General features: G+C 44.1%; 3 protein-coding genes across 4 annotated transcripts; 2 read left to right on the top strand and 1 right to left on the bottom strand.

Moving 5' to 3' along the window:
• Positions 1-21,822: 21,822 nt before the first annotated feature.
• Positions 21,823-41,359, top strand: LOC123482934 (erythropoietin-like). Of its 2 annotated transcripts, none has more exons than XM_045212166.1 (5): positions 21,823-21,904; positions 35,648-35,778; positions 36,277-36,363; positions 36,580-36,744; positions 39,802-41,359. In XM_045212166.1, exons 1-5 carry the CDS (start codon positions 21,889-21,891, stop codon positions 39,955-39,957), a joined length of 555 nt encoding a protein of 184 aa, XP_045068101.1. In that variant the 5' UTR covers positions 21,823-21,888; the 3' UTR covers positions 39,958-41,359. The 2 variants fall into 2 exon arrangements, with proteins under 2 accessions (XP_045068101.1, XP_045068100.1); XM_045212165.1 differs by lacking the exon at positions 21,823-21,904 and adding an exon at positions 22,099-22,376.
• A 501-nt stretch (positions 41,360-41,860) lies between these two features.
• LOC123482933 (ribonuclease P protein subunit p20-like) lies at positions 41,861-43,599 on the bottom strand. Its single transcript, XM_045212164.1, has 2 exons — positions 43,292-43,599; positions 41,861-42,985 (listed from the first exon to the last, which is right to left on the bottom strand). The coding sequence occupies exon 2, from the start codon at positions 42,940-42,942 to the stop codon at positions 42,475-42,477; it is 468 nt and encodes a 155-aa protein (XP_045068099.1). The 5' UTR covers positions 42,943-42,985; positions 43,292-43,599; the 3' UTR covers positions 41,861-42,474.
• A 284-nt stretch (positions 43,600-43,883) lies between these two features.
• Positions 43,884-68,254, top strand: gigyf1a (GRB10 interacting GYF protein 1a). Its single transcript, XM_045212178.1, has 25 exons — positions 43,884-44,060; positions 45,794-46,366; positions 46,556-46,619; positions 47,320-47,449; positions 49,517-49,612; positions 49,783-49,900; positions 53,589-53,700; positions 54,214-54,428; positions 54,572-54,786; positions 54,969-55,071; positions 55,233-55,442; positions 60,278-60,435; positions 60,639-60,798; positions 61,076-61,242; positions 61,721-61,830; positions 62,052-62,152; positions 62,242-62,315; positions 62,533-62,670; positions 62,843-63,028; positions 63,379-63,587; positions 64,560-64,726; positions 67,234-67,397; positions 67,503-67,550; positions 67,644-67,788; positions 68,083-68,254. Exons 3-25 carry the CDS (start codon positions 46,585-46,587, stop codon positions 68,148-68,150), a joined length of 3,129 nt encoding a protein of 1,042 aa, XP_045068113.1. The 5' UTR covers positions 43,884-44,060; positions 45,794-46,366; positions 46,556-46,584; the 3' UTR covers positions 68,151-68,254.
• Positions 68,255-71,790: the final 3,536 nt, after the last annotated feature.

Below are 71,790 nucleotides of genomic sequence, written 5' to 3'. Positions count from 1 at the left end.
ACTGCTGCACAGGACAATACAAGTAGGCTTTATTTAACATATCTTTATTTGTGGATCATAACAGATATTTGCTAAGATATTTACAACAGACATTTAATGAAGCGATTGTCCAATTAAGTCCTTACAAGGATTATCTCTCAGTCAAAGAGTTCACGACACAATGAGTCTTCATTTCCGGGCTGATCTTTCCTTCTCCCTTTCATTTCCTAGCAGTCTGAGGCAGACACAAGTTATAGAATGAGCTATCATCCAGTGACCCCACTTTTTCCACGACATCCACATGTGGGGATTTATTATTCTCATAAATGGATGGGATGACTAACTTAGAAAGAATGCATTAATGATTAAAGCATAAAAGGTTTATACTGTACTGATATGAATTGTTTCACATAACAGGCTGTGATTCATGTGAGGAATGTTAGGGGCTAGGATGAGATAAAACTTGTATTTCTTATAGATAAGACTTGTATTTCTCACAGAGACTACACTGCTTCTTTGTGATCTGTGAACCGTCCAAGGACATGGGTACTGTAAAAAAGTGCTAACTCCACAGGTTGTTATGATAAAAACTTATGCCTGGCAACTTATGCCTGCCTGTGGTCCTCTGTAGCTCAGCTGGTAGAGCACGGCGCTTGTAACGCCAAGGTAGTGGGTTCGATCCCCGGGACCACCCATACACAAAAATGTATGCACGCACGACTGTAAGTCGCTTTGGATAAAAGCGTCTGCTAAATGGCATATTATTATTATTATTATAACAGGGATGCGCCAAGGGACTTTGTTGCTATGGTAACTAAAGACAATCGCAAAATTGGGACTCAGTTCGTCGACGAAATAGTTCCCCCTATCAGCAAAAGCTGATGTTCCTATCTGGGCTTGCTTTAGCGAGAGCAACATGCGTGTGCGCAATTTCATACAGCGGGCGCTTGGCTTGTCATTGGAAAATGGGACACATTTAATGGATTACAGATTCTCAATATTATTACATTTTATATTATGTTTCCCTCTTCTCTAACACCCTCCCCCTTATTTTGCATCAAGCTCACACCTGAAGCCTAAATTATTGATTGACACCTGGCTGTCAGTGATGATCAGTCTGGACGGTCAGATTCCGTTGCATGTATGCATTCAAATAATAACCTATCAGTCTTACCGTTTTCATAGTCAAGTAGACCTGTTTATCTTACTAAATTGGACCTTGTTCTCGGATGATGGTGACTCCCTCAGTGCTTGACTTGTACTGAAATAGATGCTGGTACTCATTTTGGGTGCCGGTACTGTTTATATTTAGGTGCATGAACTCCACAATACTTTTGAGTTCATATTCTATAAGAGGAACAGGAGCTCAAGTAGTAGAACGGTGAGCTCCTGCCCGAGTCAAGCACTGCCCATAGCCGGGGAAGTAGTTTCGGGGGACTAGAAAACAGCTATGTCAGGACTATTAATACAGGACTATTAAAAGGCTCTGTGCACTACTTTTATTTCATTTTATTAACATTTTACAGGGGGTGATGCAGTACCCTCAACACCCCTACTTCCCGCAGCCATGGCACTGCCAACAATCCTATGTTTTAGTGTTTCCTCACTTTAATTGGAAACATGGTAGCTAGGCCAACACAGAGACACAGGCTCTTTTTGTTTTTGACCATGAAAGACTGCCAGCCAAAATAATATTGAGAAAGACCATTCTTTCATTGCTTTACTAAGTTACTTACTCTGGCCTCACTCCCACAGTACTGTAGACCTTAGAGACACCATCATCTGAAAAAGGTGTGCAGGAATTCTGTGGCCGTTGGATCCTCGCCAAGACGAAAATGTGATGGTGAGAAAGGGATGCCTCTGCTTTCGAATAATTACCTCCACTGCAATTCGCACATTTATTTCTTCACATTTTACCTGAAGTCAGTCTTTATCCCAATGTTGTTCTGATTTTAGGGCACTTGGAGACACAATTGAGACAGGTTTTTGGCTTGAATGAGAAGCGGAGGACCAAACTGGCGGAGTTGGAGGTATCTCGAGATGATGATTCAAAAATCTGTAGTCATCATCGACACACACAAGGTAAGGAGAGTTATAGGATAATTGGTTTAGGCCGCTTAATGGTTCTTCTCCTCACCCTTGCAGCTGAATGGATAATGGCTGATCTACTCCAACAAGCTGGTGTTCTCTCCTGGCATGTTCCCCACCCTCAGTGGCAGCCTCATAGTCAGAGGGGTTTAAATGGTCTTACCTGTTGCGTGCCAACAGAGAGGAAGAGGCGAAACAAGAGGGATAACTGGGCTAAGAAATGTGTCTTCTCCAGCAGGTGGCGTTGTTTTGTTTCTTTCGCTCACCAAGCAAGGAGTTTTTGTATGGCGGTCAATGAGTCTAATTTGGTCATCAAAAAATGGAATGGCTTATTTGCTATGCTTAGGTTGTTACGAGTGTACTGATATAAGTAGAACACGTGACATCTCTGCAACTTTGAGAAAAAACACTTTATATCTGAGTTGTCTCGAGATGGCTATGCATATTCATGACATGAGGATATTAGCATAGCATCTCTGTCCATTGAATACAAGCGGTTGACGTCAACACCCCTCATCCAATATTCAGAAATATATTAAAATAACGAGATGTATCCACCAATCCAAAGAGAGGAATAGGTGGGAGCTTGATGTTCTGCTCGGTGGACAATGAATCCCGTTGGAGACATAGGTACCTTGTCATTATATAATCTCTGGTGCCACTATAAGAGTTCAGTCATGAGTGCCATGATGGGGGTATGTACATAATATTTGGTCTATTTAAAGAAAATGGTACATATCACAAAAAACACATGCATTCCCATCCTGATGTAGGCTATCTTTAACCCACAATTTTACATCTTGATCGCAGTTAGAGAGATACTATATCTCTGAACTTGTTTGATTCGTAGGAGACAAAGAGTGAGGAGCTGTTGACCCCAACATGGCTGCCTATGACCTCCACCTCCAAATGAAATCAAGCTTTATTTATACAGCATATTTCAGATATGGAATGCAATGCAATGTGCTTCACAGGAGAAAAAAAACTAATTTAAAACAATTAAAATAAAAACATGTAATTTACTACACAACAAACATAAGAGGATACTGAATGAGTAAAAAGCACCGTAAGGAAAAGCATAGCTAAAAAGGTGTGTTTTAAGATCCCTTTTAAATATGTCCACAGTTTCGGCCCCCCTCAGGTTCTCTGGCAGGTTATTCCAGAGGCTGGGGGCACAGTAACTAAAGTCTGCCTCTCCATGCCTCTTGGTCCTAGGCTTTGGGATAGTAAAAAGGCCAGTGCCAGCGGACTGAGGGACCTACTGGGTATATAACTTAAAAGCATGTCTGACATGTATTGGGGTGCACAATCATGGATTGATTTAAAAACCAATAGAATAATCTTAAAATTAACTCTAAAACTTACAGGCAGCCAGTGCAGCGACCTTAAAACCGGTGCAATGTGTGCTCTCCGTCTGATATTGGTCAGTGCCAGTGCTGCAGCATTCTGTATGTTTTGCAGTTGACCAATGTCTTTCTTGGGTAGACCAGACAGTCAATCAAATGTATTTATAAAGCCCTTTTTACATTAGCAGATGTCACAAAAAGCATATACAGAAACCCAGCCTAAAACCCCAAACAGCAACCAATGCAGAAGCACGGTAGCTAGGAAAACCTCCCTAGAAAGGCAGGAACCTAGGAAGAAACCTATAGAGGTGGCCAGTCCTCTTTTGTCTGTGCCGGGTGGCGATTATAAGAGTACATGGCCATTTAGGCCAGATTGTCCTTCAAGATGTTCAAATGTTCATAGATGACCAGCAGGGTCAAATAATAATCACAGTGGTTGTAGAGGGTGCAACAGGTCAGCACCTCAGGAGTAAATGTCAGTTGGCTTTTCATAGCCGAGCATTCAGAGGTCGAGACAGCAGGTGCGGTAGAGACAGACAGCAGGTGCGGAAGAGAGAGAGAGAGAATCGAAAACAGCAGGTCCAGGACAAGGTAGCACGTCCGGTGAACAGGTCAGGGTTCCACAGCCGCAGGCAGAGCAGTTGAAACTGAAGCAGCAGCACAACAAGGTGGACTGGGGACAGCCAGTAGTCATCAGGCCAGGTAGTCCTGAGGCATAGTCCTAGGGCTCAGGTCCTCCAGGATGGAGAGCGAGAGAGAGAATTAGATTCACACAGGATACCAGATACGACAGGAGAATTACACCAGATATAACAGACTGACCCACGGCCCCCGACATAGAGAAAGATTATTGCAGCATAGATACTGGAGGCTGAGATGGGGGGTCCCTGGTTAGAAAGAAAGGATGAAAAGCTGAAGTGTTTTGGCCCTCCAGGACCGGAATTGAACAGCCCTAGATTGACACATTTTGGTTTACTCTTTTATGTAGTCTCCCAACGTATTTCTCAAAGGACACTTCTCTGTACTTCTCTGTTGTTCAGCTGGCATGCTACAGTGGGGGACAGAGCTCTGTGCCAGTGTGACACTGAAGAATGCTCCACAATCATCAATCAAGAAGACTGATAGTGATTATAGGCCTAGCACATGTGAAATGCATGTGATAAGAGGTATATTTTCAGATTGACCTAAATATTGACTGGCTTTCATCAAGCTGCCCACTCAAGAAAAAGCTTCAAACTGTAATCAGTACCTGCAACCTGGTTCAGGTTATCAGTCAACCTACCAGGGTGTTTACAAACAGCACTGGTGAAATCATCCACATGTATTGATCACCTCTTTACTAATGCTGCAGAAATCTGCTTTAAAGCAGTCTCCAAATTCATCGGATGTAGTGATCATAATATAATAGCCATATCTAGGAAAACCAAAGTTCCAAAGGCTGGGCCTAATATAGTGTATAAGAGGTCATACAATACGCTTTGTAATGATTCCTATGTTGAGAATATTTGACAAATAAGTCTGGCTGCACAGCCGATTGGCAAACGTACTGTAAATTGAGAAATCGTTTGACTAAACTGAACAAAAAGAAGAAACTGTCCTATGAAACAAATACAAATTATATAAAGAATGATAGTAATAAGCTTTGGAGCACCTTAAATTACATTTAGGGAAAAAAGGCAAACTCGCCTCCATCATTCATTGAATCAGATGGCTCATTCATCACAAAACCCACTGATATTTTCAACAAATTTTTTTTTTATGTCATTGGCATGATTAGTAAACTTAGGCATGACATGCCAAAAACAAATTCTGAACCTACACATCCATGCATAACAGACAAAATTATGAAAGACAAACATTGTAATTTTGAGTGTGAATAGGTTAAAACATTATGGTTGTCTATCAACACTGACAAGCCACCTGGGACTGACAACTTGGATGGAAGATTACTGAGGATGAGAGCAGACGATATTGCCACTCCTATTGGCCATCTCTTCAATCTAAGCCTACAGGAAAGTGCGTGCCCTCAGGCCTGGAGGGAAGCAAAAGTCATTCCGCTATCCAAGAACAGTAAAGCACCCTTTACTGGCTCAAACAGTCAACAAATCAGCCTGTTACCAACCCTTAGTAAACTTTTTGAAAATATTGTGTTTGACCAGATACAATGCTATTTCACAGTAAACAAATTAACAACAGATTTTCAGCGCTTTATAGGGAAGGGCATTCAACATGTACGGCACTTGCACAAATGACTTGTGGGAGCTGTTTTGTTAGACTTCAGTGCAGCTTTTGACATTATCGATCATAATCTGCTGCTGGAAAAATGTATGTGTTATGGCTTTACATCCCCTGCTATATTGTGGATTGAGAGTTACCTGTCTAACAAAACACAGACAGTGTTCTTTAATGGAAGCCTATCCAACATAATCCAGGTAGAGTCAAGCATTACTTCTTAAAATCTTTAGTAATGACCTGCCACTGGCTCTGAGTAAAGTTTGTGAGTCTATGTATGCTGATGACTCAACACTAAACACGTCAGCTACCACAGCAAGTGAAATCTCTGCAACACTTAAAGAGCTGCAGTCAGTTTCAGAATGGGTGGCAAGAAATAAGTTAGTCCTAAATATTTCAAAAATTAAAATCATTGCACATATATTTGGGACAAATCATTCACTAAACCATAAACCTCAACTAAATATTGTAATAAATTATGTGGAAATTGAGCAAGTTGAGGAGACTAAACTGCTTGGAGTAACCCTGGATTGTAAACTGTCATGGTCAAAACATATTGATGCAACAGTAGCTAAGATGGGGAGAGGTCTGTCCATAATAAAGAGCTGCTCTGCCTTCTTAACAACGCTATCAACAAGGCAGGTCCTACAGGCCCTAGTTTTGTCACACCTGTCCAGTCGTGTGGTCAGGTGCCACAAAGAGGGATTTTGGAGAATTACAATTGGCCCAGAACAGCGCAGCAGGGCTGGTCCTTAAATGTAAACAGAGCGCTAACATGAATCATATGCATGTCAGTCTCTCCTGGCTCAAAGTAGAGGAGAGATTGACTTCATCACTACTTGTTTTTGTGAGAACTATTGACATGTTGAGCTGTCTGTTTAAACTACTAGCACACAGCTCAGACACCCATGCATACCCCACAAGACATGCCACCAGAGGTCTCTTCACAGTCCCCAAGTCCAGAACAGACTATGGGAGGTGCACAGGACTACATAGAACCATGACTACATGGAACTCTATTCCACATCAAGTAACTCATGCAAGCAATAAAATCAGATAAAAAACAACAACATAAAAATCACCTTATGGAACAGCAGGGAATGTGAAGAGACACACACAGGCACAGACAGTCACATCTTCCTCCGAAGCTGCCTCCTCTCCTTGTTTGGGCAGGCTTCGGCGTTCGTCATCACTGGCTTTCTAGCCACTGCCGCTCCTCATCTCATCATTCCATTTGTTTTGTCTTGTTTATTACACACACCTGGTTCATATCCCCTCATCAGTACCTGTATAAGTGTTCCCTCTGCCCCCTTTTCATTGTGTGTTATTGCTTATTGTGAGGAGAATGAAGCTCGGTTGAGCTCCTTGTATTTTTGTATTGCCAGGTTATTTTCCCTGTGTACCTTGTTGATTCCAGTGCGCCTGTTTTGCGCACTGGACTGCTTTTGACGCATTACCGCATAACTCTGTATTCCGGAATATATCCTGTTATTCTGTGATTTACCCTCCTGCGCCTGACTCCTTCAAATCACCCATCACACAGACACACGCATACACACACACGATAACATACGCACTATACACACACGTACACATGGATTTTGTGTTGTAGATATGTGGTAGTAGAGTAGTGGCCTGAGGGTACACACTTTATGTGTTGTGAAATCTGTTGTGAAATGTATTGTAATGTTTTACAAAAACTGGAATGTAACTGTCTTAATTTTGCTGGACCCCAGGAAGAGTACAGTGGGGGAAAAAAGTATTTAGTCAGCCACCAATTGTGCAAGTTCTACCACTTAAAAAGATGAGAGAGGCCTGTAATTTTCATCATAGGTACACGTCAACTATGACAGACAAAATGAGAAAAAAATAATCCAGAAAATCACATTGTATGATTTTTTAATGAATTTATTTGCAAATTATGGTGGAAAATAAGTATTTGGTCAATAACAAAAGTTTCTCAATACTTTGTTATATACCCTTTGTTGGCAATGACACAGGTCAAATGTTTTCTGTAAGTCTTCACAAGGTTTTCACACACTGTTGCTGGTATTTTGGCCCATTCCTCCATGCAGATCTCCTCTAGAGCAATGATGTTTTGGGGCTGTCGCTGGGCAACACGGACTTTCAACTCCCTCCAAAGATTTTCTATGGGGTTGAGATCTGGAGACTGGCTAGGCCACTCCAGGACCTTGAAATGCTTCTTACGAAGCCACTCCTTCGTTGCCCGGGCGTTGTGTTTGGGATCATTGTCATGCTGAAAGACCCAGCCACGTTTCATCTTCAATGCCCTTGCTGATGGAAGGAGGTTTTCACTCAAAATCTCACGATACATGGCCCCACTCATTCTTTCCTTTACACGGATCAGTCGTCCTGGTCCCTTTGCAGAAAAACAGCCCCAAAGCATGATGTTTCCACCCCCATGCTTCACAGTAGGTATGGTGTTCTTTGGATGCAACTCAGCATTCTTTGTCCTCCAAACACGACGAGTCGAGTTTTTACCAAAAAGTTCTATTTTGGTTTCATCTGACCATATGACATTCTCCCAATCCTCTTCTGGATCATCCAAATGCACTCTAGCAAACTTCAGACGGGCCTGGACATGTACTGGCTTAAGCAGGGGGACACATCTAGCACTGCAGGATTTGAGTCCCTGGTGGCGTAGTGTGTTACTGATGGTAGGCTTTGTTACTTTGGTCCCAGCTCTCTGCAGGTCATTCACTAGGTCCCCCCGTGTGGTTCTGGGATTTTTGCTCACCGTTCTTGTGATCATTTTGACCCCACGGGGTGAGATCTTGCGTGGAGCCCCAGATCCAGGGAGATTATCAGTGGTCTTGTATGTCTTCCATTTCCTAATAATTGCTCCCACAGTTGATTTCTTCAAACCAAGCTGCTTACCTATTGCAGATTCAGTCTTCCCAGCCTGGTGCAGGTCTACAATTTTGTTTCTGGTGTCCTTTGACAGCTCTTTGGTCTTGGCCATAGTGGAGTTTGGAGTGTGACTGTTTGAGGTTGTGGACAGGTGTCTTTTATACTGATAACAAGTTCAAACAGGTGCCATTAATACAGGTAACGAGTGGAGGACAGAGGAGCCTCTTAAAGAAGAAGTTACAGGTCTGTGAGAGCCAGAAATCTTGCTTGTTTGTAGGTGACCAAATACTTATTTTCCACCATAATTTGCAAATACATTCATTACAAATCCTACAATCCTTTTTTTTCTCAATTTGTCTGTCGTAGTTGACGTGTACCTATGATGAAAATTACAGGCCTCTCTCATCTTTTTAAGTGGGAGAACTTGCACAATTGGTGGCTGACTAAATACTTTTTTTCCCCACTGTAGCTGCTGTTGTGCCTTAATAAATACATATACAATCCTGCTGGAAACAGGTTACTTTCCTTTTTAAGCTCACAGCTTCACTTTTTTTTTACACTTTAGTCATTTAGCAGACGCTCTTATCTAGAGCGACTTACAATTACTGTTTTCTACTTAAGATAGCTAGGTAAGACAACAACACATCACAATCGTATCATGTACATTATCCCTCAACAAAGTATTTATCAGCAAAATCAGTGCTAGTGGGAAAAGAGAAGGGCCTTTTTTGGGGGCATTCAGGGGGTGCCGTCAGAGTTATTTAAGATACTCTTCAAAGAGGTCAGGTTTCAGACATTTTCGAAAAATGGTCAGGGACTTTCCTGACTTTAGGGAGAAGCTTGTCCCACCACTGGGGTGCCAGGACAGAGAAGAGCTTTTACTGGGCTGAACAGGAGCTGCCCTCCCGCAGGGGAGGGAGGGCCAAGAGACCAGAGGTGGTTAAACGGAGTGCTCTGGTTGGGATGTAAGGTTTGAGCATAGCCTGGACGTAAGGAGGTACAGTTCCCCTTGCTGCTCTGTAGGCAAGCACCAGGGTGTTGAAGATTATGCGAACTTTGACTGGAAGCCAGTGGAGTGTGCAGAGAAGCGGGGTGACATGAGAGAACTTGGGAAGGTTGAACACCAGGCGGACTGTGGCATTCTGGATAAGTTGCAGGGGTTTGATGGCACAAGAGGGGAGCCCAGCCAACAGAGAGTTGCATTAGTCTAGGCGGGAGATTACAAGTCCCTGGATTAGGACCTGCACTCTGGAAGGGGGACACCGTGGAGTTGTCAACCGTGATGGAGAGGTCTTGGAGCGGGCAGGCCTTTCCTGGGAGGAAGAGCAGTTCCGTTTTGTCGAGGTTGAGCTGGAGGTGGTGGGCCAACATCCAAGCTGAGATGTCTGCCAGGCACGCAGAGCTGCGTGTCACCACCTGGGTGTCAGAAGGGGGTAAGGAGAAGAGTAGTCGAGTGTCATCTGCATTGCAATGATAGGAGAGACCATGTGAGGATATGACAGAGCCGAATGACTTTGTGTAAAGAGAAAAGAGGAGAGGGCCTACAACCGAGCCCTGGGGGACACCAGTAGAGAGAGCACATGGTGCAGACACAGATCCTTTCCACGCCACCTGATAGGAGTGACCTGTTAGGTAGGATGCAATCCAGGAGTGTGCAGAGCCTGAGACGCCCAACCCTGAGATGGTGGAGAGGAGGATCTGATGGTTCACGGTGTGAGGGGACGCAGCTAGTAGTCAGGGATGAGTTGATGAGGGAAGTGAGAAGGTCTCCAGAGATGGTCTGGAGAAAGGAGGAGGGGATAGGGTCAAGTGGGCCGGACATCACTATTCACAGGATTTCATCTGGAGAGAGAGGGGGGAAAAAGTTCAAGGCATAGGGTAGTTCTGTGTGAGTGGGACCAGTGGACTCAGTAGGCTGAGTGAAAGAGGTGCGGATGTCATCAACCTTTTTTTCAAAGTGGTTGACAAAGTCATCCGCAGTCATCCGCAGAGATGGAGGGGGAGGAGGTGGAGGATTAAGGAAGGAGGAGAAAGTGAAGAAGAGTTTCCCAGGGATGGAAGCAGAATTTAGAGATAGAAAGCGTCTTTAGCAGCGGATACAGAGGAAGAGAAGGTAGAGAGGAGGGAGCGGAAGGATGATAGGTCCTCTGGAAGTTTCATTTTTCTCAATTTCTGCTCAGCTGCCCAAAGCCCTGTTCTGTTAGCACAGTGAGTCACTCAGCCACAGAGTGGGAGGGGAAAGTCAAGCCGACTGGGAGGAAAGGGGATGCGGAAAGGGATGAGAGTAGGGTCGAAGAGGCAGAGTCAGGAGACATAAGGGAGAAGGATTTAGCAGAAGGGAGAGAGGATTGGATAGAAGAGGTGAGAGTAGTGGGAGAGAGAGCGAAGATTGTGGCGGCGCATGACCATCTGGGTAGGGGCTGAGTGGGTAGGGTTGGGGGAGAGATGGAGATAAAAGGAGACAAAGTAGTGATCAAAGACATGGAGGGGGGTTGCAGTGAGATTAGTAGGCGAACAGCCTCTAGTGAAAATGAGGTCAAGCATATTGCCTGCCTTGTGAGTGGGAGGTGACTGGGAAAGGGTGGAAAGGAGTGGAAAGAAAGAGGTGGAAATAAATGAATTTAAGTCAGATGTCGGGAGGTTAAAGTCTCCCAGTACGATGAGTGGTGCTCCATCATTGGGAAGTTAGCTTATCAAGGTGTCAAGCTCATTGAGGAACTCTCCAAGGGCACCTGGTGGGCCATAGATGACAACAATGTTAAGCTTGAGTGGACAAGTGACAGTGACCGCATGTAATTCAAATGATGAGATAGGTGAGAGAGGGGGAAAATAGAAAATCTCCACTTAGGAGAAATGAGTAGACCTGTGCCACCACCGCAATGACCAGATGCTCTCGGACTATGAGAGAACACATAGTCAGATGACGAGAGAGCAGCTGGAGTAGCAGTGTTTTCTGGGGAAATCCATGTCTCTGTCAGGGCCAAAAAGTGTAGAGACTAAAGGGCAGTTCAAAACGCTGCCGGAGACTAGGCATTCCACATGGGTTGTGCACGCAGGGTACATTCAATTAGACGGGTTGCAGCCACGGGCTGGGGAGCACCTGTAAAACCTACAGAGAGGGGAGCGAACTGGAATGGGAAACGCACATACTTGCCAAAAGCTACAAAAGAGCAAAATGAGATCATCAGAAAATAACTAGGTAAGATACTCAAGTGAGAGAGTGGTGTGGAGCCTTCCTCTCTTTCCTTCCTTAAACAACTCTGCAGTACAACTCAACAGTACATCTTTGTTTTGGCGACAGTCTTCGTTTCGGTGACAACACCGCCGCTTGACAATACCGCCACTTACAGCTGCCACTGAGAAAACAGGGGAGACTGAAGTACTAGCATTAAATGTCTAGCAGAGGTGAAAGAAACACCTCCCAGCACTGATTTCTGATTGCCTGGCAATCACGCCCACAAATTAGCAAGACTATTACACAAATAGGCCTGAAACTAATCTAAGTCCACAACGACAGTCACAGGTACTGAGCAATCAGACAGTTCAAACAGCAATGACTAACTAGGCTACTACGTAAAAGACAGCACTTAAATTAAATTGCCCTAGCAAGACAATACCAACAGCTACTTATTTAATCAAAAAGTATCCTTGCTGCTCTTATAAGAGTTGATCCCCTTCCAAACTATAGATGACATCTAGTCTACAAGACTAGACAAGAAGCTTGTTCAAGTTGACATAATATCGACAAATTATGTTTACTAATTAGATAGGCTACTGATGGTTCATCAGTGCTTCTCGATGCAGTGATTAGTGAATGACATGACTATAACTTTCCTCCTGTCTCCTCTCTCCTTACAGCAGAGGAGGCAGACACCACAGTGGGCCCACTCCAGACTCTACCCAACTCCCATTGGAGGGGCCAACTTTCTATTGCTGGACAGTTCCAAACATATGAGCCTGTGTTTACTTCAGCTAAGAGAATACAGTCAAAATACACCGATAAAATAAACAATGTGAAAATAATATGTTGATTTTGTTTGCATGAATAATTGTGCCTGAAAGCATGTGGCGTTGAGATGAAAATGGGTAGAACTCACAGGTAGTGAACTATACTGGGGTCCAGATGGATCAGGTAGTTTGAGTATCACCACCGATGTGGTGTGGCGGGAAACTCCCTCATAGATAGGGCCCTGTGCTTTGGTTGATCATGTCACATGACCTGGATTTTAACCTTTATTTAAAGCTTTTTCATCCCACTGTCTTTTTATGTCAGATAGTCCAGCACCATCCATAAACAGTTGCTTACATTTTTGGTTAATTCTCATTTCTGGAAAAGGCTTAAAATAAAAGTTAAAATCCAGGTAATGTGACATGATCAACCAAAACACAGGTCATACTCATAGGTCATACTTCTATTTTCTTCTGCACAGAGGATGTTCTTTTTCTGAAACAAGGACTTTATGTCTAAATACTGCCTGTAAAAGCTGTGCAAAAACTCCAGAGTTACACTTGAACGTAATATATGTTATGTATCTACCTATGATTAACTGAACATATCCATAAAATCCCAGTCTGTGCTTTCCAGAAAAAGCCTGCCATTTCAACGACACCAACATATCCCCATTGTGAAAATAAAGGAAAACAATCATGTTAACATAAACAACTGAGAGGCTTAACATTTCTTCCCCTCTATAGCTTCGTATGTGCTTTGCATCCCTATCTGCTGGAGAAACTCAGTTTTCCCATCACAGGAAACAAGGCAGTTCGTATGGCGACTGTAGTCTTACTTACAAGGTCAATGCCGCGGTCTTATGAGAATCTCTTATGGTCAAGACCTGACTGTTTAGTCCGGCTCCAGATCTAGGACCTGACTATTGCATCTGAATCAATAACATTCAAAGGAGAAAAAATGTACAAAGAATAAGTGATTATACCATATTACATAATCACATGGCTTTATCTGTTGCTTTTTATTACAGCATGAACCCTTCCCATGATAGAGACAACTTTAGGCATTAGCAAGCTCAGGGCTCAGTCAATGAACAGGGGCCTCAATTATTTAATAGATAACAGATTATTCAGATAGGGAACTCTGTGGCCCAATAGCTAAGGAGAGCATCAAGCGTGTCTAACCACGGAACTGCAGCTCCTGAAGAAAAGATCCATGCATTTTTATTAAGTTTGTTACGCTTGTTGGATTTGCGCCTCGAATGCCACACGTTGAATTGGCACTAAAACAGCTGTTGTATTGGGTCATTTAGAGTGCGTTTTCTATTATGCAATGTTACACAATGGGATCGGGGCTTCTGAGAATGTCATTGGCTTCTGCTCCATAAGTTTGAACAGCTGTGTGGGCCCTCAGCCCTGCACTGATCACAGTCATAGGGATCTCTCTTTTGGCACAGTTCAGGAGCATAGTAGATGTTACAATGTTTTGTTTTTGTTTGATGAGGTTGTAGTATTTAAATAGGGCCACAGTGTTTTGACTGCTCACCTGCCACAAGTTAAAATGTCAATGGACCTACCAGAGTAAAGCCCGCTAATGTACTGGTAGACAACTTTCTAAACAACCTGACAGGATAAACAATAAACGGAAGCCTCCGGTCTTTAACAACCAATAGAACTACCTGAAATTAGTTCAATTATCGTTTGTCAGTGGTTTTACATAGGCTAAAACCTGGATCATTTCCCACCCTAGGAGGAATCTAATATAATCTAAAAGTAGGCTGACCTTTCCCTGTACAGATACATACGGTAATATAACTGTTTATTATTCATTCCATAGACATAAAAGGTCTATGGAGGAGTGACAAGGTTAAATACCAAACATATTTATGCTGCATTTCCTGCCAGAGTAAAAAGGTTATTCTAGCGACGTGGAACCTGTCCCAGACCAAGTTGTTGTTTATCAGTTGATGAGGCTCTTCTCAGTCTATTAAAATGTTCATGCTGAAGAGCCGCCTGGTCTTCCTAAAACAATCAGCAGGGGTGACTCGGGGTCGGCTAGGCCACAAGGACAGGCGGTGTGTGGAGCCTGCCAAACGACAGGTCAAATTTCCTCTTTTGGCTGGCGGTCCCTTATCTGTACTCTAAGCACGAGTCTCACCTCCTCAACCATCACCATGACGCCCCAGGCTGCATTAACATAGCAATACCTACAGGCCAGGGTGAGGCCATGGCAGTCAGACCAGAGAATACCACAAACTAGAGGGGTGAGAATGTTATATTTATGGTGGGAACTGTGAGATTGTCATATACAATGCAGTTCAAGTGTGTTTGGTATCCATATAATGACCTGTAGAGTGGGAGGTAGTTGTGATGGTTATCATAAGCATTGTTTATATCCATAAGGCCAGGAAGTTCATAAAATGTATTAGCCTAAGTGGCTACTTGCTACTGTTATTATGTGCAGGACACAATACAAAAGACTTGGGGGAGGGGCTCCCTAGCCTTGTGGTGATGAGCTTCGGGGCTTCCTGTCCCAGAAAAGCCCTATTGGACGTGAACAGTATCACAAGTGACCAGAGCGCTGTAGAGGTCGAGACATTAGTGGAACCTGTCCCAGGCCAGACCCGACTGGAAGATTACTCTGCCTCCGCGGACAGACGCCTGTGTTGGTCCAAAACAATAACTTCCGACAGGCTACTGTCCTGGCTCCTGCCTCTCTGGTCCCCCCATTCTTTCATGTGAATTTCCTGTCTTGTGTCGCGCCAGTGGACTGACTCGCAGAAAGCAGATCTATCTGGCTGTCTTCCCAGTGGTAGGGAGAAAGACTGCCGCCATGAACTTTCACTGGTGCTGTTTACTATGTTGTGGATTCCCCCCCACCCCCTTGGGTTCGTCCCCCTTTCCCTTTTAAATCATCCCTAATTCAACGACTATGTCGGCTCTACCCACGGAGTCACTATGACGGGACGCCCCCGCACCCAGCCCCGATACATGGCTTGCAGCACGTACCTTGTCTCTCTGTCCCCTCTCTCATTTTGGCTCAGACATAAACAAACAGCCCACAGTTTGATTTGAGCAAACAGTGCAGCAAGCCATGGTCCCAGCCAGACTGAGAACCATGACGATGTTAAGAGACAGTGGGACTGCACAGCCAGTCACATGTGGGTTGTCTTTGATGCCTCACTGCGTGTCATTGTGAAGGTGTCCTTTGTAGTCCACCTGTCTTTGTAGTCCACCTGTCCAAGTTGCCCACAAGTTGTTTGCTATGCAATATTTTACTGCAATAATTGGTTAGAAATCCACACCTTCTGCCTTCCACCTTCTGCCTTCCAACTGTTTATAGAAAGTCTGAAATTATGCCATTATACTTTGTTTGAATTTGTGATGGTCTGTAGTCTTCCACTTCACTATTGAACTCTGTTTCTTAGCAAGTTTAAGATTTTTCTTAAAATTGTTTCAGTTTATATAATGTGTTCCTAACTTATTTAAAGCTGCACTATGCAGAAATCGCTCCACCATTTCCTGGTTGCAAAAATTCGAAATATGTTGCCTAATTTCAGTTTATGTGACAAAACAAGCAAGTACAGTGTAGAGAATCATTATACCATCTGAACCGTTGTGAAATATATTTTCCTTAACCCCAAATATTGTATTTTCAGCTGTTTGAAGCTGGTGTACAAAACCGAAAGTAAAAGATGCAAAAACGAAACTTAAAGCTGCAATATGTACCTTCTTGGGCGACCTGACCAAATTCACATAGAAATGTGAGTTATAGATATGTCATTCTCATTGAAAGCAAGTCTAAGAAGCTGTAGATCTGTTCTATGTGTGTTATTTCTATGCTTAAGTTTAGTTTTTGCTTCTTCTACTTTTGGTTTTGTACACCAGCTTCAAATAGCTGAAAATACAATATTTTGGTTATGGAAAAGATACTGTATTTCAAAGCGGTTTAGATGGTACAATGATGCGCTACACTATACTTGCTTGTTTTGTCACATAAACTGAAATTAGGTGAACTATTAGAATTTTAGCAACCAGGAAATAGTGGAGGGATTTCTGCACAGTGCATCTTTAAGCATGGGAAGCATAGAATATGTGCACATAGAACAGATCTACCGCTTCTTAGACTTGCGCTCAATGAGAATGACAGATCTATAACTCAAATTTCTATGTGAATTTGGTCAGTTCGCCCTCAAAAGTTACAGATTGCAGCTTTAAGGGTAAATCTATTTGATTCAATCTATTTGATTGGACCTGAATACCAAGACATTCAGGAGATAAAGGTGCTCAAAGTTGACCCATTTTTCATACCGCACCATACCATGAGACATCCATGTCTTTATCACTGGAAAAGATAAACGGTTGAGTTTGTTATCATTTACAAACAGGGTTGTCAAACTATTTTATAATTTATTGGGGAAAGGTTTTTAATTAACATTTAACGTCAAATATCTAAAAACTTGTAAACTCAGAAATCTTTCATATCCACATACAGTGGGGAAAAAAGGTATTTAGTCAGCCATCAATTGTGCAAGTTCTCCCACTTAAAAAGATGAGAGAGGCCTGTAATTCTCATCATAGGTACACGTCAACTATGACAGACAAAATGAGAAAAAATAATCCAGAAAACACATTGTAGGATTTTTTATGAATTTATTTGCAAATTATGGTGGAAAATAAGTATTTGGTCAATAACAAAAGTTTCTCAATACTTTGTTATATACTCTTTGTTGGCAATGACACAGGTCAAACGTTTTCTGTAAGTCTTCACAAGGTTTTCACACACTGTTGCTGGTATTTTGGCCCATTCCTCCATGCAGATCTCCTCTAGAACAGTGATGTTTTGGGGCTGTCGCTGGGCAACACGGACTTTCAACTCCCTCCAAAGATTTTCTATGGGGTTGAGATCTGGAGACTGGCTAGGCCACTCCAGGACCTTGAAATGCTTCTTACGAAGCCACTCCTTCGTTGCCCGGGCGGTGTGTTTGGGATCATTGTCATGCTGAAAGACCCAGCCACGTTTCATCTTCAATGCCCTTGCTGATGGAAGGTTTTCACTCAAAATCTCACGATACATGGCCCCATTCATTCTTTCCTTTACACGGATCAGTCGTCCTGGTCCCTTTGCAGAAAAACAGCCCCAAAGCATGATGTTTCCAACCCCATGCTTCACAGTAGCAAACTTCAGACGGGCCTGGACATGTACTGGCTTAAGCAGGGGGACACGTCTGGCACTGCAGGATTTGAGTCCCTGGCGGCGTAGTGTGTTACTGATGGTAGGCTTTGTTACTTTGGTCCCAGCTCTCTGCAGGTCATGCACTAGGTCCCCCCGTGTGGTTCTGGGATTTTTGCTCACCGTTCTTGTGATCATTTTGACCCCACGGGGTGAGATCTTGCGTGGAGCCCCAGATCGAGGGAGATTATCAGTGGTCTTGTATGTCTTCCATTTCCTAATAATTGCTCCCACAGTTGATTTCTTCAAACCAAGCTGCTTACCTATTGCAGATTCAGTCTTCCCAGCCTGGTGCAGGTCTACAATTTTGTTTCTGGTGTCCTTTGACAGCTCTTTGGTCTTGGCCATAGTGGAGTTTGGAGTGTGACTGTTTGAGGTTGTGGACAGGTGTCTTTTATACTGATAACAAGTTCAAACAGGTGCCATTAATACAGGTAACGAGTGGAGGACAGAGGAGCCTCTTAAAGAAGAAGTTACAGGTCTGTGAGAGCCAGAAATCTTGCTTGTTTGTAGGTGACCAAATACTTATTTTCCACCATAATTTGCAAATAAATTCAAGAAAAATCCTACAATGTGATCTTCTGGAAAAAAATTCTCAATTTGTCTGTCATAGTTGACGTGTACCTATGATGAAAATTACAGGCCTCTCTCATCTTTTTAAGTGGGAGAACTTGCACAATTGGTGGCTGACTAAATACTTTTTTTCTCCACTGTAATTGACATTTAAAGGTAAAAAATGACCATTTTAATTAAAAAACTAACTTCTTCCAACGAATTATAAAATAGTTTGAAAACCCTGTTTGTAAGCTTTTAAATGATATCAATGTCAACCGTTTATATTTTCTAGTGATGAAGACATGGATGTCACATGGTATGATGGGGTATGCAAAATAGCTCAAATTTGAGCACCTTTATCTCTTGACTGTTTTGGCATTCAGGTCCAAAAAGTCACTTTTTGAGAACTTCTACAATGGGCAAATATCAATGGAAGGTTTAGTTCAAATCAAAAGGGGTGCTGTCAAAAAGGGATTGAATTCAAAGGGATTTACCCTTAAATTACTTACTAGTTTGAGTAATTCGCCCAGAGGATGTTTCACAGAACACTGGGCATATTCTTGTAGATCAGCTGGCCTGTGGTGCCCAAGCATAGTCGCTGTACACATGACTATGCGGGGGGTGGGGGGGAGGTATTTACAGTATGTTTGTACAGTATAGAATGTATGTGAACATTTGTGTGTCTACAGTATCGGGTTTCCCTGTATTTGTTTAAGTAAGGCAGTATGATCCGCTAAGCGTCAGTGACACCTGATAAGGCACAGTCAAACATTCCACTACTTCCTCTGTGACGTAAAAGGATCTCATAGTCCCCTAAAGGGGGAACTCTTTAATGGGCCTTCTATTATTCTAGGAATGAAGAGGAGTAATTAAGTAATCCTACAAAAACTACCTTCAGTTTGCACAGAACTACTAGGGCAGAGTGCTTGTTTTATTGCAACTAACATGAGGGACCAATTTCAGCAGGAAACTTTTCTAAGAATGCCATCTGCAAACATCCGGAGTGGACTCTTGGCCTCCCATTGAACTTGTTCCAAAGTGTCTCTGTATCTTTTTGAGACATGCATTCTATTTCAGTGATGGCGTGGACATTAACTACATGTAAGCATGGGTTACTGATGTGTGTCAAGAGGCCACCAGCCTACATACAGTATGTACATGTATTATCATCGTATCAAGTTGAAGATTTATAGCCAAAATAAGCTTTTTCCCCAAATGATTCATACAGATGTTGAATACCTGAACTCTTTTCAGCGGTCAGACTAGTTCATTTGGATGTGAGCCAAGTACTATACGTCAAATGATAGGCGGCGTTCTGAGCAACAACCATGTCATTATGGTTTCTTAATGAAACCATATACAGCCGTATAAAATGTAGGGCTTATATACAAGGATTTATTCAATAACCCAAGTCCAAACCAGGAGGAAACTATTTGGAACTCCTTCTGTGATTGTCTGTCTATATCAGGGTCTATATCCAACTGAAAACTATTTTAGCCCATTGAGCTAAAGCCTAGACATTCAATTAGGGGAGCCAACACAGGGCCTCAGGTCTTATAGGCAGGGTTATTCATCACGTGAGAGAATATTAAATAGTGTTTTACAGTGCACACTACCAAATTAGGTCTCCCTGTTTGGCCATGAATATGTTTTTCGTCCCCCCCAATATCTACCATGTTGATGATGTTGACTGAGAGGGTCATCAACTCCTACATCTGAGAGCAAATAAATTGACATTGATCCCCCTATTGTGCTGATGTGTCACCTGCTTCTATGAACATGCAGGACAGTGACCAACATACACTACATGGCCAAAGGTATGTGGACACGTGCTCGTCGAACATCTCATTCCAAAATCATGGGGATTAATATGAAGTTGGTCCCCCCTTTGCTGCTATAACAGCCTCCACTCTTCTGGGAAGGCTTTCCACTAGATGTTCGAACATTGCTGTGGGGACTTGCTTCCATTCAGCCACAAGAGCATTATTGAGGTCAGGCACTGATGTTGGGTGGTTAGGCCTGGCTTGCAGTCGGCGTTCCAATTCATCCCAAAGGTGTTTGGTGGGGTTGAGGTCAGGGCTCTGTGCAGGCCAGTCAAGTTCTTCCACACCGATCTCGACAAACCATTTCTGTATGGACCTCGCTTTGTGCACAGGGGCATTGTCATGCTGAAACAGGAAAGGGTCTTCCCCAAACTGTTGCCACAAAGTTGAAAGCACAGAATCGTCTTGAATGTCATTGTATGCTGTAGCGTTGAGATTTCCCTTCACTGGAACTAAGGGGCCTAGCCTGAACCATGAAAAACAGCCCCAGACCATTATTCCTCCTCCACCAAACTTTACAGTTGGCACTGTGCATTTGGGCAGGTAGCGTGCTCCAGAGTCCAATGGTGGGGAGCTTTACACCACTCCAGCAGACGCTTGGCATTGTGCATGGTGATCTTAGGCTTGTGTGCGGCTGCTCGACCATGGAAACCCATTTCATGAAGCTCCTGACGAACAGTTATTGTGCTGACTTTGCTTCCAGAGGTAGTTTGGAACTCGGTAGTGAGGACAGAAGATTTTTACGCTCTGTGAGCTTGTGTGGCCTACCACTTGGCTGCTGAGCCATTGTTGCTTTTAGACGTTTCCACTTCACAATAACAGCACTTACAGTTAACTGGAGCAGCTCTAGCAGGGCAGAAATTTGACCAACTGACTTGTTGGGAAGGTGGCATCTATGAAGGTGCCACATTGAAAGTCACTGAGCGCTTCAGTAAGGCAATTTTACTGCCTATGTAGGTCTATGAAGATTGCATGACTGTGTGCTCGATTTTATACACCTATTTTAAGGGGTGTCCACATACTTTTGTATATATAGTGTATTTGGACAGGAACCTCGGATGGTTCCAGTAAAGCCTCCCCACTCCCGCCACGCGTGGCTGTGTCTCCTAGACAGCAGGCTACTGTCTGGGGAGACAACCGCTAGCGACTTGCGTCAACAAAACTGGGTGGGGGGTGTCGACGTCTCAACAAAGCTCTAAGATGTTGACACTAAAGGCCTCTGAGGAATGCCATCAACAGGCAAATAACGACATTATTAAAGTAACAATCTAGGACAAGGCTATTTACTTTGGTAATGTTCTGGGCTGTCAGCGCACCATGGCGCACCGGCACTTCTGGCACACTTGCATTACAGGATTACAAACAATGTCACAGTGTCCAGTGAATCAAAAGTGAGGAATATTTGATCTATTGTTTACAATGTTATTTCTGTAGAAATTGTAGTCAGCCAAGTGAAAAATGTGTACAGGGGATCAGAACATTTGTGAATGGGAAGTCCCTGCTTGCTTTTTTAGAACATTATTTACATTTGGGGACTATTGTTTGAAAACATGGATATTATTTGGATGACAATAAAGTAAAAACATTTTCCCATGACAAAGGAAGTTGTTCAGATAGTCATCACAGGAAAATGCAACTTTATTTTCATTGTCATCAATAAAAAAAATCAAACGGATCAGTTGTAGAAACACCTACCGGATAAGTGCAAACCCAGGGACAATCCATAAAAGAGCTTCGGTTGCAATTAGTGGGCAATAGACGGGCCAATGTGCGAAACCGCGAGGATCCTGTGAGGGACTATGCAGATTCCGCTATGGAGTTGCCACCCAGTGAGTAACTAGTAATGCTTTTGTGTTAAGTTTAATATTTTCATGGTTTGTCAAAGAACGACCTGAGTTGATGTTTTATAGCTCTTGTCTGTGTTGATGCGTAGGCCTGAAGAGCGTGCGCTCATCCCAATCTGTTGAATGGCCTTCTCCCTTTGCTGAGGGGAGGTAAATACGCATTTTAGAGACTTGCCAAAGCAGAGATGCAAAGCCTGATAGATCGTTGCTCCTATGAAGAGGCTACTCTAGCCTATATTTGGCTCTGACTGGTAGACGCACCTACGCAGCACTAAGCTCTTCACATTCAGCACCTGGAGAATGCGGACCAACACACTGGGCATGGTTGGGAATTTTTAATGGACCGATGCCTTTTGCAAATGCATGTTGAGGAGTGTGTGAGCATATGTTATCATTTCGCGCAATGTGTTTCAACGACGCAGCACTGCTTTGCGAATGTTCCACAATTCAAGTAGGGGTAAGACCGTTTTCTAATTACTTGGTATGCTATAAACGAAATAGGCTGCTATTGTCAAATGTCTGGTACGACTAATATTGAGGCTATACATATTATATAGTCCAACTAATGTGTAGTCTAAGCGTTTTGTAGGGCGGCAGGTAGCCTAGAGGTATGGCCTGTAACCGCAAGGTCACTGGTTCGAATCCCCGAGGTGACTGGGTGAAAATTCTGTCGATGTACCCTTGGGAAAGGAACGTAACCCTTGTCGCTCTGAATAAGAGCGTCTGCTAAATGTAAATATGAGCATTTCGACCACGTTTTAATTTTGGTTTCCAAATGATGCTTTCGTAAAGGAAGTTTATTACAGTAAAAGTAGTTTACTGTAGGTTTTGACAGCAAATGGGTCAACTGGGGTAGCCTACGTGCGTAAAGTCCTCTATATCGTAGTCCCGTGTAGCTCAGTTGGTAGAGCATGGCGTTTGCAACGCCAGGGTTGTGGGTTCGATTCCCACGGGGAGTGTATATGAAGATGTATACACTCACTAACTGTAAGTCGCACTGGATAAGAGCGTCTGCTAAATGACTAAAATGTAAATGTATATCAATAGTCTAATGAGGCGAAGCATGGACGCGCAATGTTTCTGCCGTTCCAGCTCAATGGAGCACATTTCTCCCTAAACCATACAAGTGTCAGTATTGGGTTTGAAGCTGCATGCTGGTACAGTTACCATGTTGGGTTTCAATACATGAAAATTATTTATAATTCCGAAACATTTGTGAAGACAATCAGGTAGCCTAGCGGTTAGAGCGTTGGGCTAGTAACCAAAAGGTTGCTAATTCGAATCTCCGACAAGATGAAAAATCTGTCGATCTGCCCTGGAGCAAGGATCTTTAACCCTAATTGCTCCAGGGTTGGCGTCAATAATGGCTGATGCCTGACAGTGACCCTACTCTCAGGGGCAGTAAGGATATGCAAAAAAGTACATTTCCATCTCACATGAAACAGGACAAAATTAAGCACCCAATATTTGCCTTTTAAATGTGATACTGTAGTATTTCACAATGTGTGACACAAACAGCTTTGAATTTAATTTTTGTCAATTTGATTGATTGATCGGTTGATTGATTTAATCATAAGGTACTCATGGTTGACATATGCACAGTACTTTTTGACCCCTGACCTTTCCATGAGTACCAACTCAGTGGCCTTGTGGTTAGAGTGTCATCCCTGAGATTGGAAGGTTGAACTGATGGATTGGGGGTAAGGCCCTGCCCTGTGATAGACAGCTCAGTATCCTGTCCAGGGGGTATACTTGTACATCCAGCTGCCTCAAGCTACAGAAACAGAAGCGAGGCTCCTGCCCTATGGGCTGTTCCGGCTCTGACAATGCTACTTCTTACTTATCATGAGTAAGGAGATGGATGTGTTTCCTGTTAGTTAACTGTAGCATGACTGCAATGTTGAGGCAGCAAGGAAGTGACAGGCTTTCGAGTTAATGCTGATTAACGTTACAATGGGATAACTTTACATTTCTCAAAGGATGATTTAACAGAAAAAGGATTTCCACAGAGGAAGTTCAGGATTCCACCCTTTGACTTTGCATTACATTGGGATTCCTCACAGGAAATTATGTCATATCAGTGTGACCTGCTTGCTGATTACTCACAACTTTGCACTTTAAGTCTAAGAGACAAGGCTGGCAGTGTAGTAGGTCGTTATACATAATTTATCTGTCACTCTTACCAATTGGATTGAAGTGTTGAGTTCACCTTGAGAAAGAACCAAGGTCATGTAGAAGTAATTTGATTTATTAAACGTCAAGAGTTGGAATGAAAATCATCTCAAAAGAGAGCATCACTGACAGCTAGGTGACCTTTGAAAGATGAATCTGCCACACTGTGTCTGGTGCTTGCCAAGGTTCATAATCAGTGCACAGCACAGAACTAGACCCTAGAATGGCAAAAAATAGAAGTCAATTTTGGCATTTGGTGCTGCTGGCACTGATTCTGTTACCTTTCACTTTGGCCAGCTTCCTGGACTCCACAGTCCCTGTGCTCAGCACGTGACTGGCAGGCAGGCAGCGTAGTCTATGGGTCAGCATTGCAGAGTCAGTCAGTGAGGAAGTCTGGGAGTGAGGGAGTCTGGGAGTGAGGGAGTCTGGGAGCATAGGGAGGACACGCATTCAGTCTCACACGTAGGCCATGGCAAAGGGCAAAGGTCGGGGGGTCACACTAATCAACTTGTTGAACAGAGTGATTGAAAAGTATGGAATTCAGACATAGCACCCTAAAGAGGGTCAGTTATGACGTCGGCTATGCTGCTCTTTCCAAACAACCTACAACCTCTCAGACTGGAATGGGGTGTAAGGTTATATGAGTGCAATCCATACTTTCGTTTGTCCTGTCATTACATTGTGTCCCTAAGTACCATGCACGCACGCACACACTCAAACACACACAAACTGCTGCTGCTGGCCTAATTTCTTTGTCTCCAAAGGGCCAGTGTGGGGTTCCAGTATGTGCAGTAGATCATCAGCATTACTTTAGAAGCATGCGACCATATCACCGCAGCCAGTGCTTATAGCTGACTCAGTTATGACTAGGGTTGCAAAGCTACCGGTAGTTTACCAAAGTTACCAAAACCTTTAGTAATTTTGGTAATTAACAGAAAATCATATTTTTTTATTATTCATATATAGTATTCATTTTTTATATCAGTCCATATTGTCCATGAGTTTCTAGTAGATGGACAATATGGTTGAAGTGTAAATAGCCTAATTAATGAAAAAAGCATCTAATCAACAACTGCCACCAGTTTGACGGTGAAACATTGAGAACAAATACATACTGACATAGTAAAATAAATAAAAGTTTTTAAAAAATAATACGCTGAAACCCTCATATTAAACACCAATGGTATTCACTAAGTTGATGGGAGAATGTGTTATAGCTTTGTCATTCAATTTTGTGTTTGAAAATCATCTTATTTAATATACACTGAACAAAAATATAAACGCATCTTGTGAAGTGTCCCATGTTTCATGAGCTGAAATAAAAGATCCCAGAAATGTTCCATACTCACAAAAAGCTTATTTCTCTAAAATGTTGTGCACATTTGTTTACATTCCTGTTAGTGAGCAGTTCTCCTTTGCCAAGATAATCCATCCACCTGACAGGTGTGGCATATCACAAAGCTGATTAAACAGCATGATCATTACACAGGTGCACCTTGTGCTGGGGACAATAAAAGGTCACTCTAAAATGTGCATTTTTGTCACACAACACAATGCCACAGATGTCTCAAGTTTTGAGGGAGCGCGCAATTGGCATGCTGACTGCAGGAATGTCCACCAGAGCTGTTGCCAGAGAATTTAATGTTAATTTCTCTACCATAAGCCGCCTCCTACGTCGTTTTAGAGAATTTGGCAGTACGTCCAACCGGCCTCACAACCGCCGACCACGTGTATGGCGTCGTGTGGGCGAGCAGTTTGCTGATGTCAATGTTGTGAACAAGTGCCCGGCCTAATGCACCGCCCCATGTCGCAAGGATCTGTACACAATTCCTGGAAGCTGAAAATGTCCCAATTCTTCCATGGCCTGCATACTAACCAGACATGTCACCCATTAAGCATGTTTGGGATGCTCTGGATCGACATGCACGACAGCGTGTTCCAGTTCCCACCAATATCCAGCAACTTCACACAGCCATTGAAGAGGAGTGGGACAACATTCCACAGGCCACTATCAACAGCCTGATCAACTCTATGCAAAGGAGATGTGTCGCACTGCATGAGGCAAATGGTGGTCACACCAGATACTGACTGGTTTTCTGATCCACGCCCTTACCTCTTTTTTTAAGGTATCTGTGACCAAGAGATGCATATCTGTATTCCCATTCATGTGAAATCCATAGATTAGGGCCTAATGCATTTATTTCAATTGACTGATTTCCTTATATGAACTGTAATTCAGTAAAATCGTTGAAATTTTCATGTTGCATTTATATTTTGGTTCAGTATATTTTACATGTGATAAGGCCACACATAGAGCCAGAGATAATTACAGACACCTGTACAAATCTGACCAAAAGGGCCACTAGATGTCTTGTGATAGATTACATAAATCCTTAAAAGATACCAAAATTCAGGTAGGTTACTGGTAAACGTAGAAAGTTTCCAGTAATACACCCTCCCTTTCCAACCCTAATTATGACACGGGGGATAACACAGACAGACACCATAAAGAGGTTATTTGAGAAGCCCCCAGGGTTGGTACGAGGCGGACATGGTCTGGTGGTGTATACACAGACACATCCTACGAGTCAGGGTGAAGACCCTGAGAGAGGGTTAGGGTTAGAGGGGGCATTTCCTCTTTGCCTCTTAAAAGGGATCTCTGTGAGTCCTCTTTGTCCTCCCAACAGCCAACATTGTTTTTTAAAATATCAATGGGCTACGAAAATCTTTTGTTATCTGAGTTTTTAAAAAATCTTGGTTGATAAGCCAACTTTCTATGTGTAGACCACCTAAAGGCTAAGCCTAAATAATTGGCAGAAATTGTACTCAACCTTGCAGAATCGTTTTGGGGAAGCAGCTGCGGAGACTACCAGTACTCAGCCTGACATGAGGCAGCCTTGGAGGGCTGTCTGTAATCTGTAGCATTTAACTGCGTCATACAGTCAGGCTGCAGTGAAAGAGCTCATTCAGCGTGATGTCCATATGACCTGCAGCGTTGGAACAACTCCTTTGAACTGTCAGTGTGTAACACATAGGGTTTACCACTATAAATATGGAACAATTTGCACTAGGAGAGGTGCCTGCAAGACTTAACGCATGGAAAGGCCGGGAGTGTATTCATTCCACCGATTCTGTTGCTAAACGTTTCTTAAACGGAAGCAAACAGAACGAAACAGGGAGGGACTTACACTGAATTTGCCCAATACAAATTCTAGTTTTGCTCTGTTTGCTTCTGTTTGGTTCTTAAACGGTAAACGATTTCCATAATGAATACACCCCTGTTGAGCCCATTTTTACAAGGCTGTCACTAGAAATACCACAAAACGCATACACTCTAAGAACACACATGAGCAAATATGCGTGCTGTTAATTACCAAAATTACTAAAGGTTTTGGTAACTTTGGTAAACTACCGGTAGCTTTGCAACCCTAGTCATAACTGAGTCAGCTACAGGGACGGCTTGTTCAATAGGGTGATATGGGCGACGCACTGCCAAACGGGAAAAGGAAGGGATTTTTTTTCTAATCAATTATAAAAAAAAAAAAAAAAAAAAAAAATTTTTTTTATAAATTTATAAAAAATTATATCACGGCAACAGCAGTTATCAGTGTTCACGTCTGATCTGCCAGCCACTAAATGTCAAATCAGGCTAAAGTCGTGCTTCAAATGGCCCCGCCCGCTTTTTTGGGCGATTTCAGTCAGGTTGAAAATCGCCCAGAAGTCTCTCATAGCCTGTCATGTAAAATCTATTTTTTTCACATTTCAAAGCTTTCAATACATTCTCTATGGGTGTCTGTGTGCATGCACTTACGCGCTTTCGTCATACGTGACGTAACGTTGAACGTAACTAAGACAATGGCGGCTATCAGCGTCTATGTTGCGACCTGCAGTGTGGCGTTATTTTATGTTTTTAATTTGTAGACTTAGTTTACAAACATTCTGCAAACATTCTGCTTTGGACTGATCTTCGGTTTTGGACTGATCTTGTTGATCGTGTACATACCCGCTACGGAACGGACTAAATAATGAAAACGCTGCTGGCAGAGAGGTGGAGCCGGCCACCTTCACCCTGGTCAGAGCGGACCGCGATCCTGGTAAGAGAGCGACTGTACCCCCGACATTGAACTGCTTTCTGTGTCATTGAACCTTACTATTGTTGATAAAACAAGTTTACTGGAGAACGGAGAAAAAGTAGAGACTTTTGGACAAGGTGGATAATTGTATAATATAAGGCAGTTTATTCAGAGGTAAAGATATCTGCAATCGCGTTCACGGACCCGTTCGTCAAACTCTTAGGGAGCTATAAATCAAGCCCCATTACTTACCATATCAGATAAGAGAAATTGCTGCAGCTACATATATTTTACATCCTGGCCCTACATAGTTCACTATTTGCATCACTTACCAAAATATTACATGTGGTCATATATGCTTGGAAAGTGGAGATGCCATAGAACGTCAAAAAAGTAAACATTGCTGGAGACACATTGCGTTTGCTAGCGAAGAGATTTGTTGTGGCAAATGAACTTGGGCTGGGAATTGCCAGGAACCTCACGATAAGATATATGCATCAGCATTGCGAGTCTCATGATTCTATACGTGATTGCGATTCGATACTGTGATTTTATTGCGCACCATATGTCTGTTGCAGAGGGATCAGAAAGCCATGAGAACGAAGTTTTGATCAGTCATGGAAATAAAAGTGCTGAAAACAAATTGGCTCCCAATGTGAAAAGATTGAGAACAAGCTATGAAGGAACAATAATGGTGTTTTGGTGCAGGTACAGCCAACTAGCGCTAAAATATTGCGATATTGTCAATACAGTATATCGTAAAGTATCACTATGTAACTCGATTTCTTTCACCCCAATCCCTCAAATTAACGGTAAATAACTGAATTGTTTGCCCCACATTTAGCTAAGATGATTAGCTAGCCAGCTAAAATGTTTTATTTAGTTAGCAGTCGCATCTACAATAGTTTACTGTCAATAACATGTCTCCAAAAATGACGTGGTGTCTCCAATTGTGTTGACATTTTACAATTGCAATGCGCATCCATGAGTATCCACTTTCTGTAGCTCAGCTGGTAGAGCATGGTGCTTGTAACGCCAAGGTAGTGGGTTCGATCCCCCGGGACCACCCATACACAAAAATGTATGCACGCATGACTGTAAGTCGCTTTGGATAAAAGCGTCTGCTAAATGGCATATTATTATTATTATTATTATTATTATCTGAAGAGAGCGAAACATTGTGTGCAGACATTTTATGCAATAAATGAAGTAGGTTCAATCTAGTAGTTCTGATCTTCTGATTGGTCCTGATGAGTTGGGCGAGGTCCCCCTCCAGGCTACTGTCACTGTTGCATTGGCTCTGAGTCGGGTTCTCTGTCTTCAAATGTTCAGCCTAAGAGAGGGGATTTTTTTGTGTGTGTGTGTGTGTGTGTTTAACAGTGATGATGTGTGTGTGTGTGTGTGTTTAACAGTGATGATGTGTGTGTGTGTGTGTGTGTGTTTGTGTGTGTGTGTGTCCTCAGAGCAAGAACTTGTGAGTTGGAAGAACTGAGAGGCCTATGGCGTGGGTGTTGTCCTTGGCCACCTGCTGACAAGGCTGACAAGATAGGACCCTTTTGTCCATTGTTATTGGATAGGAACATAACTTATAACCAGCTCCTGACCTAAATAGATCTTAGCACAACATTTTACTCAACATATCATATTCCATATTCACTATAACAAATATATTTACTACGACATTAGCAAGAACCGCCACATCCTCAGCCGGCTAATCCAGTGTGTGAAGTTTTGCGGAGTGTTTGAGTTAGCTTTGCGAGGCAAAGATGAAACTGAGGGCTCCACCAACCCTGGTAAGCCAACACTTTTGAGATCAGTCAATAAATGCTTCTGGTATTGACTTATATGCTGCCCCTGTCTTCATGTTGTTGCTGGACATATCTTTTTTTAAATGTGTGTAGGTCACCTAAATCATCAGAAAAATTGCCCCTCCTGAGAATTTTTTCAGGAGCCGCCACTGGTCAGCTATAAGCACTGGCTGCGGTGATATGGTCGCATGCTTCTAAAGTAATGCTGATGATCTACTGCACATACTGGAACCCCACACTGGCCCTTTGGAGACAAAGAAATTAGGCCAGCAGCAGCAGTTTGTGTGTGTTTGAGTGTGTGTGTGCGTGCATGGTACTTAGGGACACAATGTAATGACAGGACAAACGAAAGTATGGATTGCACTCATATAACCTTACACCCCATTCCAGTCTGAGAGGTTGTAGGTTGTTTGGAAAGAGCAGCATAGCCGACGTCATAACTGATCCTCTTTAGGGTGCTATGTCTGAATTCCATACTTTTCAATCACTCTGTTCAACAAGTTGATTAGTGTGACCCCCCGACCTTTGCCCTTTGCCATGGCCTACGTGTGAGTCCTCCCTATGCTCCCAGACTCCCTCACTCCCAGACTCCCTCACTCCCAGACTCCCTCACTGACTGACTCTGCAATGCTGACCCATAGACTACGCTGCCTGCCTGCCAGTCACGTGCTGAGCACAGGGACTGTGGAGTCCAGGAAGCTGGCCAAAGTGAAAGGTAACAGAACCAGTTCTTAAACTGTAAATTATTTCCATAATGAATACACCCCTGTTGAGCCCATTTTTACAAGGCTGTCACTAGAAATACCACAAAACGCATACACTCTAAGAACACACATGAGCAAATATGCGTGAAGTTCAGGAATACATAGACAGCAGATTTCCACAAAACACTGTTATGTGCTGTGTACAGTAGCATTTGGCGGGAATACTAGCCACTCTGTGTGTATCCAGCACCACATCTGATCTCATGTTTTGGATGACAGATCACAAATAACCTTGACCCATTGTGTTGCTTGCAGGTCAGGTGCACCAAGTAACACCCAATTCAAACAGTTGTTCTTCTACAATGTGAATTAAATAAACTTGACCTGAATAGAACAATACTTGTTTGTCTTGAGTGAAGAGGCAAGCAGTGGAGAACATAGATACAGTAGTGTGCTGAGAGGCCCGTACCACAGCAGCACGGTCAAAGCAGGAAAGAACAGTTCAGACGTCAGAGTATGGCTTTGACTTAGGGGTAACTCCTGTTACTGGCACTAGCATACATAGCTCCAAGCCTGGACACAGCTATTAATTCATTGGCACGATTGCTATCGGCTATATATATATATATATATATATATATATATATATATATATATATACACATACAGTGGGGAGAACAAGTAATTGATACACTGCCGATTTTGCAGGTTTTCCTACTTACAAAGCATGTAGAGGTCTGTAATTTGTATCATAGGTACACTTCAACTGTGAGAGACGGAATCTAAAACAAAAATCCAGAAAATCACATTGTATGATTTTTAAGTAATTAATTTGCATGACATAAGTATTTGATCACCTACCAACCAGTAAGAATTCCAGCTCTTACAGACCTGTTAGTTTTTCTTGAAGAAGCCCTCCTGTTCTCCACTCATTACCTGTATTAACTGCACCTGTTTGAACTCGTTACCTGTATAAAAGACACCTGTCCACACACTCAATCAAACAGACTCCAACCTCTCCACAATGGCCAAGACCAGAGAGCTGTGTAAGGACATAAGGGATAAAATTGTAGACCTGCACAAGGCTGGGATGGGCTACAGGACAATAGGCAAGAAGGTTGTTGAGAAGGCAACAACTGTTGGCGCAATTATTAGAAAATTGAAGAAGTTCAAGATGACGGTTAATCACCCTCGGTCTGGGGCTCCATGCAAGATCTCACCTCGTGGGGCATCAAAGATCATGAGGAAGGTGAGGGATCAGCCCAGAACTACACGGCAGGACCTGGTCAATGACCTGAAGAGAGCTGGGACCACAGTCTCAAAGAAAACCATTAGTAACACACTACGCTGTCATGGATTAAAATCCTGCAGCGCACGCAAGGTCCCCCCTGCTCAAGCCAGCGCATGTCCAGGCCCGTCTGAAGTTTGCCAATGACCATCTGGATGATCCAGAGGAGGAATGGGAGAAGGTCATGTGGTCTGATGAGACAAAAATAGAGCTTTTAGTCTAAACTCCACTCGCCGTGTTTGGAGGAAGAAGAAGGATGAGTACAACCCCAAGAACACCATCCCAACTGTGAAGCATGGAGGTGGAAACATCATTCTTTGGGGATGCTTTTCTGCAAAGGGGACAGGACGACTGCACCGTATTGAGGGGAGGATGGATGGGGCCATGTATCGCGAGATCTTGGCCAACAACCTCCTTCCCTCAGTAAGAGCATTGAAGATGGGTCGTGGCTGGGTCTTCCAGCATGACAACGACCCGAAACACACAGCCAGGGCAACTAAGGAGTGGCTCCGTAAGAAGCATCTCAAGGTCCTGGAGTGACCTAGCCAGTCTCCAGACCTGAACCCAATAGAACATCTTTGGAGGGAGCTGAAAGTCCGTATTGCCCAGCGACAGCCCCCGAAACCTGAAGGATCTGGAGAAGGTCTGTATGGAGGAGTGGGCCAAAATCCCTGCTGCAGTGTGTGCAAACCTGGTCAAGACCTACAGGAAACGTATGATCTCTGTAATTGCAAACAAAGGTTTCTGTACCAAATATTACGTTCTGCTTTTCTGATGTATCAAATACTTATGTCATGCAATAAAATGCAAATTAATTACTTAAAAATCATACAATGTGATTTTCTGAATTTTGTTTTAGATTCCGTCTCTCACAGTTGAAGTGTACCTATGATAAAGATTACAGACCTCTACATGCTTTGTAAGTAGGAAAACCTGCAAAATCGGCAGTGTATCAAATACTTGTTCTCCCCACTGTACAGTTGAAGTCGGAGGTTTACCTACACCTTAGCCAAATACATTTAAACTCAGTTTTTCACAATTCCTGACATTTAATCCTAGTAAAAATTCCCTGTTTTAGGTCAGTTAGGATCACTACTTTATTTTAAGAAAGTGAAATGTCAGAATAATTGTAGAGAGAATGATATTTTTCAGCTTTTATTTCTTTCATCACATTCCCAGTGGGTCAGAAGTTTACATACACTCAATTAGTATTTGGTAGCATTGCCTTTAAATTGTTTAACTTGGGTCAAACATTTCGGGTAGCCTTCCACAAGCTTCCCACAATAAGTTGGGTGAATTTTGGCCCATTCCTCCTGACAGAGCTGGTGTAACTGAGTCAGGTTTGTAGGCCTCCTTGCTCGCATCACGCTTTTCAGTTCTGCCCACACATTTTCTATAGGATTGAGGTCAGGGCTTTGTGATGGCCACTCCAATACCTTGACTTTGTTGTCCTTAAGCCATTTTGCCACAACTTTGGAATTATGCTTGGGGTCATTGTCCATTTGGAAGACACATTTGAGACCAAGCTTTAACTTCCTGACTGATGTCTTGAGATGTTGCTTCAATATATCCACATAATATTCCTTCCTCATGATGCCATCTATTTTGTGAAGTGCACCAGTCCCTCCTGCAGCAAAGCACCCCCGCAGCATGATGCTGCCACCCCCGTGCTTCACGGTTGGGATGGTGTTCTTCTGCTTGCATAACGATGGTCATTATGGCCAAACAGTTCTATTTTTGTTTCATCAGACCAGAGGACATTTCTCCAAAAAGTAAAATCTTTGTCCCCATGTGCAGTTGCAAACCGTAGTCTGGTTTATTTATGGCTGTTTTGGAGCAGTGGCTTCTTCCTTGCTGAGCGGCCTTTCAGGTTATGTCGATATAGGACTCGTTTCACTGTCGATATAGATACTTTTGTACCTGTTTCCTCCAGCATCTGCACAAGGTCCTTTGCTGTTGTTCTAGGATTGATTTGCACTTTTCGCACCAAAGTACGTTCATCTCTAGGAGACAGAATGCGTCTCCTTCCTGAGCGGTATGACGGCTGCGTGGTCCCATGGTGTTTATACTTGCGTACTATTGTTTGTACAGATGAATGTGGTATCTTCAGGCGTTTAGAAATTGCTCTCAAGGATGAACCAGACTTGTGGAGGTCTACAATTGTTTTTCTTGGCTGATTTCTTTTGATTTTCCCATGATGTCAAGCAAAGAAGCACTGAGTTTGAAGGTAGGCCTTGAAATACATCCACAGGTACAACTCCAATTGACTCAAATGATGTCAATTAGCCTATCAGAAGCTTCTAAAGCCATGACATCATTTTCTGGAATTTTCCAAGCTGTTTAAAGGCACAGTCAACTAAGTGTATGTAAACTTCTGACCCACTGGAATTGTGAAACAGTGAATTATAAATGAAATAATCTGTCTGTAAACAATTGTTGGAAAAATTACTTGTGTTATGCACAAAGTAGATGTCCTAATCGACTTGCCAAAACTATAGTTTGTTAACAAGAAATGTGTGGAGTGGTTGAAAAACAAGTTTTAATGACTCCAACCTAAGTGTATGTAAACTTCTGACTTCAACTGTATATATATATATATATATATATATGCACTACCAGTCAAAGGTTTTAGAACACCTACCCATTCAAGGGTTTTTCTTTATTTTTACTATTATTTTACATTGTAGAATAATAGTGAAGACATCAAAACTATGAAATAACAGATATGGAATCATGTAGTAACCAAATTTTTTTTAAACAAATCCAAATATATTTGAGATTTGAGATTCTTCAAATAGCCACCCTTTGCCTTGATGCCAGCTTTGCACAATCTTGGCACTCTCTCAACCAGCTTCATGAGGTAGTCACCTGTAATGCATTTCAATTAACAGGTGTCAAGTGCTATGATGAAACTGGCTCTCATGAGGACCGCCACAGGAAAGGAAGAACCAGAGTTAAATATGCTGCAGAGGATAAGTTCATTAGAGTTACCAGCCTCAGAAATTGCAGCCCAAATAAATGCTTCACAGAGTTCAAGTCACAGACATATCTCAACATCAACTGTTCAGAGGGGACTGTATGAAAAGGGCCTTCATGGTCGAATTGCTGCAAAGAAACCACTACTAAATAATAAGAAGAGACTTGCTTGGGCCAAGAAACACGAGCAATGGACATTAGACCGGTGGAAATTTGTCCTTTGGTCTGGAGTTCAAATTTGAGATTTTTGGTTCCAACCGCCATGTCTTTGTGAGACTTGGTGTGGGTGAACAGATGATCTCTGCATGTGTAGTTCCCACCGTAAAGCATGGAGGAGGAGGTGTTATGGTGTGGGGGTGCTTTGCTGGTGACACTGTCTGTGATTTATGTAGAATTCAAGGCACACTTAACCAGCATGGGTACCACAGCATTCTGCAGCGATACGCCATCCCATCTGATTTGTGGTCAATACTAGTGCCAGAGCATGATTGCATTTGACGCACCCAAATACAGACACATGCAGTCTATACGTAGTTAGTCAGCCTAGCTCAAATCCAGCCCTAGCCCTTACCCGTTAGATAACATGTTTTCCTTATTGTTTATGGGTTAAGCTACATATTGTTTAATTGGTTATGGCTGATAATGGTATGGAGTGTTGATAGTGTGTTTGCTGAAGCCCCTCTGTGTGTGTGTGTGTGTGTGTGTAGGACTCTTTGCCTTGCTGCTGATGCTGTTGGAGTGGACCAGACCAGGCCTACCGTCCCCCATGCGGCCGATCTGTGACCTGCGGGTCCTAAAACACTTCATTGAAGAGGCTAGAGACGCCCAAGCAGCCATGGTGAGACACACACCACATCCACGTCTGGTCTGGTCTGAGCCCGTATTAATAAAGCGTCTCAAAGTAGGAGTGTGTGTGTGTCCCCCCCTTTTCAATTCTTTATCATCTTAGGGCTCAGAGACACCAATAGCTTTTGCTGGCCGAGAGTACTCTGAACATAATTTGTGAACTGAGTGTGCACCGATTTTACACGTAGAATCGCATGAAAAATAACGGCAGTCAGACCTCTACAGCTGGTGGTCCCTAAAACACAGCATGAACGATAGGCAGACCAATGCTAGATCCACATTCGGTGCGATGTGTGCGAGCTTTAAGAGGAAAACTGATCCTTGTTCAGCACTCATATTCTGAGACCCTTTATGAATACGGGCCATGGCCTTGAACTGGTGCTATTTACAGTGATAGTTACATTTCATCTCACACATCTCTCTCTTATTTTCTATCAATTTTTCCTTGCCCGGTTTCTTTTCTCCATCCATCCCCCGCTCCCTCCCTCAGCTGACTTGTAAAGAAGGACGTGGTCTTCCAGAGCCTGTCACTGTTCCCCAAACCAAAGTAGACTTCAACGTCTGGGAGAGGAAAAATGTAAGTAACAACAGTCTCCCTCTCTCTCTCTCTCGCTCTCTCTCCAAGAAGAAGAACCAGTCTACCTAAGAATGTGCTCTACCGTTATCAAATCAGCAATATTTCCTGTTCTCACATTGCAGAGCCACATTGAGAGAGTTTGGCCATTGAGGTTTCAACCTAAATCATAAAGCTCTGGTCAACTGGTGAACTGTCTGTCTCTGTGTGTTTCTGTAGGCACTGGAGCAAGCTCAGGAGGTACAGTCTGGCCTGTGGCTGTTAAACCAGGCCATCAGCTCGCTACGAGCCTCCGTCACCAACACAGCGTTGCAAAGCCACATAGACAACAGCCTCATAAACATCTTCAGAATCGGAAAGGTGCTGCGCAGCCTCAACATCCAGGTAAGCCAGGTCAGGGTTCAAAGTACAAGGGCTCAAAGGGAGAGTGGGGTTTTGGCATGAGGACAGAGGACAGAGAGTGGTGAATATTGAGGTAAATTAACCAACAGGTGAACAGGTAATCAGTGCTACAATTATCTTTACTTCAATGTAGTCATGATTGAATTACTTGTGGAAATTGCTATTGCAGACAAGGATAGGAATGAATGGTCACTATCTTAAGTTCACTTAGGGCCCTGCCCAGATGCATTCCTAGAGACACACAAGGTTTAACCTGAATGACCCAGTTACTACTATTCCCACACAGTGGATGGCGCATGCTGCTGGTGGATGGTTATGCCATACTGACTGTACACTCTTCGAAAACAAAAGGTTATTCGGCTATCCCATAGGAGAACCCTTTAAAGAACCCTTTTTGGTTCCAGGTAGAACTATTTTGGGTTCCATGTAGAACCCTTTCCACAGAGGGTTCTATATGAAACCAAAAAGGGTTCTAACTGGAAGCAAAAAGGGTTCTCCTATGGGGACAGCCGAAGAACCCTTTTGGAACCCTTTTTCTAAGATGTAAGGGACTGTTATGTCAGAGAAATTTGGAGAATGACAACAACCACACTCACATCCACCAGTGAGGTAGGTCACTGACAGGCAGGCAGAGTTTACTGGGTATACGCCAAGGCCATGGAAAGACAAAATGAGCTCCAGTCATTCCATCTGTGCATTCAGCCTCAAGGGCTACTGCAGAGCTTTCATAGTACAGTCGTGGTCAAACGTTTTGAGAATGACACAAATATTAATTTTCACAAAGTCTGCTGCCTCAGTTTTTATGATGGCATGTGACTCCAGAATGTTATGAAGAATGATCAGATGAATTGCAATTAATTGCAAAGTCCCTCTTTGCCATGAAAATGAACTTAATCCCCAAAAAACATTTCCACTGCATTTCAGCCCTGCCACAAAAGGACCAGCTGACATCATGTCAGTGATTCTCTCGTTAACACAGTTGAGAGTGTTGACGAGGACAAGGCTGGAGATACCTCTGTCATGCTGATTGAGTTAGAATAACAGACTGGAAGCTTTAAAAGGAGGGTGGTGCTTGAAATCATTGTTCTTCCTCTGTTAACCATGGTTACCTGAAAGGAAACACGTACCGTCATCATCGCTTTGCACAAAAAGGGCTTCACAGGCAAGGGTATTGCTGCTAATAAGATTGCACCTAAATCAACCATTTATCTGATCATCAAGAACTTCAAGGAGAGAGGTTCAATTGTTGTGAAGAAGGCTTCAGGGCGCCCAAGAAAGTCCAGCAAGCGCCAGGACCGTCTCCTAAAGTTGATTCAGCTGTGGGATCGGGGCACCACCAGTGCAGAGCTTGCTCAGGAATGGCAGCAGGCAGGTGTGAGTGCATCTGCACGCACAGTGAGGCGAAGACTTTTGGAGGATGGCCTGGTGTCAAGAAGGGCAGCGAGGAAGCCACTTCTCTCCAGGAAAAACATCAGGGACAGACTGATATTCTGCAAAAGGTACAGGGATTGGACTGCTGAGGACTGGGGTAAAGTCATTTTCTCTGATGAATCCCCTTTCCGATTGTTTGGGGCATCCAGAAAACACCTTGTCCGGAGAAGACAAGGTGAGCGCTACCGTCAGTCCTGTGTCATGCCAACAGTAAAGCATCCTCAGACCATTAATGTGTGGGGTTGCTTCTCAGCCAAGGGAGTGGGCTCACTCACAATTTTGCCTAAGAACACAGCCATGAATAAAGAATGGTACCAACACATCCTCCGAGAGCAACTTCTCCCAACCATCCAAGAACAGTTTGGTGACGAACAATGCCTTTTACAGCATGATGGAGCACCTTGCCATAAGGCAAAAGTGATAACTAAGTGGCTCGGGGAAAAAAACATCGACATTTTGGGTCCATGGCCAGGAAACTCCCCAGACCTTAATCCCATTGAGAACTTGTGGTCAATCCTCAAGAGGCGGGTGGACAAACAAAAACCCACAAATTCTGACAAACTCCAAGCATTGATTATGCAAGAATGGGCTGCCATCAGTCAGGATGTGGCCCAGAAGTTAATTGACAGAATACAAGGGTGGATTGCAGAGGTCTTGAAAAAGAAAGCAAATATTGACTCTTTGCATAAACTTAATGTAATTGTAAATAAAAGCCCTTGACACTTATGGAATGCTTGTAATTATACTTCAGAATACCATAGTAACATCTGACAAAAATATCTAAAAACACTGAAGCAGCTAACTTTGTGAAGACCAATACTTGCGTCATTCTCAAAACTTTGGACCACGACTGCATAGACATCAAACAAACAGCACCCTAGGCTTGTACCCTGGTGAAATACTGCTGATATGCATCATTATAGCATTTCCTTCATCATGGGGATATTTTTTATCTTTCCATCCAGTCTAGTGTCTAGTGTCTAGTGTCTAGTGGCAAGTGTCAAATTTTTTTATATTGATTTCATGGTTGTGTTCATTAGGGTACACCGTAGCGAAATGTTGTAATACTGAAAAAGTTAAGATGGAACCTCCCCGTTTCACGCTGTTTCGGACTGTTTTCTTCTGGTTTTTGCCAAGTGAACAAAACCCAGTAGGCTACTCCATTTTGTGTATGCTGACTAGGCTTGGGCGATATACCGGGGTATTTAGACATACCGACGGTATGATATATTTTAGCCACCTCGCGGGGGCTCAGGAGGGTGCGCGTTAAGCCACTGCCTATAACTAAGTTAACTATCTAAGATGTGCCAAATAAATTATATCCAGCTCAGGGCTCCAGCTATGCATTTGGTTTGCTAACTTGCTAGCTAAGTGGCTAGATGGCAAGATCAAGGTTATTGATTACAGCAGAGACAATCAATCCCCTCCTGGATCAAGATCCATGTTGCCTAAATACATTTTGTGCGTATAAAAAAGAATATATATATTTTTTTTAAGAAACAGCGCCCCTTGTGTGCACATCCAGTAATACCATATACCCTGGTATGGTACAGAAACGATATGCCCAACCCTAATACTGACATATTTCTTCTCTTGTCTTCCTGTCAGGAGTACACTCCTCCAGCAGAGGGAGTGTCTGGAGGTGAGGAGACATGGAGGGTGTCATCTGCCTCAGAGCTACTCCAGGTCCATGTCAACTTCCTACGAGGCAAGGTGCAGCTCTTACTGTCCAACGCGCCCGTCTGCTACCAGGGCGGCAGCTGATTGGGGCTCTCCGAGGCAGGGCCGAGTTGATTGGAGCTTCCTGAGGCAGGGGGTGGGATCTGAGACTTTTGACCCTGCTTGTTGCCAGGTAGAACTAAAAGATGAGAGTGTGTGGACCAGATCCTCATAGGAGAGGATGAAGCTATATGGACAGAACAGTTCCCATTGGACTTTAAAAGGAAAAGAGCAGGTAGCGCCTTGAACATGGAGATGAGGGAAGTATGTGGTTAAGAAATCACACACCGAAAAGGAATGGGGCCCACAGAATACACTGCTCTACAGCTCTTTCATGGGCGCTCTTCAGCACTTTGTGTGTGTCGGTATGTCTTTTAGCATGAGTGTGATTCTGTGGCCCCTACTGCATGGACTGTGCGTTCTCATCGCCAAGCCTGCGCAATCGACGCAGATTGCACATGATGTCACCTTGTTGGAGTTCTACTCCACTGTCATTGTCTGACAGCAATGACTGCCTATCAAATACCAGAATGAGGGAGCCTGTACCACAAACTCTTCAAACATCACCTGCCTTGTTCTTAACACACAACACTTTTCCAACTGCTGTCTATCAGTGTCCTTATATGTATTTTATATTGCTTATGTAATTACTTATTTATAGAGATTTATATTTCTACTTTTAAGCTCCAGCTACTGTCATGACTATAGTATTATGAGAGATATACTGTAGGTAGGAGATTTTCCACAGTTGAGCTCTAACGGTTGACCATAATCACTGTATAACACCACTGAACATTGTCGTTGATATTTATACACGTCAATATCCAACTGTTCACTACCGTCTGTAACCTTCGTAGAATAAATTATCTGTGTGTTTGTATGTACTGTATGTGTGAGAGAGTATCTGTACGAATGAGTTTTATACAACTCTTATAACCCTATTGAATGGACTAGAGGGGGGAAGAAACAGAAGCAGAGGTTCAATCGGGTTGAAGGAGGAAAAGATTGAGCGGAAGAGCGAGAGGGGGCTTACGTGAGAACTCCGAAGCTATGCGGTGATTATCAGTGCGTCTGGCTTACGCAGACCAGCACTCAAATAGAGCTTCGACACAGATAGCAAGACTGCCAGGAAAAATATTGATTGGTTCTCGTGATGAACATCCTGCATGCCTTCTCCCTCTCCTTCATTCAAGCAGCAGCCAATCAACCGCAATCCTGGGAACCTTTTGAGTCGCTGACGTTGGGGATTCTTCCAATTTCGGGATTAGTTTTGTTCTCCTGTGTTGTTTTGTTTCCCGTATTAAAAGTCTTGCAGTCACAGTGCAGATGTTTGTACATGTTTTTTCCTGTTTGTTTCAGATGTTTTGTCCCTTCTATTACAGTGGCATTTGGTATTTAAATACAAAATACTATTCTTAGATAAAAAGGATGGATGAAAACAAGGCAAGAGGAAGTTTGTCTGTGTGATAAGTGCCTCTCTTTTGAAGTCCAGATATATCTGGTGTGGAAAGAAAGCCTTGTTTTGGGGTTGAATGCTTAGCAACAGTTCAAATTAATTCAGGTGGAAAAAAACATGTATTGTTACATTTCAAACTCAGACAAGACATGGTTCAATAGTTTCACATACCTAAAACGAATGCATTGCGCAAATGAAGCATTCTACTGCCACCTATAGGAAATTCACTGTTACTATACCCGCAAAAATGACAGGATGATAGTTTTTTTCATACTGGTCCCCCGTGGGAATCGAACCCACAACCCTGGTGTTGCAAGCGCCATGCTCTACCAACTGAGCTACACGGGGCCCAAAAATAATAATGTTTTATTAAACAAACTCCAGTACTTTTCTCATTTTATGGCACATCAAAAAATTAGATTGAAAATATACAATAAATACTGTATATACATGTTCAAATACTGAAGCTAAAAAACATCAATTTGGCCAAAGTCAAATCAAAAATAAATATTTATTGACTCTTCCACAGAGCTAGATTTCAATGTATGGCATCGGTATGTAAAACACATGATTGGCACGTCTCATGCCCAAACTTCATTTCCATGGTCAAATAATATCCAGTGTTTACACAAGTAACAAAAAATGTGTAACAAATACATTTGATGAAAGCTTCAAACCCACATCCTTTTCAGAGATTAAACATATTCCCACACGTGGAACAGGTGTATTGTAGCTTGCATGAGTTGGTCGTAGTGTGGCCTGTCCCATTTCCTATAGGAGTTTGTTTCAGGCAGTAAGGGATTGTCTGGAAATAACGATGCCATGAAACAACACAAACTCTTGATACTGACAAATACACTGCTCTGACTGACATCATGCATAACAAAATATGTAACAAAACTGAGAGAGATTCCAACAGATTTGGAATCAAACCAGTTCATAGATAATTATCCCCACATCTAAACAACACTGTCAGGTTTAGCCACTGCAGGTGGTTGGAATAGGTGTACCCCTGATACGACTAGACTCCATCAGTACGATATTACAGACACCATATCAATGGAGGTAGTTAGCCATATCCAAGCTAGGGACAATAGTGTTTTGGGTCACTGTGGGTCTGGGTAGAACACTTTGATATGAATAGCAGAGTTATTCCGGGTGCGCGTCATGGGTTCCCCCGCCTCGTCTGGGTCCTCAGGCTCCAGATCGTCCACCAGCTCCACTGTAGACGTGTTGGCTGCCAGCTGTAGCGCCCCCTGGCTACTGGCCTGGAGCTGCAGGGCGATGTTGATGGCCCTGTTGATGGCCAGGCCCAGACCATGGACACAGATCTCGCTGTGGCCTCCTCCTTCCAGCAGCTTTTGGCAGCGGGCCAGCTGGGCCCGGAAGTCTGTCTTCATGTTGACGTACACGTCATTGCGGCGCTTGGGCAGCTTCCTGGGGAGACGCTTGCGGAGGGTGTACTCTATGGGGTCCATCACCACCGCTGTGACTCTGCTGTCGGCTGGGGGCATGATGATGCCAGGTGGTGTCTGGGGGATGGAGGCGTAGATCAGGCTGCGTGGTTCTGCCATCACGAGTGAGTCAGTCAGAGACAGGAAAGGGTGGAATGGAGCACTGCAGTAAGGCAAAAACAACAGGAAAGGAAATGTCAATGACAAGATTGGACGATCAACACAATCACCTTTCATACAGCAAATATACTGTTTAGCCACACTACTGAAGGTTCAAATAATGTATATAATAGTAAAATAAAATAACTTAACACATAACTATGCCACTGACATCATGAAATACCACTACCGGGGGAGGTCTATATGGATCTACCCAGCTAGCCACACTCTCTGCGCAAAAATATGTCACTCCAAACCAATTTAGCTAACGTTTGGACAATATTAGAACATGAAAGCAATCAGACTGTACCTCTAACCACTGTTTGCAACCAAATAATTCAGATGTTTTGTCTATCGTGGTGGGGACTTTCAACCTTACTATGAACACAGAGGTGCCCCGGAAGTAATCGTCTGATGATGAAAACGTTATTCTCCAACAGCGAATTATGAAAAGTAATTTTGCGCCATCCTTTGACTGCTCGAGAAATAAAATCAACGTTGCAGTCTGACCAGAGCGACTTTTCAAATCAAATGATTCGATTGAATAGCCGCGATAGTATATGTTACAAACTTGCAGGCGCAGACCCCCATGTAAACATCCCCGTGCGGTATAGCCTAGGCAGCCGATAGTGCAGCAGATCTAACGCCCACTATCGGCTGCCTAGGCTACGTGCAGTGCAGTGCAGTCTTGGGTATGTGGATCGATTACCGACCCACTACAACCGCTTGCGAGCAATCAAAACATGAATGATTTGCTTCAACCAAATTGCTAATAATTACAAAAAGTTATACATGCTGTGCAAACGGGGTGGTTCATCTTAAAATAGTATACCGACATACCTAACATTGGCCAACAACTACACGTAACACAAGTCACGTGGTGCGAGTACAACGGCCATCTTTCTCTGAAAACACAAACAACAAGAGTAGCGAGCCGACTAGACATCAACACGCAGCGACCGTAGGAGAGGGGGGAAATAATAAAAACAATATTTTTAATCATTCACAAAATATTGAATGAATGAAGATTGTACACAAAAATAACGTATTTCAAAAATAAACAACATTGCTTCAGAAAGGTAAGCTATGGTTGGCAGTGTCACATATAGCTATCGTAGCAAGCTAGTTTACTAACTGCACTCTTGATTTAGCTAGCAAATCACTTTAATTTGAGAAGGCACATGCAAACACGAGTCGAATGCCTACCTAAATTATCTTCTTTCAGAAGATAGGGCTTTGAACGAGCCGTAGTACAATGTTTTATCGGTTACCATTGCTGTTTTATTGGTTTGTTTTGCTCAGGTTGTGGAAGGCCAAAGTAAGCAGCGGGGTAAAGTTAGAGTTGTAGATAGGGCGGCCGATTGACGAGAGGGGGAGCGCGATTAACACACGCGGACACTCCGCCCGTCTTTGAACCTTGAATGTAAATCCAAGGCCTTACACGGCTAGATATACACATTGTAAGTGTTATGTAATCGAAATATGATTAACTGGCGATATCAGTGTTCATTGATAAGTTACCCAGGTAGTTAACATTTTAGCTAAAAGCGATTGTCCCGTGCATTTTCAGATGTGTTTTTGACTCGAGACTTGTTAGCGTTGCTACATGGCCCAACAGTAGCTTCCTAGTTGCTACTCAATTCCAAACAAGCGGGACGCTGTAGTAGTTAAATCAATTGATTGCCACAATGGTTAAACTTTAAGGCAAACTATTTATACATTATTTGACATTAAAGGCAGTAACAAGCTCATATTATCACTTTATTTTGCTGAAAATAACACCGGAATCCTGCTAGGTAATTGTCGTTACAGAACCGACCCATCGGACACGGGTTGGCCATGTTGTTTACTGTAGGCTAATATTGGGCGGATTCGATTCTTCTGAGCCGTGGGGCACTGGTATATGGCCCGTGACTTGAGCGGGCTAAATCGGTGTGGGAGGAGCACCCTCTTAACTCAAACAGTGAGGGGGTTCGATTAATTTGGAACCGGGCTGCCTCCTGGGCGTGAGCCAGGTGCCCCATTCAAAGCCCACGGCGAAATCGTCTCAAAACAAAACTGACGTAATTAAGCACGTGTAGTAATTAGTAGGATTCTGTGTTCATGTGTAAAAGTCCACCTATTCTCAGGAGAAGCCATAGAATTAGAATCACCGGATCAGATTGCCACGGTCTGAGGGGTTTAGCACATTCTATGAATTCTAATTCTATTGGGGCAGCAACGCAAGCCCATAGCCTAGGTGTCTGACTGTTGGGTGTCTGTTTTTAAGGCAAAGCCTGGGGTTGGCATTCTGTTCCTTAGATATTGTTGTTGCCATGGTGTTTGCAGGTGCTGTCACCAACAGGTGCAGTTTTTTTTGTAAGAGGGTGACATCATCATAATTGAATTAGTCACTGGGGCACACATTCTATGAAAATTGAACCTTTTTGACTAAGTTATTATTGATGGCTAAGGTCTTGCGCTGTTGATGATTAATTTGGAACACAGAGTTGCATGCTCAGGGTGGTAGGCTAGAATACAGTAGCTGTCATATTCTAAGGAAAAATAAATACTGAACATTCCAAATGCTTAAAGAAGTTTATCAATCAACACAACCTAAGCATTCCAAGCTGCTTTAAAAAGAATGTGTTAAGGCGACACAAAAATCTAATTACATAGATAGCCTTGGCTAACAGAAGATAGGCTGTCTGCCAAACAGTGACTGGGTGTGTTTTTCACTCTTCTTACTCTTGTCTCTGTCTGTGTGTGTTCCATTTATTTAGTCTACACTTGCTATCATTCACTTATCTTTATTTTTCTTGTTATTTTGCAGCAGTTTGAAGGGAGGTGGTCAGGAATCAAAGGTGTCCTCACCTGGAGAGTCTTGGTCAAGCCACGTTTCAGTGGGAGAGAGAACGACGGAAGGAGAGAAAAGAGAGGGAGAGGAGGAGGGAGAGAGTCGCGTCAGCTCCTGGCAGCTGTTCCAGCAGCCTGTTTTCTTCCCTGCGTTTAGATTTAAATCGAGAAGGATCTTTATTTTTTAAAGTGTGATATTACTGCTGTTGTCCTAATCATTATTGTTACTATCGACAGTGTTTTATTTAGTTTGTTTCGTCGTTATTGACTTGACAGTTTATTCCAATTTGTTTGTTCTTGTTTTTTATTTGTACTACTTTTTTTCGGCTGTGAGCAGAAGCTTCTTCCAAACTGTTCTCTTACCCGAACCAGCACTCTATCCCCTATACACACTTGAAACAGGCAGCTATTCTCTATCTCTATGTGTGTGTTTTGGGGAGCTCTGTGATCACAGCTAAATAAGCACCACTCAGCCTTCTCACCTAAGCCTAACTAAGCCAGTCCTAGCCTGGTCCAGCCTTGTCCAGCCTGGTCCGCTCTTCTGGACAGGGTAAGAGCAAAGTTTGTGTATGGGGGGGGGGTCATGTCTGGAAAATTGTACGCCTAGTTGGTGTGTTTATACTGCCTGTATGCATGTGTGCGCACGTGTTTGTGGGTGCGAGCAAGCATGCATGCTGTGTGTTAGTTGGTGTGTGTGTGTGTGTCACTGACAGATGCATCCTTTTGTACTTTTCTCCAGATACTCAGCTCTGTAAAGACATAAGGAATATGACTGCTGAGACACTTAACTTCGGCCCCGAATGGTAACTCCTTCTACCTCTCTTCCTCTCCCTCACCGCTCTTGCTACTCCTCCTTCCCTTACCGTCCTCTTCTTCTTCTATTCTGTCCATTTCCTCTCCTCCTCTCCTGGGTGCTGAGCCCTCAGTAAATGTTTGTGTAGAGATTAATGTGAGGAGGGAGGGAGGGAGACGTAGGTCTTGGATTGGTAGGCGGCCAGTGGCTGGTCAACTCTAATAGGGGGCCAGTATGAAAAATGTATGCATTCTCTAATTGTAAGTCGCTCTGGATAAGAGCGTCTACTAAATGACCAAAATGTCAATTGGATCACTATAAAAAATGGACTGTGACTGCTGGCTGCTGTGCCGTGTGCGTCTTGGTGCTCCGCCAACCACCAGATCACTCCTCCCACCTCTGTAAAGTTTGCATGCGGTGGCGCACACATTTTCGTCCATGCCTTTTTCCACTTTCCTTCCCTTTTCTTAAAAAGTACTGGCTGGATATGGTGTGGTGGCTTTGTATGCCGAAAGTCTGTAAAATAGAGCTATTGTTTGTGAAACAGCAGGTGTTAGAATCTAGCCCGTTTTAAGACATTCTTCAATGAAATGCTCAGATTGTAAATGAGGTTACTATTATACGTTTGTGCTGTTTGCCAAGAAGTGAGTTGGGATGTAATCTTGAGTGTGAATGTGTGTGTTGACTGTTCCCCCCCACCACCCATCCAGGCTCCGTGCACTATCCAGTGGGGGGAGTGTGACGTCCCCCCCGCCTTCTCCCGCCATGCCAAAGTACAAGCTGGCCGAGTATCGCTACGGCCGAGAGGAGATGTTAGCACTTTATATCAAAGAGAACAAGGTGAGCAGGAGGAAGCCACACCGTGCTCAGTTTGATGAAATGGGTGCTTACAAAGGTCAAGATGAAGTCTTAGGACTTCTGCTGCTGTTGCTACTGTAGCTCAATTGGTAGAGCATGGCGCTTGCAACGCCAGGGTTGTGGGTTCGATTCCCACGGGGGGCCAGTATGAAAATGTATGCACTCACTAACTGTAAGTCGCTCTGGATAAGAGCGTCTGCTAAATGACTAAAATGTAAATGTACTACTAATACTACTGTTACTACTACTACTACTACTGCTGCTGCTGCTGCTGCTGTTGTTGCTACTGCTGTGCTACTACTGTTACTGCTACTACTACTGCTGCTGTTGCTACTACTACTACTAGTGCTGTTGCTACTACTACTAGTGCTGCTGCTACTGATACTACTACTAGTGCTGCTGCTACTAGTGCTACTGATACTACTACTAGTGCTGCTGCTACTGATACTACTACTACTACTAATAGTGCTGCTACTACGACTACTGCTAGTGCTGCTGCTGCTACTACTGCTAGTGCTGCTGCTACTACTACTAGTGCTGCTGCTGCTACTACTACTAGTGCTGCTGCTACTACTACTACTAGTGCTGCTGCTACTACTACTACTAGTGCTGCTGCTACTGATACTACTACTAGTGCTGCTGCTACTGATACTACTAGTGCTGCTGCTACTACTACTACTAGTGCTGCTGCTACTACTGCTACTACTAGTGCTGCTGCTACTACAACTAGTGCTAGTGCTGCTGCTACTACTACTACTACTAGTGCTGCTGCTGCTACTACTACTAGTGCTGCTGCTACTACTACTACTAGTGCTGCTGCTACTACAACTAGTGCTAGTGCTGCTGCTACTACTACTACTACTAGTGCTGCTGCTACTACTACTACTAGTGCTGCTGCTGCTACTACTACTAGTGCTGCTGCTACTACTAGTGCTGCTGCTACTACTACTACTGCTACTACTAGTGCTGCTGCTACTACAACTAGTGCTAGTGCTGCTACTACTACTACTAGTGCTGCTGCTACTACTACTACTACTGCTACTAGTGCTGCTGCTACTACTACTACTACTACTGCTACTACTAGTGCTGCTGCTACTACAACTAGTGCTAGTGCTGCTGCTACTACTAGTGCTGCTGCTACTACTACTACTAGTGCTGCTGCTGCTACTACTACTAGTGCTGCTGCTACTACTACTACTAGTGCTGGTACTACTACTAGTACTACTGCTGCTGTTGCTACTACTACTTTTTTACTGCTGTTGTTGCTACTACTGCTGTTGTTGCTGCTGCTGCTACTACTACTATTAGGGTGGCAGTTAGCTTAGTGGTTAGAGCGCTGGGCCAGTAACCGAAAGGTAGCTGGTTCGAATGTTGCTTCTACTACGGCTACTACTGTTGCTACTACTGCTGCTTCTGTTGTTGCGGTACTTCTACTACTGTTGCTACTACTGCTGCTGCTGCTACTACTACTACTACTACTACTACTACTACTACTGCTGTTGTTACTACTACTGCTGTTTCTTTTACTGCTACTACTGCTTCTACTGCTATTAGGGCGGCAGGTAGCTTAGCGGTTAGAGCATTGGGCCTGTAACCGAAAGGTAGCTGGTTCGAATACTTGAGCCAACAAGGTGAAAAGTATGTCGATGTGCCCTTGAGCAAGGCACTTAACCCTAAATAACACCAGGGCGCTGTACTACTATGGCTGACCCTGTAAAACAACACATTTCACTGCACCTATCTGGTGTATCTTCCCTTTTTTTTTGCTACTGCTGTTATTACTTTTGCTGCTGCTGTTACTACTACTGCTGCTACTGCTACTACTTATACTACTGCTACTAATACTACTTATGCATTTAAGTCCAGGAGTAGGCTTAACCTGGGTCCCTGCAACCTGCCGTAATTGTGAAATGACATGTAATAGTGGTATGACTGATTCATGTGTGAGGTTATGCTATAGTTGTGAAGTGTCTGTGTTGTTAACTTCCCCATATTAAGTAGAGTTTGTTTACATTGTGTTGCTGTTGTGTTCTCTGTTGTTGTGTCCAGGCCCCAGAGGACATGCAGGATAAGGAGTTTGCTTCTATTCTGCAAGATGAGCCCATGCAGCCACTGGCACTGGAGCCACTCACTGAGGAGGAGCAGGTCAGACGGACACACACACACACACACACACACACACACACACACACACCTGTCTCAAACTGCTGGTCGTACAAGCTGCCAAACACACAAATCTATATTTTTCAGTCTGAGCGACACATACTTGATCACACCCAACTGACATTCCCTACATTCTTTCATTATCCTTTCAGAGGAACTTCTCCATGTCTGTGAACAGTGTGGCTGTGCTGAGGCTCATGGGTAAAGGAGGGGGAGTTGCCCCAGCGGGCGTGGCCCGAGGCAGAGGCACCACGCGAGGAGGAGGCCGAGGTGAGACACTATCAATAATTGCTCCCTAGACACTGATCTATGAACAGTTCTGCGTTTTGCCACTAATGATTTAAGGTTAGGATTTATCAATCAAATGAATTTATAAACCCCTTTTTACATCAGCAGATTTCACAGTGTGCTTATACAGAAACCCAGCCTAAAACCCCAAACAGCAAGCAATGCAGATGTAGAAGCATAGGAGGGTAAGCTGATCCTAGATCTGTGCCTAAGGGCAACTTTTACCCAGAGCACATGATCACAGGAGCAATGAGCTCCAGCAATGAGCTCAAGCCATAACAATTTCAGTCTAGGGAACGGAAAAGCCAGACTTATTTAAGGCAGACTTTTGCTTGTGTGACCTCATCTGATAACTGTGATTCTTCTTGGACCTGTCCAAATAGTCCATTTGTCAGGACACACCTGTCTTGGACTGCCTTGCTTATGTACTTTACCTTGTTAAACTCTCAGTACTTACAGTACTGTATTCAGACCCCTTGACCTTTTCCTCATTTTGTTACATTACAGCCTTATTCTAAAAAGGATAAATAAATTAAAATCCTCATCAATCTATACACAATACCCCATAATGACAAAGCGAAAACAGGTTTTTAGAATTTTTTGCATATTTATATTTAAAAAAGAATATACCTTATTTACATAAGTATTCAGACCCTTTGCTGTGAGACTCAAAATTGAGCTCAGGTGCATCCTGTTTCCATTGATCATCCTTGAGATGTTTCTACAACTTGATTGGAGTCCACCTGTGGTAAATTCAATTGATTGAACATGATTTGGAAAGGCACACACCTGTCTATATAAGGTCCCACAGTTGACAGTGCATCTCAGAGCAAAAACCAAGTCACGACGTCGAAGGAATTGACCGTAGAGCTCCGAGACAGGATTGTGTTGAGGCACAGATCTGGGGAAGGGTACCAAAAAATGTCTGCAGCTTTGAAGGTCCCCAAGAACACAGTGGCCTCCATCATTCTTAAATGGAAGAAGTTTGGAACCACCAAGACTCTTCCTAGAGCTGGCAGCTGGCAAAACTGACCAATCTGTGGAGAAGGGCCTTGGTCAGGGAGGTGACCAAGAACCCAATGGTCACTCTGACAGAGCTCCAGAGTTCCTCTGTGGAGATGGGAGAACCTTCCAGAAGGACAACCATCTCTGCAGCACGCCACCAATCAGGCCTTTATGTGGCCAGACGGAAGCCCACACCTCAGTAAAAGGCACATGAAAGCCCGCTTGGAGTTTGCCAAAAGTCACCTAAAGGACTCTCAGACCATGAAAAACAAGATTCTCTGGTCTGATGAAACCAACATTGAACTCTTTGGCCAGAATGCCAAGCGTCAAGTCTGGAGGAAACCTGGCACCATCCCTACGATGAAGCATGGTGGTGGCAGCATCATGCTGTGGGGATGTTTTTCAGGGAGTGGGAGTCTAGTCAGGACCGAGGGAAATATGAACGGAGCAAAGTACAGAGAGATCCTTAATGAAAACCTGCTCCAGAGCACTCAGGACCTCAGACTGGGGCGAGGTTCACCTTCCAACAGGACAACAACCCTAAGCCCACAGCCAAGACAACACAGGAGTGGCTTCGGGACAAGTCTCTGAATGTCCTAAGTGGCCCAGCCAGAGCCCGGACTTGAACCCGATCGAACATCTCTGGAAATAGCTGTGCAGCGACACTCCCAATCCAACCTGACAGAGCTTGAGAGGATCTGCAGAGAAGAATGGGAGAAACCGGTGTGCCAAGCTTGTAGTGTCATACCCAAGAAGACTCGAGGCTGTAATCACTGCCAAAGGTGCTTCAACAAAGTACTGAGTAAAGGGTCTGAATACTTATGTATATGTGATATTTAAGTTTTTAAAATAAATAAAAAATTAGCTGAAATGTCTAAAAGCCTGTTTTTGCTTTGTTATTATGGGGTATTGTATGTAGATTGATGAATACCATTTTTATAATTTAATCAGTTTTAGAAGAAAGCAGCAACGTAACAAATGTGGAAAGTCAAGGAGTCTGAATACTTTCCGAATGCACTGTATGTACTTTACCTTGTTAAACGCACAGTAGTTACAATGCCAGTCAAAAGTTTGGACACACGTACTCATTTCAGGGTTTTTCTTTATTTTTACTATTTTCTACATTGTAGAATAATAGTGAAGACATCAAACTATGAAATAACACATGGAATCGTGTAGTAACCAAAAAACTGTTAAACAAATAAAAATATATTTGAGATTTGAGATTCTTCAAATAGCCACCCTTTGCCTTGATGCCAGCTTTGCACACTCTTGGCATTCTCTCAACCAGCTTCATGAGGTAGTCACCTGGAATGCATTTCAATTAACAGATGTGCCTTGTTAAAAGTTAACTTGTGGAATTTCTTTCCTTCTTAATGCGTTTGAGCCAATCAGTTGTGTTGTGACAAATTAGGTGTGGTATACAGAAGATAGCCCTATTTGGTAAAAGACCAAGTCCATATTATGGCAAGAACAGCTCAAATAAGCAAAGAGAAACGACAGTCCATTACTTTAAGACATGAAGGTCAGTCAATACGGAACATTTCAAGAACTTTGAAAGTTTCTTCAAGTGCAGTCGCAACAACCATCAAGCGCTATGATGAAACTGGCTCTCATGAGGACCGCCTACAGGAATAGAAGACCCAGAGTTACCTCTGCTGCAGAGGATAAGTTGATTAGAGTTACCAGCCTCAGAAATTGCAACCCAAATAAATGCTTCACAGAGTTCAAGTAACGGACACATCTCAACATCAACTGTTCAGAGGAGACTGTGTGAATCAGGCCTTCATGGTCGAATTGCTGCAAAGAAACCACTACTAAATAATAAGAAGAGACCTGCTTGGGCCAAGAAACACGAGCAATGGACATTAGACCGGTGGAAATTTGTTCTTTGGTCTGGAGTCCAAATTGGAGATTTTTGGTTCCAACCACCGTGTCTTTGTGAGACGCGGTGTGGGTGAACAGATGATCTCTGCATGTGTGGTTCCCACCGTAAAGCATGGAGAAGGAGGTGTTATGGTGTGGGGGTGCTTTGCTGGTGACACTGTCTTATTTATTTAGAATTCAAGGCACACTTAACCAACATGGCTACCACAGCATTCTGCAGCGATACGCCATCCCATCTGGTTTGGGCTTAGTGGGACTATCATTTGTTTTTCAACAGGACAATGACCCAACACACCTCCAGGCTGTGTAAGGGCTATTTTACCAAGAAGGAGAGTGATGGAGTGCTGCATCAGATGACCTGGGCTCCACAATCCCCCGACCTCATCCCAATTGAGATGGTTTGGGATGAGTCGGACGGCAGAGTGAAGGAAAAGCAGCCAACAAGTGCTCAGCATATGTGGGAACTCCTTCAAGGCTGTTGGAAAAGCTTTCCAGGTGAAGCTTGTTGAGAGAGTGCCAAGAGTGTGCAAAGCTGTCATCAAGGCAAAGGGTGGCTATAAAATATATTTTGATTTGTTTAACACTTTTTATTTGGTTACTACATGATTCCAGTACTTATGTACTATACCTTGTTAAACGCACAGTACTTATGAATGTGCACCGTGCTTACACAGCGTTGTTTGCATATGAATCTCAAGTGTGTCTGGTCTGGTGCAGTGGAGGAAATGACAGTTGGAGTGTTTGTGTGATTTTCATTGTGTGTGTGTTCTTGTTCCAGGGCGAGGTCGTGGAGAGAGTGGAGGATTCTACCAAAGAAGTATTGAGGACGGAGAGGTAGGCTTCGGCCGTGGAGCCAGAGAGATGCACCGCAGCCAGAGCTGGGATGACAGGTGAAAAACACACATTATTGCTTTTAAGTTTGAGTTAGTGAGGCTTGACAAATATATTTGTAATTAAACACTGTAGAGAAGTGGTTTCCAACTTGTGGTCTGCGAACCATCCGCGAGGGTACCTCAGGTGTTCCGCAAATTTCTTAAAATGTATTTTGTTTCTTAGTTTTAAAAAAAGAAAGAAAAAGAATACCAACATTTAAAATAAGTTGGGAGTATTAATGGTATTATAAGGAAATGTACATTACTTTTCACACTGCAAATAGATTCATAATAATATACCTTTAATTTATTACATTCACTGCTAAAATGGACTCAATTTGACCGCCAATATATTTAATAATAATAATACAAATTACCCACAACTCGGCGAATGGTGGTCCTCAAGCTTTTGATGTTGATTTGGTGTTCCCCGGAACGGAAAAGTAACCGCTTCTGTAGAGGCAAGCGAGTCGATCCATTCATCATTCCTGATCTCTCTTTCCTCCCTTCTCTCCCTCCCTCTTTCCCCAGGGGCGAGAGGCGTTTTGAGAAGCCTGTGCGTGCCAGGGAGGGGGTACGTGTTGGCTTCGAGGAGGCGACCGGTGTCCCAGTGCCTGGGGTACCGAGGAAGGACTACACACGGTCGGACAGTGAGAACTGGCGTACCCTCCGAGAGGAGCAGGAGGAAGAGGAGGGGGCCGACCCCGGGGGCAGCTGGAGACTGGCCGGAGCACGGAGATTAGATGGTAGGAAACTATGCAAACACACACATTATTTCCCATGTCAGTTTAGCTGTAAGAGAAACTGTAGATTTTGCTGATTGTATCACTCATGGAATTCTCCTCCTCTCCCCCTCCCTCTCTCTCTCTCTCCCTCCTCCTTCTCTCAGACGGAGGTCCAAGGTCAGCAGGCTGGCGGGAGCACGACTGTCTGGTTGAGGGGCGTCGCAGGAAGTTTGAGTTTGACTTCAGCGGGGGTCGCAGGCGGGCCGGGAGCGAGGGGTTAGAGGACGACAGAGACGGACTGCCTGAGTGGTGCACTGATGAAGAGGAAGGAGAGATGGGCACCTTTGACGCTTCTGGGGCCTTCCTCCCCATATCCAAGGTAGTGTGTGTTAGTGTTGGTATGTGTGTTAAGTGCGTGCGTGCAAGGAGGTTGTCTACAAATATGCCCGTGTTTCTGTGTCTCAGTCATCTAGTTATTCTGTGAATTCAGTTGAATATTCAGAAAATCGTAACTCTTACTCTCTCCGTGTCTTTCTGTCTTCGATCTCTCTCTTGCGGAAGGGTGGAAAGGAGGAGGAATTTGACTTCCAGGGAATAGAAGAGGAGGAAGAAGAGGGGGAGAGTGTTTCTGACATAGAAAGGATCATGAATGGAGGACAGAGAGGTGAGGGGAACTGCACTTTTTAATTGATATCTTTACCTCAATCACCTCGTGGTCTCTCAAGGTTTACGAGTGTTTTTCATATTGTCTATCCTTAATAAAAAAAATAAAAATAAAATACATATTTACTGTCCTTTTTCTTTCCTCATTCTCTCTCTCTCCAGTAGATGTAAAGGAATCCGCTGGGACTAGTCGCTCTTCCTCCTCTTCCTCCTCCTCCTCTCCCCCTGGCCCCCTCTCTGCCCCTCCAGCTCTGGGCCTCAACCCCCCCATGCCCCAGCTGTCCCTCACCGTGGCTGAGCTGGAGGCCTCTCAGATGGCCAACAGCCACCCTGTTCCTGTCCCTGTCAAGGCCAGCAAGATGCCAAGTGAAGGTACTCCATACACACTGTGATAGAAAAAGAGACTGTCATAAATACTATCTCTAATTTACGTTTACATTTTAGTCATTTAGCAGACGCTCTTATCCAGAGCGACTTACAGGAGCAATTAGGGTTAAGTGCCTTGCTCAAGGGCACATTTACGTCATTTAGCAGACGCTCTTATCCAGAGCGACTACAAATTGGTGCATTCACCCTATAGCCAGTGGATAACCACTTTACAATTATACTTTTTTTTTATTTTTTTTTGGGGGGGGGGTAGAAGGATTACTTTATCCTATCCCAGGTGTTCCTTAAAGAGGTGGGGTTTCAAATGTCTCCGGAAGGTGGTGAGTGACTCCGCTGTCCTGGCGTCGTGAGGGAGCTTGTTCCACCATTGGGGTGCCAGAGCAGCGAACAGTTTTGACTGGGCTGAGCGGGAACTATGCTTCCGCAGAGGAAGGGGAGCCAGCAGGCCAGAGGTGGATGAACGCAATGCCCTCGTTTGGGTGTAGGGACTGATCAGAGCCTGAAGGTACGGAGGTGCCGTTCCCCTCACTGCTCCATAGGCAAGCACCATGGTCTTGTAACGGATGCGAGCTTCAACTGGAAGCCAGTGGAGTGTGCGGAGGAGGGGGGTGACGTGAGAGAACTTGGGAAGGTTGAACACCAGACGGGCTGCGGCATTCTGGATGAGTTGTAGGGGTTTAATGGCACAGGCAGGGAGCCCAGCCAACAGCGAGTTGCAGTAATCCAGACGGGGAGATGACAAGTGCCTGGATTAGGACCTGTGCCGCTTCCTGTGTAAGGCAGGGTCGTACTCTCCGAATGTTGTAGAGCATGAACCTGCAGGATCGGGTCACCGCCTTGATGTTAGCGGAGAACGACAGGGTGTTGTCCAGGGTCACGCCAAGGCTCTTCGCACTCTGGGAGGAGGACACAGCGGAGTTGTCAACCGTGATGGCGAGATCATGGAACGGGCAGTCCTTCCCCGGGAGGAAGAGCAGCTCCGTCTTGCCAGGGTTCAGCTTGAGGTGGTGAGCCGTCATCCATACTGATATGTCGGCCAGACATGCAGAGATGCAATTCGCCACCTGGTTATCAGAAGGGGGAAAGGAGAAGATTAGTTGTGTATCGTCAGCGTAGCAATGATAGGAGAGGCCATGTGAGGATATGACAGAGCCAAGTGACTTGGTGTATAGGGAGAAAAGGAGAGGGCCTAGAACTGAGCCCTGGGGGACACCAGTGGTGAGAGCACGTGGTGCGGAGACAGCTTCGCCACGCCACTTGGTAGGAGCGACCGGTCAGGTAGGACGCAATCCAGGAGTGAGCCGCGCCGGAGATGCCCAGCTCGGAGAGGGTGGAGAGGAGGATCTGATGGTTCACTGTATCAAAGGCAGCAGACAGGTCTAGAAGGACAAGAGCAGAGGAGAGAGAGTTAGCTTTAGCAGTGCGGAGAGCCTCCGTGACACAGAGAAGACCAGTCTCAGTTGAATGACCAGTCCTGAAACCTGACTGGTTTGGATCAAGAAGGTCATTCTGAGAGAGATAGCAAGAGAGTTGGCTAAAGACGGCACGCTCAATAGTTTTGGAAAGAAAAGAAAGAAGGGATACTGGTCTGTAGTTGTTGACATCAGTGGGATCGAGTGTTGGTTTTTTGAGAAGGGTGCAACTCTCGCTCTCTTGAAGACGGAAGGGACATGGCCAGCGGTCAAGGATGAGTTGATCAGCGAGGTGAGGTAGGGGGAAAAGGTCACCGGAGATGGTCTGGAGAAGAGAGGAGGGGATGGGGTCAAGCGGGGCAGGTTGTTGGGCGGCCTGCAGTCACTAGTCGCAAGATTTTATCTGGAGAGAGAGAGGAGAAAGAAGTCAAAGCATAGGGTAGGGCAGTGTGAGCAGGACCAGCAGTGTCATTAGACTTAACAAACGAGGATCGGATGTCGTCAACCTTCTTTTTCAAAGTGGTTGACAAAGTCATCCACAGAGAGGGAGGAGGGGGGGTTCAGCAGTGAGGAGAATGTGGCAAAGAGCTTCCTAGGGTTAGAGGCAGATGCTTGGAATTTAGAGTGGTAGAAAGTGGCCTTAGCAGCAGAAACAGATGAAGAAAATGTAGAGAGGAGGGAGTGAAAAGATGCCAGGTCGGCAGGGAGTTTAGTTTTCTTCCATTTCCGCTCAGCTGCCCGGAGCTCTGTTCTGTGAATTCGCAATGAGTCATCAAGCCACGGAGCTGGAGGGGAGGACCGAGCCGGCCGGGAGGATAGGGGACACAGGGAGTCAAAGGATGCAGAAAGGGAGGAGAGGAGGGTTGAGGAGGCAGAATCAGGAGATTGGAGGGAGAAGGATTGAGCAGAGGGAAGAGATGATAGGATGGAAGAGGAGAGAGTAGTGGGAGAGAGAGAGCGAAGGTTGCGGCGGCGCGTTACCATCTGTGTAGGGGCAGAGTGAGTAGTGTTGGAGGAGAGCGAGAGAGAAAAGGATACAAAGTAGTGGTCGGAGACATGGAGGGGAGTTGCAGTGAGATTAGTAGAAGAGCAACATCTAGTAAAGATGAAGTCAAGCGTATTGCCTGCCTTGTGAGTGGGGGGGGGATGGTGAGAGGGTGAGGTCAAAAGAGGAGAGGAGTGGAAAGAAGGAGGCAGAGAGAAATGAGTCAAATGTAGACATAGGGAGGTTGAAATCCCCCAAAACTGTGAAGGGTGAGCCATCCTCAGGAAAGGAACTTATCAAGGCGTCAAGCTCATTGATGAACTCTCCAAGGGAACCTGGAGGGCGATAGATGACAAGGATATTAAGCTTAAATGGGCTAGTGACTGTGACAGCGTGGAATTCAAATGAGGAGATAGACAGATGGGTTAGGGGAAAAATTGAGAATGACCACTTGGGAGAGATGAGGATTCCTGTGCCACCACCCCTCTGACCAGATGCTCTCGGGGTATGCGAGAACACATGGTCAGACGAGGAGAGAGCAGTAGGAGTAGCAGTGTTTTCAGTGGTAATCCATGTTTCCGTCAGCGCCAGGAAGTCGAGGGACTGGAGGGTAGCATAGGCTGGGATGAAGTCAGCCTTGTTGGCGGCAGAACGGCAGTTCCAGAGGCTGCCTGAGACCTGGAACTCCAGGTGTGTGGTGCGTGCAGGGACCACCAGGTTAGAGAGGCAGCAGCCACGCGGTGTGAGGCGTTTGTGTAGCCTGTGCGGAGAGGAGAGAACAGGGATAGGCAGAGGCATAGTTGACAGGCTGCAGCAGATGGCTACAATAATGCAGAGGAGATCGGAATGAAATGAACTAAACATCTGGGAAAGGAGAGAGCAGGCCTCCCTCACCAAAAAAAAAAAAATTATATATAACTCTCCCAACTTCCACCTCAGAAACTATAATTGTTTCACTGAACCACCCGAGTAAAACTCTCCCAACTTCCACTTTAGAAATTAGAATTGTTGTAAACTACAGCAGACTGTTATCAGTAGCTGTAATTAAGTACAGCAGCTACCAACCACCTAACGTTAATGCCTCGGATGAGGTTAGAAAAACAGCTGAATGGTAGCAGCTAGCTGGCTCAATCACAGGTACTCTTAAGCATGAAATAACATTGGAAACAATTAACCACAGTTGCAAAAAGTTACCAGTAGCTACCCGCTAGCTAGCTAGCTAGCTTTGTTGGTCCAAGTAGTGGGTAAGCTAGCCTCGTGCTTCGCCGGGGTCTGCCGAATACAATACTTACCTACAATAATTACCTACAATAACCTTCAATAACTACCTGAGTAAGCTACCTATAATACCAAACTACAATACCTACCTACAATCTAAATACATGGTTTAAGCTTAACTCAACACCATATAAGAAGCCAAGCTTACCTTTCATAACACAGCAATGATTAAACGTTGGGTAGCTAGCACAAAGATATTGTATTTAGCTACCACAGTACAGCCAGCTGGTAGTGTTGGCTGGCTAGCAATGGCTGCTGTGTTGACTTTGTTTGAAAAACGGCGTCGCTGCGAACGAATGTAGCTGGCTAAAAGGATATTGTTTTTAGTTGCTACCGTTGCTAATAGCTACTCGCCAGCTAATCCAGGAGGTGAGTTAGCTAGCTAGCTTCGTGCTACACCCGGCACCGCCCGAATACAAAAGTAACCTACAATAACTACACAACAGCTACCCACAACAGCCCACGATGCCTACCTATACTACTTAATAATATACAGCCCACGATGCCTACCTATAATACCTAACTACAATCTAAATACATAGTTTAAGCCTTACTCGACAAAGCCCAAGCTATGTATAAAGCCAAACTGGCAGACTGCAATCAGTAGCCGTAATTAAGTACAGCAGCTACCAACCACCTAACGTTAATGATAATGAGGTTAGAAAAACAGCTGAATGGTGACGGCTAGCTGGCTCAATCACAGGTACTCTTAAGCGTGAAATAACATTGGAAACAATTAACCACTGTTGCTAAAAGTTACCAGTAGCTACCCGCTAGCTAGCTAGCTAGCTTTGTTGGTCCAAGTAGTGGGTAAGCTAGCCTCGTGCTTCGCCGGGGTCCGCCGAATACAGTCCTTACCTACAATAATTACCTACAATAACTACCTGAGTAAACTACCTATAATACCTAACTACAATCTAAATACATGGTTTAAGCTTTACTCAACACCATATAAGAAGCCAAGCTTACCTCCTGCTAGAGAAAACACAACCTCTCCCGACCACCGTTCTAAATCAAAAAAATAAAATGTAAATTAAGTATTTATTTTAGCAGTACATGAAAAAACAAAAACCATACAGATGCATATATAAACCGTGAGAACATGAAGCGCTCTTCACCGACATGCTCTGATTTTGTTGTTGTAGTTCTCGAGGCCTCTCCAGCAGGGTGCTCCACCACCCAACAGAGCCCCAGCACCTCCAGTCTGCCTTCACCCCCTCCCTCCTCCTCTGCTGCTAACCACCTCCCCCTGCCACCGGGGGGCGACACCGAGGACGACGAGGGCATGAAACACCTGCAACAGGTAAGAACAGTACAAGTCTGGGGGCCGGTTTCCAGGACCCATTTTAAGCCTAGCTCTGGACCTCTTTGGCTTGGTGTAAGACAGTTGATGGTCTGAAACACTCCAGTCTCAGTATCTAGTAATATTTCTGGTTAAGGAGCTAGTCGTTTTGGAAGAACCATTGGTAAGAGTTGTAGATGTTTAATGAACCATCCTGTGTGCAGGAGGCAGAGAAGATGGTGGCGTCCCTGCAGGACACGTCTTTAGAGGAGGAGAGCTTCACTCAGACGCTGCAGGACGGCAGAAACACAGCGGCAGCACTACCACTCTCCCACGACGCTGCCATGAAGTGGTTCTACAAGGACCCCCAGGCAGAGATCCAGGGTAAACACACACTGTTGCAACATACATTGATACATAGGCCTACATGTGGGCAGACGCACACAATCACATGTACACGTACAAAACCACACACAGGAAATCGCACATCCCTAGGCAACAAGTGGCACCTCTCAACTCTGCTACCCCTTCTCACCCTCTTTCCTCTCACATCATCCTCCCTCTCCCTCTCGCCCTCTTTTCTGCTTTACCTTCACTTTCTTTTTTTGTCACTTCTCTCCCCATCCTCCCCCTACCTCTACTCTCTCCCCTCTCCCCACAGGTCCATTCACCACCCTGGAGATGTGTGAGTGGTTCCAGGCGGGCTACTTCTCCATGTCTCTGCTGGTGAAGAGGGGCTGTGACGAGGGCTTCCAGCCGCTGGGTGACGTCATCAAGATGTGGGGACGTGTGCCTTTCGCCCCCGGGCCCTCCCCGCCGCCCCTGCTGGTGAGGCCTCCACCACCACGCCCTCAGCTGCTGCCGCCCCGGGGGTCTGCTGTGAGTGAAAGAGCTGTGGATAGGGATGGGGTGGTGGAGGGATGGGAGGAGGGTATGTGGAGTTTGCTGAAGGAGAAACATAATGTTGTGGTTTATGGAGTGATTGTGGAATGTAAACTAGTGAAGATTTACTGCCTTGAATGCTATAACTTGTTTGTTTATTTTTAGAGCAGTGCTATTATAATAATAATCGAAGCCCTTCAGCAGACTCTTTTATCCAAAGCGACTTAGTCATGCTTTCGCAATGCTCTAGTGCCCTCGAACTCAACTCGGAATTGTAGGGTTTTCTCTAGCTGTGTTGTATGAGATTACTGTGTGCTTGCGTACGTGCTTGTGTTTTTAATTCCGATCTGTGTATGCAGCTCCTACGTGTGTGTGTGATTTTCCCCTGAATATATCCTGTGTGTTCCTTACCTTCTCCTCTCAGGGTAACATGGATCAGGACCGTCTGAAGAAGCAGCAGCAACAGGACCTGGCAGCAGCAACCCTCTATCAACAGCTCCAGCAGCAGCAGCAGCTATTCCAGCTCATCAGCAGGTGTGTGGGATCGACATGTACTACATAGGAAACAATTACACATGACGGTTGTGTGGAAGATGGAATTTGAAACTAAGCAAAGTGGAGCCACAAAAAAAAATGTGAAAATAATTGAGTGAGAGCTGGGTTGACTTATGCACGCAGGAAAGTCTCCCCTGTCTTTTATCTGCATTTTTCTAGAAGTTTCCATGTCTTGTAAGTCTCTTGCTTTTCTGTCCTAGGTGCGGAGAGCAGGGTATCTTGCCTTCGGTGAACAGGTCGATGTCAGTGCCAGATACAGGGTCCATGTGGGACATGCATACCTCAGCTTCACAGCAATCAGGTACGCACACACACACACACACACACACACACACACATATGCTACGGTATAGTGTGGAATGACTCTGCGACACTCTTCTGTCCAATCAGGCGGTGAAGCCAGTTTATGGGACTTAACAATGAATTCTTCAACTCAGGGTCCAACTCTCGAACAGCTTCAGAAGGTGAGTGATGGCGCCCTCTGGCTGTGGGAATCTAGTAGCGCATCTCCATGCGCTTGTCAAAATGGAAAAACTATTTCTAGTTGAGTAGAACCCATAAGGACAGTACAGCCCATAACATCCCTTTTGCCACTTTTCATTTTGAACTTTGTCTTTGAAAACAAAGTCACCTGTATTCCACCCTGACCCCCATGACCTTTGCCCCCTGACCCCTGGGCAGCTCCAGCTGGAGAGGAGAGAAGCTGAACTCAGGACGAAGCGTGAGGAGGAGGAACAGCGCAAGAGGAGGGAAGAGAAGAGGAGGCAGCAGGAGGAGCAGAAGAGGAGGGAGGAGGAGGAGATCTTCAGACGCAAACAGGTGAGAGAGACAGAGGAGGAGAATTACTTTATCTAGCTCTATCTCACAAGGGGCAATTGTGAGGGGCGGTAGTTTGATTGCTGTCTCAGCGAGTGCTGGCTGTGTGTCTCTGACGTGTGTGTTACCATCTTATGTTGTACCATACCCTTATACTGTGTGTGTCTCCCTCCAGTGTCGCCAGCAGCAGGAGCTGATCATGAAGCTGCTCCAGCAGGGCTCAGGCTCCGGGGTGGGATCAGGCTGGGGCACTGGGGCCCTCAACAAGCCAGGGGCCAAGGGCCTCAGTCTGCTGGACATGCAGGAGGCAGAGAGGCTTCTTAAACAGCAGCAGAGAGCCCAGCAGCAGCAGAGAGAACGTGTAAGTAGTTACTAAAAGACCTACACACACCACAACACACACACACACACAGAAGATGGCAAAATAGCAAACGTAATAGCATAGACACATGTACAGTGTTCTTCAGAATTTATGGGATCACCCAAGTTCACTCTGCCTAAGAAAGCCTACTCAAATAGCAAGAGAGGGACTGTGTGACCACAAATGGGGAAAAATGAGACAGTGCTGACACTCCCACAGAGCACTCACATTGAGTGGCAGTGGAAATGCTTGTAGATACAATGCATTAGTGTATTACATTTATGCTTTCTGTTGGTTTCCTATCCACTCTGTTCTAGTATTGATGTTCCGTCTCCTTTCTCTCTCCTCAGCACCAAGGCCTGTCCATGGGGGGTTCCTCCATGGGTCAGTGGGGGGACGGAGGTGCTGTCCCGGGGGGCCTGTGGGGAGGCGGAGGGGGGATGGAGGGTAAGGCTGGGGGCGGCGGAGGCATGGGTCTGTGGGACGAGGCGGTGAAGAACCAGACCAGAAGCAGCAGCATGCAAGGTCTGAAGAACAGCCGCAGCAGCCCCTCACTCAGGTACTGACAACACACACACTGAGTATACGAAACATTAAGAACACCTGCTCTTTCCATGACATAGACTGACCAGGTGAATTCAGGTGGAAGCTATGATCCTTAATTGATGTCACTTGCTAAATCCACTTCAATCAGTGTAGATGAAGGGGAGAAGACAGGAAGGATTTATAAGCCTTGAGACAATTGAGACATGGATTGTGTATGTGGGCCATTCAGAGGGTGAATGGACAAGACAAAATATTTAAGTGCCTTTGAACGGGGTATGATAGTAGGTGCCAGGCGCACTGGTTTGAGTGTGTCAAGAACTGCAAAGATGCTGGGTTTTCCCCCACGCTCACCAGTTTCCTGTTTGTATCAAGAATGGTCCACCACCCAAAGGACATCCAGCCAACTTGACACAACTGTGGGGAGCATTGGAGTCAACATGGGCCAGCATCCCTGTGGAATGCTTTTGACATCTTGTAGAGTCTATGCCCTGACGAATGGAGGCTGTTCTGAGTTCAAAAGGGAGTGACACTCGATTCCTAATGTCTTCCTACTGTTTGGTATACTCAGTGTATCTCTCTCTCTCTCTCTCTCGCTCTCTCTCTCCCCCCTCACTCTCTCTCCTGTCTTTGCTATGTGTACCCTGTATACTAGCTACATATTAGTCATTAGGTGTGTGGGTTTTGAGTGTAAAACTCTTTCACTCACCTGTTCCTATGAACAGTAAATTGTCTATGTGTGTTTACATATAGGGCTGCTCAGTGGAGATTCTCTATTGAAGATGCTTTTTAGTCCAAACTTAATCTGTGTCCGGGGAATCAGCCCTTAATGTGTGAAGTGTGTATTTAACCTATACCTCTTTGCCTCCCACTGCAGTGAGCAGTACATGTTGAGTGTGTGTCTAGGTATGTGTCTGTGTATGTTTAAATGTTAAACCTCTCTCCCTTTCTGTGTCTTTGTATCTCTCCCTCTCCTCCCTCCCTGTAGTGAGCAGTATATGCTGAGCTGTAGGAAGCAGCGTACGGATGAGGAGGACAAGCTGCTGAAGCTGCTGCAGGGCATCAAGACGCCTCAGGATGGGTTCACCACCTGGTGTGAACAGATGCTGCACGCCCTCAACACCCAAGCCAACAACACCTCCTCTCCACTGGACGGTAGTCAATGCTGTTTGTCAGAGTTCCTCTCTCTGGATGTTAACTCACTTCCTTCTCCCCACCTCCTGTCCCTATTCAAGTATCAATAGTTCAGCGCTCCTCTTATATCACTCAATCCCCCACCCTGGGCCCGGTTTCCCGATTTAGCGATGGAACGTAGGTTTAGGAGTGTTTTTAACGATGCATCATAAAAATAACGTCCGAAGACGTCACACGCTGTTTTCCCAAAACGCCATGCAGTGCACTCGTTACAAAGTGAATCTTAACTGTGTCGTTACAGGAGCTGTCCCGTGCTGAAAATGATTCCAGAATATAGGCTAAAGAGCTCACTGTAGCTCTTATGGCTTTTCAAAGTCGATTTTGTTACACAATACAGTTTTCCCATCGAGAGATGAAATGTTCTGTAGCCTATTGTGTTTTAATACGTTCGCCATAATACAATCATAAGTGTGTTCTCATGCTATTTTGTATGCAATATTTATGTAAAGTCTGCGTTTCTTCAGTATGTGTAAACTATAGAAAATATCAACGTGACCTAAAAATTTGGATGACACCGGTTTTCGTAATTGCTCAACAAATCATTGTAGCCTAATGGCAGGCAGGAATTGAGCTTTAAGTAGGCCTACAGATATTCTACAATTAAATTATTAAACCAATAAAAATTATTACAATAATTAAACATGAAGTAGCAAGTTAAGCGACATTGCCGTATACCTAATATGTTGACCTTTAGGTTATTGGTTAGGCTACAGTGAAATTATAATCGTTTTGGCCTAAAAGATACCTATATTTAAGCGGCTCAATGGCCAAATGGTTTAATACTAGGTAGGTCTATCGATTGCACATACATGAAAGTGATGTCAATATTTAGCCTAATAATCTAGCTATAATATAATTTGGTTCTCTCGGTTTTCCTAAAAAAAAAAGGCATCCTTGCTTCGCTTGTTTATAATATTGCAAACTTTTTAGGCTATTTATGTTGAGAACTATGACGTTTTCAGCGGTCACAGAGAGACAGATAGAATGAAAATGTTTATGTTTAGCAGAGATTTTCTGTGTGTAAAGTGACGCAGGAGGGCAAACAGTGATCTAAAGATGCACTTAGCTGTTCTATAAGTGGTCTGAGGCAGGTGTTAGATTACGAGCGATTTCAAGTGCAACATTAATAAAGACAGTTTTGGGAAACGGCTCAGAAATGTAAAGATGCTCTTCCATCAGTTCTAACGATTAACTTAGCCTTAAGATCAATGTTCCCTCAAATTTTTTTTGCCACTGAGCAAATTTCAGGTCTGCTGAGCACAAACTTTGTGAAAATTCTGTGCAACTTCCAGCGCACGTTTACTGTTAACACTGAGGCTGTACCTGCTTTTAAGTTAGTTTTAACAGTAGCCAAGTAGGCTACTGTAGCTATTTGATCATAATGTAGGTCTACCAGAGTGGCCTACCATCACAAACAATGGAGAAAATGTATCCCATAACATTCTAACATGGAAATAGCTATTCTATCATTCAGCCTACAGTAGCAGCCAATGTGTGGTGTTCAATGTAGACCTACATTCATGACACTTTTGAAAAAGACATGCAGGGCTTGACATTAACTTATTTATCCACTTGCCCTTCAGAGAAGGAGTTGCCTGAAAATGTGTTTGACGCAACAAACCACTTTGCAAATATAATGCATTATTATTCCCATACCATTATTACAGTTAATCAGACAAATTATGCTACCCTCTCCCTATTGGCTACTAAGCTTATTCAAGCCTGTCTCAAAATACCACACTGCCTCTTTTTAAGACAAAAAAATGCTCTTTACCTGATCTAGAAATGTACACGTTTTGTGCTCTTGTAGGAAGTAATCACTCCCCTATTGCTGATTACAAATGATCTATAACTGGGCTAATAACTCACTAACTAGCAAAGGATATTAACTACATGTGCACACGTGTACATGCAGCTCTTGCTTTGATCTCAAAACAAGCGCATCCACTCACGACCGTTCATGCTGTAAACACAGTCCAGTTCAAAGTAAATGGCGCAGATCCATATATGGCAATGGCCTATTTGCATTTAGGCCTACTGCAGCTCTGATTGGTTGTGCCGCACCGGTCTGTGTAGAGCGTGTCAATGCAACAGAATCCTACTCTGATGCGTTCTGCCTACAACAGAATCTCTTGCGTAGTTTGTTTTGTTTCGTTATGTTGCATTAAAAGTGGCTAATATTGCATTGATTCGATCACAATTGCCACAGTAAAGGGAAACGTTGATAGTGTTTACTAATCTCGTGCTTCTCTCCGTGAGCTGATACTGTATTTCTCGCTGCACACCCGCGGAGCTTAGAAGGAACATTGCTTAAGATGTTTTGCGAAACCGGGCCCTTGTCTATAACCTCGTTAAGTTTTTCCTCCCGATCTTTCCAGATTTGAGGCTTTCCATTCCTTCTCTCTTTCTATCGGTCTTTCTTGTCCCCATGGTATCTATGCTTATCTTATCACCATGTGTATGTCCAGTGTCCACCATCGTGGCGTACCTGAAGGAGGTGGAGTCTCCCTACGAGGTCCATGACTTTATCCGCTCTTACCTGGGAGACACCATGGAAGCCAAAGAGTTTGCCAAGCACTTCCTGGAGCGCCGTGCCAAACAGAAACAGAACCTGCAGAGGCAGCAGCAGCAGGTACGTACTGTGTGTGTGTGTGTGTGCGCGTGAACTTCTAGCTTTGAGGATGCCTTCGTTCATATAATGATCTGCCGCTCGCCCTGTCCTCTCGTCTTCACCCAGCTATCAAAGGAAGTAGCAGGGCTGACCATGAACAACTTCCCTCTGCCGGTAAGACCTGTTTCTCACAAGTGTCTCTGCTATGCGTGACACACACATTAGTGGATCCCTCGTAACTCCTCCTCTCCTCCCCTCTGTCTCCAGGACTCCATGCGGGGGGTGAGCCCCAGCACCCTGCAGTCCATGTTCCAGGCGGCCCAGATGGGGAAGGGAGGTCTGTACGACACCCAGGGGGGCATGAAGAAGAAGAAACAGCCTGTGATGCTGCACTCTGACCCCAGCATCTTAGGTAGGACTGGCCTCTTCAGCCTATTGACACCTGTTACATAGTGTACTTATTACTTCCATACGTGTACCTGAATATGACCTGTGACCACTCAACTCCGGGAAACTGCATACCTGATGGATGTTCTCATTGGCTGCTGGGAGGCTGGTCATAGCTCTTTGTCATAACTGATTTAACTGCTCTATGCCTTCCTGAAATTGCCCCTCTCCTCTTGCATCCACCTCTACCCCCTCCTTTTCTCTTTCTCTCCCCCGTTTATTTTTCTTTCCCTCCATCTCTCTCCCGTCCTGACTCCAGGGTACTCATACCACAACGCGGGCGAGCGTCTGAGCCTGAATGAGATGGAGATGGTGGAGGATTACTGATCCAGATCTGATCAGCAGCAGCGGCAATAGCTACTACCTGAGGCCTTCTGTCTACTAATCAGACAAACCTGATGACGAATGTGCACTGCTAGAGGGGAGAGGGAGAGGGATAGGGGGACAGAGAGAGGGGGGGGATGGGGGGAGAGAGGGAAGGGGGATAGGGGGGAGAACTCGTATAGGGAGAGGGAGGAGAGGATTGTGTTCTACCTCCCTCCCCTAGAAAAGAGAATGGCTCCCCTGCTTTCAATCGTTCACTTGAGTAGAGAGAGCGATGTTGTCGGGGGAAAAGGAATGATGGGTATCCCTTGGCACTTATAAGACTAAGCACCTTAAACTGAACTAATGCACTTTATTATTAAGAGGGGATTTGAATAGGATTTTTGTTTGATGCTTTTTGTATGAACACAGAATCAGTGTACGTACGGTGTGTGTATTGAATCAACACAAGATGCCGTACGTATACATGTGAAAATCTGAACTGGAAGGGTGAGGTGAGGTGTATGTTTGGGATAGATTCCCTGGGAGGGGGAACTCAAAGATAGAGGGGACCTTTATTTTGAAACCTTATCAGAAAAACAAATCCTTTCTTGAAAGACAAACACTGTTGATGCTTTTTTTTTTTTTTTTTTTTATAAATAAGATTTATATGAAAAGTAAAGCTATTACAAAAAAATTGATTAAAAAAACTTGAAGATTTGCACTTAAAAAAGAAAGATAAAAAAAAAATAGAAAAACAAATGGGGTTAGAGATGAATATTTTTGTGTGTGAGTGATTGAGTGAATGTGTGCATTAGAAACATAGTAGTCTGCACAATGTCTTATTTTTTATTTGTTTTCAATTGCTTACCAAGATGTATGAACACATACCAGGCCATTGTCATTTTGTTCAAATAAGAATTTTATATTTTCATGAGTAGAATGTGTCCTCTTGTACAGAGGGACTTTCTTTGTATCTGCCTGTGTGTGTGTGTGTGTGTGTGAGAGACGGAGAGAGAGGGCAATCGCACAACACATCCGTTCTCTCACCAGCTCTTCATCCCCAGATAAACGTGATAGAAGTACATACATTTGTAGAGGAGGATTATGGCTTTGTGCTCCTTCATATGTTGTTAACCACCACTCGTTTCTGGGGTGTTTTGGGGTACGGGCTGATGGAGCTGTAACCCTCCCCGCTGTCTTCTCTCAGAATCGGCCTCTGCGGTTTCAAACAGACAGTCATGATTTAGTGTGTGTGTTTGGTTGGTTGTTTGTGTGTGTATGCATGCACATTTGTGCCTAAGAACTCTGAAAGGGTGAATGGGATGGAGGGAATGTTCAATGGCCATTGAGACATTAACTACTTTTTGAGAGAGAGTGTTGTTGTGTTATGGTTTTGTATTATGTTAAGCGCTCTGTACAGTATGTATGTCAATCATATATCCTAATGTTTCAGGTTTAGTCTGGGGATGATGATTCATTGGAAGGTTAGTCCAGTTTAGTTTTCCTGGGATGTGATCATGTTGCCTTGTCAGCTCTCTTTAACTTGTGTGTGAAAGGTGTGGGGTTTCAGATTCTGCTCAAAACAATTAGCGTCAAACTGTCCACGTACAGGATGGTGCACAAAATGTTAGCATATTCTTGTTACTTATTCATTATTGTTGCTATTGATGATGTTTCTTTTTTATGAATATAAATGAAAATGCATATATGAATAATCAAAGTAAAAAGAAAAAAAAGTATTTGGACTAAGATTATGATGAGCACTTGGGGCTGCTATTTTTTGTTTGTTGATTATTATTTTTTTAAATCCCTTAATTTTTTGTTGTTGCATTACCGCCATGTGAAGTGCGTTTGTTATTTCTTTCTTAAGAAAACATTGAATGTATTCCCAAAAAAATGACAAAAAAGCAAAACATCTAAGAGATTGAAGAGGTCGGCGAGTTCTTTACTCTTTTCTTTTTAACACAAAGGAGGAAGAACTCAGGAAGGTTAAAGTTGAACACACTGCCTCTGCAATCCAACAATATTACTATGAAAAAATTAAGAACAGACTATTCCTTACTGGAGTTTTGGTTGTTTACAAAACACATGGATTTCTGTGGGTGCATTTTTTTGTGTGGGTTGGAGTGGATAGTGGGTAAGGACAGGGTTTTGCAAGTGCGCTTCTGCAATATGGACATTCGGTGGCGTACGTTGTTTTGGCAGGAAGGAGGAGTGACGTCACAATGTGACCCTTTAGTGGGCGTGGCTCTTTGGAACTGACTGATCATCAAGGAGTGCGAAAAATCTAAGATTGTCTATTTTTTTATTTTTTTTTTTCTGTACTGTCTGTATTTGAACTAGACAAGGACTAAATGTTTCTGTTCGTGGAGTAGAAAGCTTCATCAAAAAGCAGAGCACAGTAGAGGAGTTTTTGGTACTTAGAACATGCATAAAGGAAACAACAATATCATTGCTTTAATACAAAACAAAGTCTCCTGGAGTGAAATTGTGGAGTAAATTTGTTTTGCTCCGTAAACATGTAAACGAAACAAAGATGGACAAACCTGTGAGGAGTTGTTGAGAATAAAGGAAATGTAAGAAGATTTAGTAAAACTGTACATACACATGACATTGACCTCAAATCTACCATTGCATTCAATTGGACCGTGTGCAGGCAGAATTCTTTTTTGTTTTTTGTTTAAAAGGGGGCTCAGGGTGTGCAGTGGGGGTATTTTAACCCTGCGATGAGGGAAAATGAAAGGATACTAGAACTGATCTCTGGGGGACACCCCTCAGCCCTCGTCATCACTCACACCCTGCCCTGACACTCTCACTATGCACTTTGGTTCATTCAAACTGTGAGGTGCCATCACATTTGGAACAGGAGCACAGAAATATTGTAGTACAGAGGGAGGTTTGGGAAAGAAAATATGTAACTTTGACTGAGTTTAGTTGATACCGTCTCACTGAAAACAAGTGATTCGAAACAAAAGACTGAGGAACACGCCTTCTTCCTCCTGTACATAACCATATTTTTGTATTAGGCCTAACTTGAAAGAAAATCACTTGGACAAAACTACAAGGCTTGTTATACAAACGAACAGAAGAAGGAAATTCATGAGACATTGATTTACAGAGTGAATATTCCTCAAGGAATATATATATACTGTGGTAAATTTAATTACCTGGAAGTTCCCCAAACTTTGCCAGTAGCCCTGTCTGTCTTCAGGGATGGGGAAAGAAAGGAGTTAACATGGATGGAGCTGGGGACTGCAGGAATTCCCAAGATTGAATGATGATCGCTGCTGCAGATCCCAGCCCAGAGTGTTTTGACCAACGGGCACCAACCAATGTAGAAGGCAGGGGAGAGACAGTCAGGCGGATGTACCGGGGGACCTGCTGCCCAGATGCCCCCCCCTCCACCTTCTGTCACCTAGCCACTGCCTGGAGATCAACCACGAGCTGACCGCAAGAAGACAACCATCATATGGGTAAGAGTGTATCTATCTATTTTAATGTTTATATTAGTGAATCTATGGACTGTAATGTTGGTAACTATGTCTTTATTTAAGTTCTGTTTTCAGTATTGTGTCATTTGGAGATCTTCATTCCTCTCTTCTCTCTCTCCCCCCTCCTCTCTCCCCTATCATTCTCGCTCCCCCCCCTCCCCCATCATTCT

Source organism: Coregonus clupeaformis, unplaced genomic scaffold (assembly GCF_020615455.1).
Source record: "Coregonus clupeaformis isolate EN_2021a unplaced genomic scaffold, ASM2061545v1 scaf0001, whole genome shotgun sequence".
Lineage (NCBI taxonomy): Eukaryota > Metazoa > Chordata > Actinopteri > Salmoniformes > Salmonidae > Coregonus > Coregonus clupeaformis.
Note: the sequence above shows the minus strand (reverse complement) of the source record. Positions and strands in the feature narration are given on the sequence as shown.

Excerpts from the sequence above, each read along its gene's own strand:
- LOC123482933 (XM_045212164.1), bottom strand. The coding sequence starts at position 42,942 with ATGGCAGAACCACGCAGCCTGATCTACGCCTCCATCCCCCAGACACCA.
- gigyf1a (XM_045212178.1), top strand. The coding sequence starts at position 46,585 with ATGACTGCTGAGACACTTAACTTCGGCCCCGAATG. Across the intron at positions 60,799-61,075 it reads CCCCCAGGCAGAGATCCAGG|GTCCATTCACCACCCTGGAG; the intron begins GTAAACACACAC and ends CTCTCCCCACAG. Across the intron at positions 67,398-67,502 it reads TGCAGAGGCAGCAGCAGCAG|CTATCAAAGGAAGTAGCAGG; the intron begins GTACGTACTGTG and ends GTCTTCACCCAG.
- LOC123482934 (XM_045212165.1), top strand. The coding sequence starts at position 22,355 with ATGTTCCACAATTCAAGTAGGG. Across the intron at positions 22,377-35,647 it reads GTTCCACAATTCAAGTAGGG|GACTCTTTGCCTTGCTGCTG; the intron begins GTAAGACCGTTT and ends GTGTGTGTGTAG. Across the intron at positions 36,364-36,579 it reads ACGTCTGGGAGAGGAAAAAT|GCACTGGAGCAAGCTCAGGA; the intron begins GTAAGTAACAAC and ends GTGTTTCTGTAG.